This window comes from Lytechinus pictus, chromosome 2 (genome assembly GCF_037042905.1).
Source record: "Lytechinus pictus isolate F3 Inbred chromosome 2, Lp3.0, whole genome shotgun sequence".
Lineage (NCBI taxonomy): Eukaryota > Metazoa > Echinodermata > Echinoidea > Temnopleuroida > Toxopneustidae > Lytechinus > Lytechinus pictus.
In genome coordinates this window covers 46,381,397-46,453,485 of record NC_087246.1, presented here as the reverse complement: position 1 = coordinate 46,453,485, position 72,089 = coordinate 46,381,397, and the positions used below count along the sequence as shown (strand labels likewise).

Genomic DNA, 72,089 nt, shown 5'->3' with positions numbered 1-72,089 from the left:
TATTGTATTTCCATCTTCCATGCACTGCCCATCGCATATTCTTGCACCTTCGTTTTTCTCTTCAAGAATAACAAGGTTTCATTCAAACACATGTAATCTTCCACTGAGGCACTGCCCATTGCATATTCTTGTGCCTTCGCTTTTCTCTTTAAAAATAACGAGGTTTCATTCAAATCATGGAGGTAGATTTGGTAGATTCTACCTCCATGTTCAAATACACATAATCTTCCACTGTGGCACTGCCCATTGCATATTCTTGCACCTTCGTTTTTCTGTTCAAGAATAACAAGGTTTCATTCAAATACGAGAAATCTTCCACTGAGGCACTGCCCATTGCATATTCTTGCGCCTTCATTTTTCTCTTCAAGAATAACAGGATTTTGACTGCATTTTTTTTAAAGAATAGAATAGTTTCCTGAGAGTAATACCTCTTTTTTGAGACATGGTTGCGTTCGTCTTATTCTTAACTTTGGTAATTATTTTGTTATTGTCATCTCTTCAGGTGCAAACACTTTGTAGATTGTCCTCATCCATTCACATGCTGTATGAATAATGTTTTCTGTAAAAAAAAAGTGTTGTATAGCATTGCTTGCAGTTATTATTGTGAATTACTACATATTTGCCATTTTAAACAGAGTACAATAGAATGATAACAATATATAAAGTATTACAATATTAAAACATCCTTTACTGCATTTCCCAAGGTGCCTGAAAGGGATAAGGAAAATACAATTCCTGTAACCTGCAAGTCTTCTCTTTCTACTCCAGGCAATGAAGCGAGGAAGCCCAAAGCATGATATATAATTGAATAGAAAACAAACAAAATTGGCAAACTACATACAAGGCACTACTGTAGTATAGGGCAACTGGTTAGGCAGTCCTATCACGTTTTAGAGGGTGCCAGGGCTATTACCCAGTGTGAGTATAATGTTCCACGGCCAATTGTCTTCTCATCTCTGCATCCATGTCAACACGGATGCCTTAATATAGAGAGAATGGAATTCGTTCTCGGTTGCACGTAAGCAGAGAATGGGGTCTGAGATGGCTGGCTTTTCTGTTTATTTTTCATCGTGAAATTTATGGGCAATTAAAAATTCAGTCTTTAGTATTGAAGGTTATTGTTGTTTCTCACATTGCTGTGATGTTTTACCTGTTACTTTACTCAATATTTTCACTATAACTTTGCTAGATATTCGCTCATTCCTCCTTTTCTTTGTCTTTTACAAGAATTAATTTCATTCTCCCTTGGGAGTCCCGCCCATAATGGACTCTCCCTAGTCTCTCCCGGCCAAGTTTCGACCCCTCCATCCTACCCCCTCCAAAATGCTGAAAATTAAAAGAAATACAAAAATATAGCATTTGTTTCATTAGTCACTCCTAGTTTGAATTTCATTTCAATTTTAAAAGATAGTAAAGAATAGTGTGCAATTAAATGGGATTATTCTTATTTCTTTCCTCTTTTCAACTGTGATATCGAAGAGGCAAGAGGCCTTGGTACATTAATATTGCAGATTCTTGCATAAAGTACAAAATGGAAATGGTAAAAACATCAGACGAAAAGCGTGTTTTGATCATCGTGAAGCTAAAGACAAATTGGCAATCAGAGAGTATGTTCCATCAATCACACATTAAGCTGATGTGCAATCAAACTGAATTAGAATGGAGTGGTTTTGACAATGAAGCCACATTACAGGGAAATAAAAACTACACGACCTTTTAATTTATCGTGGAAAGGGCTGTTGAGAAGGTGCCTCTTTTAGCACTTTGAGGTGACTGTCCCCAGTTTTCTTCTGTTGTGAATAAGGGTTTAGGTCAACCCTGGCAACAAGTCAGTTTGAATTAAACAGGAAGATCCCAGCCATGGCGTAATTTTCTTCAGCAAGAAATTCATCCGCATTGTGCTGCACTCAACCCAGGTGAGGTGAATGGGTACCTGGCAGGAATTTATTCCTTGAAATGCATGTGCGCTGTAATCTTAGAAATTACGGCTGCCAAGCTACAGCTGGGGTAATAATATCCAAGTCCTTTGAAAGCGCATAGAGACATTATTCATTGTGTGATATGCGCTATACAAGAACTGACTATTATTATTATTTGTGATATACCTGTAACTGAATTTTTATTTCAAAACTCAAAGAATAACAATATTTTGTATTTCTTAATGTTTAATCTTGCTCCACCCTTCTTTCTAGATTAATCAACATATTATTTAACCCCTCCCCTAATATTGGAAAACCAAGAGTTGTACATCCAAGAATAATTTAGAAGGGATTTCTCTTCTCCGTCTCTTGACAAGAGGACATAACGTGCTAGGTCTCTCTCGCCATCCCTTTTTAAGGGCTACTATTGGCCATTGTTGGGGAGTACCTCTTCTAATCAGCCATATTTCATACAACTATATATATTAATTATTTAATTTAATAACTATATACATGTACAACTATGTATATTAATAATTTAATGATATAATATAATGATATCTTCATCTTTGATCTACATTCATCGTCTTTGGAATAAAACTGCTGATGATCTTCAACCATTATAGTGTGACAGATTATTGATTTGTCTCATTAGTCTCATACCTTCCTGTAGCGCTTGAAGGTTTTATCCACGCTACCTATAAATGTATATACAGTGACATATGTACAACCAGTGGTGACCAATTCTCCTTGACTGCGATAGCACCTATTAGAAATGATTAGTATGCATGAAGGTTGGAGGGGGGTCTTGTTAACCTATCATCACTACACATGTGACCTGGTAAAGAATGAAAGACAGCTGTCATATCCAGCAGGGGATTCCCCCAGGAGGGCGGGGCCAGCTCCACTTACTGCTAAAGCCTTGTACATGGGGGTCACATGTTCTACATACCAAATTTTCTTGGATTTGAATCAACTTTCTTTGTGATTGTTCTATTGATATACCTTTGGAAGTGGTAAAGTCGACCCCTCCTATATTTTATTTTTTTAAATAAAAAAGGGGAAAGGGAACAGAAGGGAGAGGGTCCTTTTGAAGGAGTTCACCATGACGATCAAAAAAAAAATCATCAAAACTTATTAATGATGCTTTGCAAAAAATTATAATTTTTATGATTAATGATCTTTTTTTTTCATTTTGTGAGCAGCTACCCTATAATAAAATTCCATTAAATACATTTGTAATGTGGTTCATGATGACTGAAAATATTTTTCTCATGTAAATAATTGTAAATGATGTGTCGGATTATATTTTTATATCACGAATGTCATTTTCCATGTGATTTGAATGCCATACATTGCTATTTTCTAGTGGTTCTTAATTGATGATGGATTATTTTACATACATACATGTAGATGCATGCATTCATGGAAATAATACAGGTCATGGATGCAGGCTGACATTATTTTCAATGCAAACATTGTAGCTGAGATGATTAATAGATTTCCTATAAAGAAAATGTAACTTTCAAACTAGACTCCATCCACACATAAGGTGGTTTCAAACCGCCTCGATCACAAGAATCCCCGTTAAATTACGAGAACTTTTTTAGGCTGAAAAATACCCATTAATTATTCCTGCATTCACACCGCCCTGAAACATACCCTTCGGGATAAATTCCTGAAGTTACGAGCATGCGCAGTATGGTCTGATAAGCAGCAAGGGCTGAAATTCAAAATCACTAGCCCAGCAGCAACCCATGCACGGCGCCGCACCCAACGACACGCTGGGCTAAAAGTTCCCGTAATTTGCTTTCAGACCGCCAAAATACCCACGACCTTGGAAAAATCCCCGCGAAAGTTCTCGTAATTTCGCCAAGTACCTACTATTTATCGGGTATTTTCTTTCGGGGATATTACGCGTAGTTTGCTTTCAGACCGCCAAAATACCTGGTATTTTCTGATCGGAGTAAATTTCCCGATCAGAGAATACCTGGAACTGGCGAACTTCGAGGCGGTCTGAAACCACCTATACAGTACAGTCTCAGACATTAGCCCCAGGCCCCAGGCATCAAGGTCACATTATCTACATTCCATACTCCTATCATATTCCTCTGCCTGCTGCAGAGAGGGGTCAGTCTATATTCGGAAAATCACTGTCATAACAGTCATCATCGTAAAAATGTTCAAGTTTGAGGCCATAGCTTTGATGTTGCATCCCTCATGCCTTGATCACCATCTCACGTAAAACTGCTGTGCATAATTGCCGTGCAATACTTGGCCAATCCGAGCGATGGGTATCATAGGCCTACCTTTAGGGTAATTTGTGATTTTTTTTTCATTTTTTAAAAATATTATTGATTTTTGTTAGTGATTCCAATTACAAGATCATGTGAATGCCCTACAATATTAAAAACATTGTGCATAGAATCATAGGTGCTTCCTGTTCAATCCCCTTTATTAAAATGTGTTCAATAGATCTCGGCTTCTGCAGAATATTACCAAAAAAGAACAAAACAAGGAGACATGAGGAAACATTAAGAGAACAATATCAAGGCAAATAGAGATACAATAATTACAATGTTCAATTTATCAAAGCCCATAATAATTACTGTTCAGTTCTCTGTAGATGGATAAACTTTGCATTAAAATATATGGGAGCTTATCTCATCCAATCTATTGAATACAAGAACTAACGATCAAAGAGCACAAGACATGTCACAGTAGGTCTTTAGAGCGCTCTCAAATTGAGTAAAGGAAGGTGCATTGTATTGAAATCTCCCAAGCTGAAAATACCAGCTCCTCATCATGACCAATAAATTCCCCTCACATATCACTGCTCTCGAAAAACACACCTATCATATGAATAGCTTATTGATACCATCCTAGGCGAGACATCGGATGACAGGAGGGGCGTTGTGTTGCGCATAATTAATTTCACGGTTGTATCAAAATAGGCTTGCATCACCACGCGTTAGTTTGCCGGGTTAACCATCGTAATGCAATAACGATGTGTGGCAGAGATAATTGCAATTTCAAGGTTGGCTTTGAAAGCTATTTATGGGGTGAAAGTCTTTAGTTTTGCATGATGTGTACCAAACTCGTGTTTATAGGCATGTTGTGGCATCAGTTTGGATGGTGACCTCAGTAATTGTTTGTCCAGACTCCAGACGATCACAAAAACAAACATGACTCCTTTGGGATATTCTAATTATGGCATGTTAATAAATTGGATGTTAATTACACTTTGCAATAGTATTGAAGCTGATTCTCTATCTAAAAGTTAAATGGATTGTTTTTTCTTATGTAAGCAATACTTTGGATGAGATTTCTTGTAAATTTGTGTTTCCATTTAAAGCCTGTCTCTGAGCTTTGGTAACTCCCCCAAATGTGATTACTATTTCCAATTCATTAGTAGATTATATGGTTGCATACCCCCTGAAACAGTCATGCAATAAAAATGTGTTTTACAAGGTCAATTTTGCAAATGGCATTATTAAATGAAACTTTATTTTTATCAGTTGCCTGACCAAAAAAAATCTGTGTTTTTACTGATTTGCCAAAACCTATATTTGTCTTTATCTTTCCTATATCCAATCTGTAATTATGTAAGATAATTGCTCAAAGATCCTTTTTTTTTAAAGAAAAATGTAAACGTCAGCAAGAAAGGGCATTGGGTACGAAACAACGCTAAACATAAATTGTAACAGTAGAAAACTGACATGGTGGCCACTGCATAGTCTGCAGGTACAGACCCTTGGTTTTCACAATTCTCATAGTGCATAATGCAGAGTTTAAAGTAGTGAGACTACCGTAGATTCACTATGTTCTGTGGCTGGCTCTACACAGACAGAGTCTTGGGAGTCTAGTCTACACTCTAGACCTGTTATTGGTCAAAGTGTCAAATATGAGTCTGTGCTTGTAGACTAGCCACTGCACTCATACATGTACACACATATGACTGGAGTGTAATATGAAAATTAATGTTTTCGTTGTTCATGTTCATCTTCTGCAATCATGTGATAAGACACCAATCCATTTATAGTGGCTTAGTCACAGGTGAGTGATAAATCATCGCTTTGTATGCACCCAACAGCAATGTTTATGTTTAAAGGAGAATGAAACCCTTGGAGCAAGTTAGCTTTTGTAAAAGCAGAAAAATAAAAGAATAAGATCAACAAAAGTTTGAGTAAAATAGGACTAGCAATAGAAGAGTTATGAGCATTTGAATGTCGAGATCACTAATGCTGTGGAGATCCTCCCATTGGCAATGCGACCAAGATCTATGATGTCACAGATGAACAACTCTCCCCTTTTGGACAATGAAAATATACCCCAAAACATCTCTTTTTGCTCATTCTAATCATATGGCAAACGATTCATCAATGATATAATGTTGTTAAACCTCTGTACTTGTCCTCTCATAAAAAGAACACCTCACCTTGTGATAGAATCTATAAAAGTGAGAATATAAGTGAAATGAGTACTAAAGTAATGAGGGAGTTGTACGTGTGTGACATCACAGATCTTGGTCGCATTGCCAATGGGAGGATCTACATGGCATTAGTGATCTCAATATTCAAATGCTCATTACTTTCTTATTATTCATTCAATCTTCCTCAAACTTTCAACAATATGTTTCTTTGATTTTTCTCTTTGATATGGATTCAGCTGGTTTCAAGGGTTTCATTCTCCTTTAAGTGAGACCATATAGCCTGTTAATTGCTATTACATTCTAACCTGTCTTTTAAGGGGAACAGAGAAAATGGCATAAGGAGACACGAGCCCCGTGTTACGTAGAGTTGCGATTGATCCGATCAACCGCAACTAAGGATGGCCATCAACAACATCTAAAATGCATATTTTTGCTAAATATTTTCCAGATATGATGTAGGCCTATATTCGTTCTCTTGAGGAGATTGAGCAAATTTCATGCAGAAAAAATTATGGTACGGATGGATTTCCGTAAAGTTGAGATTGATTGGATCAATTGTAACTCTTTTTAAGATGGGGCCTCTAAGTTTAACCATGGAGTTAAAAAAAACAGATAACCCCATGGCATAACCTATTGTATTGTTTATCTCATAATTTGTCAGATACTGTAACTGTTGACTACAGAGGACTTCAGTTTTTCATCCGTCATGTATACGTGTATTTCCCTCTTTTGGCACTTGATGTATATGCGAGGAACTAATCCTGCCATGTATACACCACCTCCATGTTCTTCTCTCCCCACCCTATGCCTCCCCAAGCACTGGTCTGTACGCTTGGTAACTTGACCTGTTTTACTATGATGGACGCATCTCATTTGTACTATCAAGGAGCTTCTCGGTACTACCATGATGGACCTACTACGGCTATTTCATGTGCCTCGCTGGTGGGTGGATTCTGCCCCCCCCCCCACTTTCTCATCCTAAAACAGCTGTTCCATTTAACTACATGTAGTAGAGTGATATCATGCTGGTGGGTGGACTCTGCCCCCCCCCCCTCTTTATCTCGCTCTTCTCTCCCTCTTATATCTTGCGCTGAGTAGAGATTCTTCTTTTATACTGCATAATATGTGTAATCTTTGTGTTTTGAATTCAGTAATGAGCAAGAATTTTGAAAAAAAGTCTCCAATTATTTGAAGAAAAAGTGAAAAATTTAATAACTTGAGTAACATTTAAAAAAATGCTGAACATTGCCATGAATCAATGAGCACGTTTTTCCTGTACACATATACTTTTTAAGATATGAGTATAATGGCATAATAACATGATTATTTTGCAGATTAGCTATTACACAATCTTCTGCCAGAATTATATCAGACATAATGTATTCATTAGGTGCAACTAAAGCTTCTCTTCAAATAAACTTACCAACTTAGTCTCATCATAACTAAAATGACACACATTCACATCCTCTGTTTTCAGATTCTGGTCACAGCTCTTTCTCTTAATCTTCCATTCAAGTTTTCTCATTCTTTCCCTGGCTATCATCATCATCTATTTCCCCCTCTTTTCTTCCACTCGCTCTTTCCCCTCGAAATCTTAAATTTCCTTCTGATATGTCTCTCTCAGTCTCTCTCCCACTCACACTTGTCTTTATATTTTAAAAGCTTGCTATATTTGGTACACACAGTGTTGTTAATGTGTAGATGCGTGTTGTAACGTCAACAACACGTGCCCGTGGGGGTTCATCCCTATCGATCCACCCCCGCCAGCAACCCAAGGAAGATACCACCTGACTAAATGTCAATATTCCCATCGCTGCTTTCCACGCATCCATTCTTCCTCCCTCTCCCTCCGTTGGGGGACCCCAATCCATCCGTTTTCTCCCCAACTTTCCTTGATTTCCACGGCACGGGGCTTGCGATCGTTGGAGAAGTCCAAGCTTGGCCCTCGGTTCCTCCTTGCCGAGCAGGGTTATTGATTTAGGAATTTTGTTCACTTGTCGGCTTTTGAAGGTATTATGCACGAGGTGTTTGACTGTGAGTTTCAAGTGTTTAAGATTGTGTCTTAATGCACGCAGCTGCTCATGTGTAATGGAAAATCAGTGCATTTGACAGGGTCTGGGTTGCATTGGGCAACACGAAAATCATGGTAAAAACAATCTGTATTAGGCCTTGTGTGTTATTTTACTGCTAAAAAGCTGTTTCATTCCTGCATTAGTAGCTGATTAATTTAATCAAAACTTAATTAATTGTACTATCAAAATATATCATTATAGTAATCATTCGAAATGCCATCCAAATAACTAGTAGCCACATTCTTTTTTTTATAATGGAAAAATGTATATTTGTTGGTTTGTACTGTACATGAATTAGATTATTTATCTTGAATTTATATGAATCCCTTTTCATTATACAGAGAAACCTTTTTAAAATATGAAAACATGCCCATTATGTAATCCTACACCTCTTTATACATGTAGGCCTACATATATCGGTAATGTAAATCAAAATGTACTTTGTTCGCCCATTGTAGTGATAATATCTGTGTACAAAACGTTGTGCTCACATCATACATGTAGTCACATTTGAAGGCAATTGTATTCAAATTTGAAAAGATGTTGTGCAACCTCAGCTCTTGTCTATCAGGACATTCTTGTTTTCAACCTGTACTTTACAAATACATATTCAATTCAAATTGTAATTAGATATAGCCCATGTACCGAAATGTAAGCCTAGGTGCTGTTGCTATGGGAACACAGAAAAGAGTGATGGCATCACTACGTAAATTGATCTTTTTATCATATTAGCAATTGATTGTGGGTATGGTCATACTCTAATGCATGCATGCAATGTAAAATTTTGGTGAATGTTGGGAATAAATTTGAAGTGATTTTTCAGCTGTTGGAAAATAATGAAAAATATTGCAAGCTTTCAAATTCTTGTTATGATATTTAGAGAGAAAATCACAGGAAAATGAATGGTCTGTATATGATCTTCAAATGATAAGTGTAGACATTCATTTAAAATGACTAACTGCCCTTTCACATGGTTAAAAAAATCGTAGTTTAAATGATGATTCCAGTGAAAAATAAGGCTAACAACAAATTTTTAGCACGTGTGAAACCAAACTAGAAAATGATTAGAATCACGAACGCCTGCAATCATTACAATGATGATTCAAAATTCATGTGTGAAAAGGCCCATCGTGCAGTACATGTATATCTATTTAGGACTCCCAACAAAATTATGCAGACATTATTTTTGCAATTTCATTTATTTACATTTTCTACAGTAAATGCATTAAAAATTTCCTTTCCCAATCACTTTTTAAACAGTTTTCTCCACAAGTTGTACAAAAGAAAACCAGAACTAAACTTCTAGTTTTCATACCTTTCTGAAGCACAAGCTGTAGTAATTATGCTCCACTGTCTTCAGTGTCATCTACATTCCAACCTTTCAACGTTGTAGCGGCCTTTGAATATTTTTTCAGCTGTTTATTAAAATTTGGCATTAATATTTCTGAAATACCATTACCAAGCACCCTCCTTCATTGACTTCCAAGACTTTCTCTTCATAAAGGATAAGCATGTAGCTATGTACAGTACATTACAAATTTAATAATTAGAGTTAAGAAAGCTTCAGACAAAGATTATGTTATGAAATTTTCAGCTTTTTCCATGCTTGATTATAAAGTGTTTTAATGTAAAGAAGAAAAATTGAAATTGAAATAAAAATGGTTTCGAAAATTTCATCGCAGCCAAAGACTGAATTGCGAAATTTTTCACAAAGTAAAACACAAAATATATACAATATCAATAATTGTAATAACAAAAGTGACATGTCATAGTAATAAAATCATTGTTATTGAGAAACGAAAGAAAAAAAATAGCATAATTTGTATATATATATATATTATATATATATATATATATATATATATACAGTATATATATATGAGATAATAGTAACCTTGGATATTTGTAACCACAATATACTTCGATGGGGATAAAGTATGAGTAAAAAAATGAAAAATTGAAATAATTCGTTTTCTTATAGATCCTTCTACAAATATGCATGACTCATACAGATGGAGATGGAAGAAAATAGAATCAATTTATTCAGTCATATTATTGATCATGTTGAAATGGAAAAAGAGTTATTGGATGGTTGTGTAAATAATTATAATTGCTCTGTCTCAGGAAGCAATAATGAATGAACGATCTTCAGTCCTGAGATATTGACATCGATTCAAAGTAATTATAATTTTACGCTGAAATTTTGTGACCTTGTGCAACTGTTGTGTTTAAATGCTGACTGGATGGCAATCCATTTGACAGAGTCCCATATTTGAGAAAATAGTGATATTTGCTGTGAATAGAAGGTCAATGTCACTTGCTAAGCGTTCTTTTAGCCCGGACATTTGGTTTTCGCACTGTGCGCATTGAAAGAAAGCTGTCTTCACATTCCAGTCCTGGACCTACATAATACTGTTGCTACTCCCTGTAAACTGTGTAACGAGAAGATCTCATATTAAATTATGCATTGAAATTTGCCCTCCAAATTCAATTGCCAATGTAAAAACTATTACTGTCCTTAGTTGTCATTTTCAGGAGGCAAAGATTTGAATACAGTGCTGTATTTTGAAATTAGCAAGCAATGCAAATGAGCATAAAAAATACATACAGGTGTATTTATTTTTAAATGAAAGTAGGTTTATTTCATATTTAGATATGTGAAAAGTAAAATTGGACAGATATGAAGAATAATAATGTTGAAAATACACTACAATGATTTTACAAATCTACGCATCATCACCACAAATTACAATTTTTTGCGGAAGTTTGGAAGGGCAACAGTCCCCCCCCCCCCCGTATGCCAGTGACTGTCATCTTTATGGAGGTTCTTGCACTCTATGAATGCTACAAGCTAGTCAAGTGTTCAGTAACGTGATTTGTGGAACTTACTTTTCGTCTGCAAGACTGATTTGCAATTGTACTCAGGCTGAAATGGAATTGAATTCATTCTATGATTTGTATATCACGTCATATCAAGATGAAATCTGAATCCCTTGTGGAATCATAGAGATCACGATGTGACTATTTCAGTGGAAATTGAATCCCTAACCAGTAATGTTTATTTCAAGGGAAATGGTTTACTAAACTGACAGCTGTTTCCCTGCATGTTCCCCAAAGTACATTGTAGATTTATGATGAGTTTGTTGAACTAAGGATTGTCAGATTTCAACCATGTATGATAGTAGAATGTCTTGGCTATCTGGCATATGCTGTTTTGCTGGGCCAAATACATGTAGGTGGGGTTAGCCCACTTTGCAAAAATGCTGTGTAAAAACCAGTTGTGGGTTTCGAGGCGGCAAAATGGTCCTCGGCCTCGTCCTCCTCGAGGACGGAGGTTAATCCTCTACCTTGGACGCAATCCTCAGGGCAAGGCGGAGGGAATTATAGGATGTGCAAATCCATGCCGAATGTTGTCAGTTTCCCTAAAATATTATTGAAACTAATAGAGAGAGGGGGGGAGAAAGAGTTGACTGTTGAGTACGCCCATCCATCTGTATGAGTACGCCAAATTACGCCGTGATGTCAAAGCCAATTAATGCAGCACAGCTGCACTGACAATAACGTGACGGGGACTCGACTTTGCAATGCACGTGCGCATGCTAGTACTGTGAAAAAAAAAAAGTTTTGCACGTGCGCCATTACGTCAATCTCGTGGTATTCTCATTTTAAAACTTACGTTCAACATTTTTTGTAACAAGTGTCTTCAAAATAAATTTAATCAACATTTGTTTTATTTTATTCTTATTTTTATTTGATTTATTGTTTGTGAAAAATGAAAAATTAAAATAACAATCCCCTGGCAATGGTTGCTACAATAATTTGGCAACACTACACAATCAACAACAACTAATAACGCGCACTTAGACCATGTGGATATTGAAGGAACTGATGGTAGACCAGGGCCCTGTAACATAAAGATTAGCGATGAATAGCAATTATGAAGGAACTCTTCTGATTGGTTCCTGGTCTTGCGCCATATGCGCGTGTGAACTTGATTATAATTGGTCATTCAATTTAGCGATTGATCGCTAATCTTTGTGTTTCGGAGCCCAGATGATAGTAGATGAGTTGGCAATTGGACGAATTGGCATTGGACCAAATGAAAATAAACCTTCCATCACCAAACAAATAATTATGCATGCAAAATTACCTACTGACATGATTGTACCTGCCAAGAGGTTATTCCAGAGTTTGTAAGGAAATCAAGCTTTCTCACAATTCCTTATTCTTAACTTATTTAGAGTGCCAAGTAACCTGTCTGAAAATGATAATAGTTTGAAAGCTGAGAGTTGACGGGGTCATATATCATCCCATCTTCCAGGAGAAGATTAGGGCTAATAATTCCACCATTAATGATGACAGATACACACACAGTCTTCAATCTGACATTTGTTTTATGAGAGTTAATAGAGCTGTAAACCACTACCATCAAAGGGCAATTGAGTCTTTTATGGTGGTTGCTATTTATAGATAGGTAATTTCCCTCTTGCTCTGGAGAAATAAAAATCACTTTAAGCCTCTCACTCTTGTGTGAAAAGTCAGTTTGGGAATTGGACTCTTAATTGACTTCAGATATACTGGACAAATGTAGTACACTTACGGCAGCAATATAGTTTGCAGCGGTCACTTTGTTACTAACATCTAAGTCTTTATGGCGCAGAAAAAGTCCCTGAAATATTGAAAGGAGCCGGAGGTACATATGTAATTGATATATTAATAAATGCTATATTTAGTGCAGTTTAACATACTGCAGGGATGTATGTACCCCCCTGCGATTTTTTTTTCCTGTAAGACCCACCAATAACACCTTGGTAATTTGCAGTTAGCCAATTAAATATTTTGAAGATGTACATTAAAAGTTATAGGAGAACAATGCATTTCACTTCTATGTGAGTTGTTTACATGCAATGATAAAACTATAAAACGGCAGCTTTTGATTAAACTAAAAAGGCAGCTTTTGATTTACGATGCAAATTCTATGACACTTTGTGCTGCAGATCCAAAGCTGCTGATATTGAAACACTATGTTGGATATTAATATAATATACAAAACCTCTGGATCTGTTGCTCAGTTGCTAATACCGTGGACCTACTACAAACCTAGATGAAATTGAGTTTCCTTTCACAGCAAATTCAATTTCTTGTAACCCATTGCACTTGAGTCAAGAATGATAAATCATTTACAAAATCAAATGAATTAATCAAATTAAGTCCAATGCCATTAGTGCCATGGTAGGGGTTATTTCATTTACATTGAAAGATATTGAAATTCTTGTCAAATTTCATGAACTTGCTTGAACATTATTTTGAGCAAAAAGGATATTACCGCTTTACAATTTATATAAAGTGTTAATGTCTTTTCAACTTTCGATTCTTCAAACAGTAAAAAGAATATATACATTGATATTGCTTATAAAAAAATGTTAATTTGCTTCTGTGATTGACAGTTACAAACCCTCATTACTCTGCTATTATTAGCCCTTTGACTTGGAGAGTTTCATTTTCTTGTCGTTGCAGTGAAATATCTGCGGGAAGTAACACCATACTTCAGACGGAGTACCATCATCGGTGAGGTCGGCTGGGACACACCTTCGCCTTACATCATCAAAGAACCCGGCGCCAACTCCCAAGTAACTCGCAACCACTGGACTGAAATGAAAGTCATACCTCTTAAACTCTGCTACGTGACGCGAAACCTCACGATAAACGACGCCGATCAGAGAACTGTAGAGCTCCACTCGCCCGATGGCAGGAGTTCGTGTATTCTGCGGTGCACGGATGCGACATCGGCAAACGAGTGGTTCAGTGCATTACACGCTAACGTGTCATTATTAGCGATTCAGGCGGTGTGCGAGGCGAACGATATTCTCAGGTCAACTCCGGGTAGTAGAGAGGTCAAACACATGGGATGGTTGTGTGAACAGGTAATTTTTTTTTTTAATGAATGCCAGGTTTTTTTTCTAAATTGTTAAGATTTCTATTTTATTTTGGGGGGTGTAATGTTTTTCTACTAAGATTTATATAGTTTTCATTCCCTCTGCTGTAATATTTTTTTATTTAAGAAGTACATTTTTTTCTATACACGTTCATATGTGTATCTCAAAATGATATGATTGGGATTAACTCAAAATTATAATTTAATTAATTAGTAACCAAAATTTGTTTGTCTTGATCATTTTTATATCATATCTTTAATATTTTTTGCATTTGAAAATCTTCGCATGATGTTGAAAACATCTTGCAAACTCTTTTTTAGTTTTTAGGCGGTAATAATCTATATTAGTACTAAAGTATCATAATGATCTTGTTTTAAAAAAAAATCTTTATTGCTTTGGAGGGGGGGCTCATAGCTTATTTTAAGACCAAGTCCAATAAAAAAGGTTGGTTTGATGATAAGGGAAAAATCAAACCAGCATACATCTAACGTTGAATATTGCGTCAGAATCGGAGTTGAAATAAGAAAGTTATGACCTTTTAAGGTTTTGCTCAATTCTACATAACAGTTATATGCACATCCTGGGGTCTAGCTGTTGATAAAAGTTACCATTATGGTAACTTTGCAATGCAATGGTAACTTGCTTGAGATCCTTGTCTCTGATTGGCTTTAGATCAGTATTACCATGGTTACTTACCATTGGATGGCAAAGTTACCATGATAGTAACTTTTATGCAACGGGGGCCCTGGTCAGTATTGAAATGAGTACACCAATTATGTCACTCAAATTTCTTTTGTATGATTATGATATGCAATATGAAATATCTTAATTCTATCCTCATTATGTGTAACCCTCTCAGATTTGATTTCCCAATGAGCATGTGGAATGGCCTTTATATTGAGATTCAAAGAGTTTCCTTAATGTCCATACAGCAAAAAATTGAAATATTCGATATCAAATAGAATACTAAAGAAATAGTGAGTTTGTGTCATCATTGGCTTTCCCTGTTGTGCATATATGTCTTTTTTGTGAAAATAAGTAAAACTTTAGAATGCCATCTCTTTTTATTTTACATCCGATTCTGATGCATTCTTTAGCATTATGCTTGTTTGTTTTATCTCTATTATATTCAAATCAACATTTTGTTCGGGGGTGTAGTTGACCTTCAACATGAATCGGATTCGTAGCCATCCTTTTATGGTCTTAACTTTTGACTTGTTTTTGTTTGATGATGAATCAGTGCCATACAGAAGCAGATCTATCAGCCTGGAAACCCGTGTTTGTAGCGATCACCGATAAGGATTATCTGATGTACGACAGTGTCCCATTCACCAGAGACGAGTGGGGAAAACCTTTCCAAAGCAACTCACTTCTTGCCACTAGGTGAGTTTCTAAAATCTACATTTTGGTTCTGACGTCATGAATTGAATAGAGCCGCAGAGAATTCAACTTAACATCCGATATCATCGTGTTGGTGCAAGAAATCCCTCAGCACCACACTTTCACACTTCCCCTGCGTGCAAAAACGCCCTTAGCAGCACGCATGAATGAATTGCATAAGGACGTTTCTGCACCAATGCGGTGGGCAAATATGTTTTGCTGTTAAAGGGCTTTCTTGCACCAACATGATGATAAATATGTAGAGTGTTGTATACAGTGCGTCCCAGAATTAGAAAAAAGACGTAAGCAAAACCTTTTTTTTTAATTCATATATAGGTCGGCAAAAAACGACCTGGATTCCTTTTTTCAGACGGTTTTTACTCACTCATGCCTGAAGTGTGCATCATATGAGTTGCACCACATGGAAGAGGGGACTCTAAGTTTTAAAATTAAACATTTGTTGATCATATTTTTGATGAAATGTGGAGTGTAGAGCGTTGTGGCCCAGTGGATTAGTCTTCTGACTTTGAAACAGAGGGTCGTGGGTTCGAATCCCAGCCATAGCGTAATTTCCTTCAGCAAGAAATTTATCCACACTGTGCTGCACTCAACCCAGGTGAGGTGACTTGGTACCCGGCAGGATTAATTCCTTGAATACATGAGCGCTGAAAGGCAGCTGGAGCTAAAACCGGGGTAATAATGATAATAACATCGCGCCTTGGAATAGAATATTTCTAAGATAGATGGCGCTATATAAATGCCTATTATCATTATTATGAAATTGCGAACATTCTCAGTTCTGTTTCTTTTTGGGACGCACTCTATTTGAAAAACTTGTTTGCTTTTGAATCACATTTTGCGAAGTTGGACAGCTTTCCACTTCTATGCAGGATCAGAAAGGATGTTGATGTGAGTGCATGGCTGCATGGCATACTATGGGTTTTTACTTGTGGAGTCTGTGGACATATTCATGAGGTTGTGCAGTTCAACAATGTGACAATCAAACAAAGGATGCTCGTTTATAATTCTCGTTTGTCACTTCCTGCTCACCATCTCTCTCATTTGATCCCCCCCTACTCTCCTTCTCTTTCTTGTGCCCCCCCCCTCCCCATCTACAACAACATATAAGACTAGTAAGAGGGAATCTATTCCCTTCTATCTTTTCTCTGTTCCGTGCCAAAGTGAAAAACATGTAGTCTACAGATCCTGACTAAGTTGAGCATGTTTCAAACTCCGGATGATCTATGCTAATCCGTAATAATCCATATTTTATCGTTCCAAATATAAATCAGTCATAGAAATAGAAACCCTCTGAAAATGAATTTTGTCCAATGGAATGTGGGACCGGCAGCCACTGAGCAGCGCCATGTCGATATTGCTCTATCCCTTATATCGTTGTATGCCAAACAGGGTAGCAGTAATGTAACTTTCATCTTTTAATGTCTTTTGATCTGACGCAGCCACGATTGAACTCCTGACCTCGTGGGTGTGAAGCGGATGCTCTACTAGATGCTATGCTATGTCATGGTTTCGAATTCATAAAAAAAAGAGCGCCTGATAATGTCTTGCCCCATCTATTATTGAGCTCCTGTAATGATATCCCCCACAGATCGCCATCAGACTCAATACAAAAAAAGCAATCTAAAATTAAAGGAGGAAAACTACCCCTATATATTTCTCCCGGGGGAGGAGGGGGGGGGGCTTTTTATTATCACTCTTATTTCTGTCATAATTATAATTACGAAGAAACAATATTTTACATCCATTTAGTTATAATCTGTCACATTTTAATATTTATTATGGATATGCATTTTAATAACAAAGAGTACGCTCAACCCGGTGACATTATAATGATGTCCTCCTCTTCATCCTGATCTTGTCAAATTAATGAGATAGGCCTTCATTACGTGATTACATGTAGCCATATTCAGGTAGTAATAGTAGTGATATAGTCCATCAGTGTTGTACCAAAAAACAAACATTTTAAAAAGAATAAGTTTTCATTTGATTTGAAAAAAGGGTCTTGATTGTAACATGTCTGCCTTAAATTTGATTTTGAAAGAATACATTATTGAAAGAATAATTTTGTTGATTCTTCATTTATTTTTAAAAACAAGTTGAATATTGATAATATTGGCCCGAATTCACAAAGGTGATTTTTAAAACCATCGGTTGAACCCATGGTTTATGCACATTTCCTGTATAAATTACGCTTATTTATTGCATATATTACAAAATGTCCAATGCTGATGCACGCTTTTGTCACAGTGCGCCAAATTGACGCCTGTTGCCATGGTTAAGTACGCTATTTTATTCATGAGTCCACTGTTTGAAGAGTGGACTCATTAATTCAAAACAGTGGACTCGTGAATAAAGTATCCTGGATAACCATGGCAACAGGCCTCGATTTGGCGCACTGTGACAAAAGTGCACATCAGCATTGGATGTTTTTTAATATACGCGGTAAATAAGCGTAATTTATAATTATACAGGAAATCTGCATAAACCAATGGTTTTAAAAACCACCTTTGTAAATTCGGGCCAATGTGTTCATATCTACTGTAGCCAGCAATTCATCAATCCACATAAATTCGCAAAGATTCTTCTGAGGTGTGTTCTTATTTAACCTTCAAGTGGTGTAAGTTATGTGGAGAACTGAAATAAAAATGATCCCATGTGAATTTCAGGTTCCATAAATTGATTCCACCTTTTAAGGGGGGGGGGTGGTGAGTGCATGTTATAACTGTACACTCTTTATCAACATTATTTATGAAACTTTTATGTCATTCTATCTTGGATAAATTATTGATCATAACAATCTGATCATGTGAAAATGTTGGTTTGTGCCTTCTATGCTTTTTGAAATATGGATTGGGTTATTCTAATGTTGAGCTTTTTTTTGGGGGGGGAGGGAATATTAATGTGTATTGCCTCAGATCATAGATCCTTTTTGTTTTTTGTATAGCATTTTTGACACTCTACTCACATTCTGCATTCCCCCCCCCAAAAAAAAAAAAAAAACCCACACACAATCAATGATCAGTATGTAAATACACAATGTGGCACTCGTGGTATACGTTTCTATTTTGATACCTGATGCGACTACACTAATGCAAATTTGTACACTTGAATTATGTTGAACTGAAAGAAATCACTTTTGTATTTGTAATAGTTGAGAGATATGAAAAGTAGGATTACATGTATGCTTTCTGTTATTCCTTTTTCAATGTTCATCATCATTATAAATGGTTTCGATGATGGTTTTGATATGAAGAATGGAAATTGATTCAGGGTGTACATGTAGTATTGCATAAACTGTGTTCTCCTGATGCACTACAAATGCCACCATGTATCATTCAACACCAAATTACAAATGGCAGTACAAAGTACCTCATTCATACTTGGGTTTCAATAGCTGTTACCATGTTTGTAGGATATTGCTATCTTTCCATTGCTAGATCATTTAGGAACATTTTTTTCTTATATGTAAAGATATTTGCTTATTTCTTGAGTATTCTCTGATGAAAGTTGATTGAGATAGATTTCTCAATCAGAGAATATACCAGTTTTTATTATCAGTTTCTTCGTCATTTTTTATTGCACCGAGTCTCAAAGTCCAACTATAGCGTTCAACGTGAACACAGCTTTGTGTATGCATTGGGTTTAGTGTTGTGTGCGTATATCATTCATCATACCGATATCCGCCAAGGAGGGAGGCTGTAAATGCCTTCAAATGTTTATGGTGTAAATTTAGCCTGGCTTTTAAAGGGAGTTGTCAAAATAGTTCTACAAATTCTTACAAATCTATCTTTAAATGTAGTATTTAACTTATTAGCCCTAATGAAGTTTTGTTAATAACCATTCAATAATATAAACCATATCAGAACATTCTAATCCTATATATGTGTAGTGGCTGTTTTATCAGTTTTTATAAAGTGTATCTTTATGAAATCATTTAATTTTAAATGATTAAATCATTGATTTTTCAGTACTGATTTCTTAAATAAAGACCTTTGATTCATTTTCTTTTCAGATTTACTTTATATTTACTTGTACATATACATCTAGTTTGATATCTTAAAGAAATGATGCCTAGCTTAAAAATATTGTCCTACTCTTTGCTCATCAATAATTAGCAGAGAACATCACTCTGCTATTGCTTAGATGTTTAAAGATCCACAAAGTCTTGGCCATCCGTTTTAATCTTAACGCAAATTCCTGTATTCAGAGTCACGCAGCCCTAATGGAACACAGCTTCTAAACTGATCCCATGCTACAATAACATTTCATTGGGTTTCCTTCCTCTAAGGTTTCCATGGAAACGCTCTCCTTGCATTCAAGCAAGAAAAGATCTTGTTTGTCTTTGTATCCCTAGTTGCCATAGCAATACAAGAGAAAATGTCATCAAGCAGTTGTTGAAAATAGCACGGTTTCATCCTAAAGAGATGATCTACAATAGTAGTTGAAGAGTACATTTTATTTTTGAAAATTTTAGTTTTAATTGTGAAAATATTTGTGCCTGCACAAAAGAAAATATAAAACAATTTAGAACTTTTCATGTTCTACATATATGATATAAATTTTTCTTGTTATGTGTTGATGCACTTGTGTTTTTTCTCAAATGAATATTTGGATTCCAAGGCTGGTAAGGCTGGAAAGGCAGGGCCAATGAGGATTGCCCGAGCCAAAAGCCAAGGATCTGAGGCCAATGTTACATAATACTCCTAAACACTGCAACTGATTTTCCAGTAAAAATAACTAAATAATAATTGACTTGTAATGATGTTACTTTCTTATCTCTGAAATATTTTCTGGCCTATTCCTGAGGAAAGATATCAAAAGTCAAGGCCACATAATTAGGAGTCAGCTCCATTTGATTTCAGAATCATGAATATTATTTTATTATTAAGCTTTTAAAGTTTCATATCAATTTTGCTACAATTCGTGCTCTTTTTGCTTTTGAACCTTGATAAAAATATTATCTAATCTCTAATAATAGCCAACTGAATTTTGGTGGGAATATTTGCATGCATCTAAAATTCATGTCTATTCCTTACAAGTTCCTAAATATGATTCACTATTTGGTACCATGGGGTACAAAATGAAAATACACCATTTTCTTGAATTATTTATTTTCGTAGGGCTATACCCTGCCTTAAGTGTGAAATTATTTCATGTTTAATGTTCAAAATGCTATAATTTTTGCATAGAGTGACTACTGTATGTGCGCACAATGTCGGTAATTGTTCATCGATACACAGATATTCTTCTGAAGAATGCATGATGACGCTTCGCAACGTACCTGGTTCCCGGGGGTCCAGCGTGATGCGTCGTATGTTGCATCCATGTATTTCATGGTGGTATTAAGAGTTTCATGACTACACAATCAAATCAGTAATCAATTTCACGTCCTGATACTGTACAACGTACATGTGTAGATGCAGAGGCAATGGTATTTTGAAATGCACTCAGCGTGCTTGCCTGGCATACCTTCATGAGTGAAGTGTACATCTAACATACATACCTACATGTAAGTTACATTTTAAGATGGAAGAATGTATGTGGTATGTGCAACCCATCTTCAGGAGGAGTAGGAGGCTGGAGAGAATGCTACACCACGTCGTCTTCGTAGCTTGAGCGCATACTGATCACATAGCGTCTTCACACTGACCAGTTGCGGGACCAGGCGGGGGGTGCAGGGGGCGTGCACCCCCTCTGTGTTTTGAGAATCGGCTAAATCTACGAAAATTTATATCTGTGCCCCTTCTTTTATAAAATGTGCTCTTTACCGCTTGACTATTTTGAAATCCATGATCTGCCACTATAAGAAATGATTAGAGGAGGAATAAAAATGGTTTCAAACTTTCACATATTTTTACAAAATGTTATAGGAAAAGGAAAGGAAAAAATATCATATCTGAATATTAAGTCAAATTCTGTTACAAAATTAGATTCTGTATCAAAAAGGTGAAAATATTGCACACTCACATCCCTTGATTGCAGCTTTTTTTTTTTTTATCTCATACACCATGGCCCCCTCAAGATTTTTGGCTCATGATTAAGCCACTGATGTGATGCATGTATATGTGGGTAAAATCCAGAGCAAAAGACAAATGATTTTATTTTATTGGATCTATCCCCCCCCCCCCCATCTTATGGGTTGATTATAATCATCTTCTGTAATTTTCCCAATGTGAACGTGCCACTACACTCCATTGGATTTTGAGTTGTGACCTTAATAAGCACACATTGGTAATGAGAGTATAATGGCATCCTTGGGAGTCCTATGTATTGATTGCAGGAAGCATTACATGGCAGCAGTGATTCCTTTTAGAAACACTCTACCATTTAATATAGTTTATAATTGGCTCCTCCATCACTTATTGTTGGGAAAATTATTTAGCCTAGTTCTTAGCACTATGCAGGACTGCCAAGTAGTACTGGTTTTCAGTAATTATTACTGAAAAATTAGAAAGAATAATGGTGGTTTAATGCAAATTAATGATTTTTAAAGTTTCAGTTTATGTGTTGTCCTATTGTATTTCTGTGAAAATACTGATAATCTTACCAAAATACTGATTTTCAGCCTTTAAAATACTGAAATGTTCTTGAACAGGTTGGCATCTCTGACGATGGTGGTCACTGGTGGGGGGGGGGGGCTTGAGTTGGCTTCTCTGGTGTAAACTGTGGCATGACGCTCTTTGAACAGATGATCTTCTTGCAGAGGTTAGATTGCTCTTCATTATTAAAGTGAGAGGAATCATTTAATGAGGTACTTGTCTCAATGCTATAGCCTAGACTGAGAGACTGCTATCGGTAGACACCAGGGATGCAGTGATACGATGTGAGCATAATCACAGGAACACGCCTCATGATCTCGCTTGAGTGGAGGTGGGGAGGATTCAAGCTGTTTTCTTTTACTTAATTGCCAGCCAGTTGTGGTCATGATCTTAAAATTGAGTTCGTACAGAATCCAATGAAATAACCACCAAAGTGTTTGTAATAACAGATACATGTATGTGAGAAATGATTCTGGTATAAAGTTAGTAATTGCTGAGAAACATCCAGATGTCATGGTTTTTTTTTTAAATAGGCCAATGAAAGCAGCAGCCTGTGTCATAATCAGCCGGGGGGGGAGGGGGGAGTTGTGATCTACATGTATACTTCAGATAATGGGGGATTCAAACGTAGTGTGGATGCTCGGTCGCATTTCACCAATGATGGCTATACGACGAGTCGAAACAGCGGCAGTTTCATTTTTTTCTCACCTTGCAGACACCAGAGGGGAAATGTGACTGCAACATTGACAGTGTAAATGCTGAGTTTTTAAAGATATTTACTTGACTGATGAAAATGAAAGATTTATCAAGACCACGTTTAAATCATCGTGAAGGCCCAAGTTGTCTATCTTCGGTAACTGTCGGATAAAGCAGACAATGTTGGATTAAACATTCGACCCATTCATGAAACATCAATATCTATCAAGTGTGAACTGGGTGTGATATTAGAGCTGTTTGTCCTCCCTTCCCTATACCATTCCCGGAGGCTCGCACCCTGTGAATGATCTAGACCATGTCTACTTTACCCAAAAAATGTCCGGAATTGAATTGTTTCTACATTTCATCAAGAAATAGAACTTGAATGTCCCTTAGCTATTTTTCCTTCTCGGCAATGTCGATACATGTTTTCATGTAGCCTTTACAAAGTTGTTTTTTAATTTGCCCAGTTTAAATGTTAAACAACATTAGTCTCTCTCTTCCCTCAGGAAATTTTGGATCTGATGCAACGGTTGAATTTAACTCCGTAGAGGGGGGAGGGATTCAACTGCAATTGTTTGAACATTATCGGAATACTTCTTCCATGTTCTCATGTGCTTTCCTTTCATTTTCCATGAACATTTTTTTTTATAAAATGGGCTGCGATACTTTTATGCTGAGAAAAAGCCACATCAGATAAAGATTTTTTCATGGAGATCTCGATTTCTAATTTTTTTTATGTTCCAAGTTTTCTGTCTTACAATTTTGAAAATGTTAGAAACAAATCAGGAGCATTCTATTCGGTTAAATGATGCTTTTAAATTCTGATATCAGCACAAAGGCTTTTAAAAAATTCACCAGTTTAAATATTGGTTGAAATTTGAAAAAGGGGGATGTACTGGATAAAATTCTTTCATGAGCGTTGGTATATCATATCATATCATATCATATGTGCTGCATTGATACTGAAGTCTTGTTTCCCTGCCCCACAGCTGCTGCAGAGCCCCTGCAGAGTTTGCTCGGAGACAGTGGCCAGTTTAAATGGTAAATTGCCAATTCGTCCACTCACCACATGGTCTACCTTCATTTAGTCTAATGTTCATCTACATTTCGTCTAACATCCATTTGGTCCAATCATCACTTTGTCTAATCACCGGTTCGTCTATTACCATTCGTATAAATAACCATTTGGTCTAATACCCATTTTCTTTTCATTCATTTTGCACAATTAACTCTTTGGGTTTAATTAGACAAAATAGTATATGAACTAAATGGCTACTGGACCAACTAGTTATTAGACGGAATGGCAAAATGAAAGTAGACCATGTGGCGAGTAGACGAACTGATGATAGACCAAATGATAGAGGAGTTGACAATTGGATGAATTGGCATTAGACGAATTGGAAATAAACCGATTAAACACACTGTCCCATACTGCGGACCAAACCCAGTCCAATAGATGGGATAGGTTTGAATAAGCACATTCTTTGCCTTGTCTTTTTATAGGAGGAAGCTTAGCATCTTTTTCAGTGGTTTTCCCCTCATTCGCTTCATGACATTTGTGTGGTGATTTTTTTCTTGTATTATTACCTGATTGCTAATAAAGATTCAATCTTGTTAGTATTATTAGTAAATAATAAGAGGACAATTGAAGGTCTACCAAGAAAAATACACTATCAATTAAGCTAATGCTCTAGCGCTCAGGCAAATTAAGGAATTGATCCCACCATGTCCCCATTCACCTCACTGGGGTTGAGTGCTATGGCTTGGATTTGAATCTATGGCCCTCTGATTGAAAGAAGAGTCAGAACCACTAGACCAAGACACCTTCAAGAAAAACTCCTTTGCATGGTCCCACATCAACAAGGAATACAAACTTTCATATCATAAATGAGGGCTGCTGTTTCATATTTTAACTTTTTCATGCCAAAATACACCTTGGATTGACCCCCATTGGATTATGCTTGGACTTTTGGTCTTCTTATGAGGGCTATTATGGATGTCTAGGGGGCAAATTGCCCTATAGATCTTCTTTTCACCTACCCCTTGCATCTTGCCAAGCCCCTTCCTTGTCTGTCATGAGTCCCGGGAGACCTACCCCTTTAGATGAGCCTAGTTTAGCCTGTCATCATCTCACCAAGCTAATTTACAATACCCTAGGGTGTGATAAGACGCCTCTCCTATCTATTTAGTATCACTCCCACCAGCCAAGCATAGCACCATCTAACAATCCAAAGAATATCAACGGGTGCTCAAGCATGGCATAGCGGCATACCTCCCCCGCCTCCCGATTTTCTTTGGCATGTCGGTGGTATAGGCTTTAATGGCGGTTTAAAAGGGATGATTTATTCATAGGACTGCCTGGGGTAAAATGTCTGTGTCTGGAGTATGTTGGCTTGGAGGGAATTCATTTCCACATTAATGGTGTAAATGCAATTTCGGCGTCCATAGGTTTCAAGTTAGTCTGTAAATTGCTGGTAAGAGCAGAAAAATCGGGGCCCTGTATCACAAGCTTTTGCAATCACTCGTAAAATGTTATTAGCCAATCAGATTCATTGTCACATGCTTATTTTGTTCAATAGACCTTGGACCTAGAGTAGTAGGTCCGTGAATTGACCAAGCACTATAAACAAATAATCTCTTTATCAACTTGGCTTTTCATTTGCAAACTTTTAAGATGCAGGATTCATGCAGGGCTTGTATGCAATATCGAGCTTGGTTTTTCACAAAGGTTCATGATTGAACACCAACGGGCAAAAATTAAACACGAAACCTCGTAGTGCGCATCCTTTGAGTATGATCTGACGAATGCCATGATGCATTTTATATACTGCACACAATTAGGAGTGTAAGTGCAATTTTCAGTCAGACTCAACATCTTGTGAAACACCACACTGCCCATCAATGACTTAATGTGGGATCGGGTGGGCGGATGGGCAAAGCTGTCTCTATGAATGTTATTAGTGTTAATAGCAGTGCTGCTGGTAGCATGGAATTAACGTTCTCACTTAAATGTGTGAATGCAATATCCTATTGATTGACTTTTGAAATGGGCGTTTATAGGTGTTTTAGCAGGGAAGACATACTCTGATGCTGGCAGCAAAACAGTCAGGCAATTTCCATTTAAAATGAATACGCATTATCATTCGAAGAAGGTTGTAAAGTATTATTGATGATTTTACGTTGGCTAAAAATGAATATGATTTAGAGACTTGAAATGTGAACCAATTTCCATTCTTACAATACAATTAAGGTGAAGTATCTGTTCTTAGATGCTAAGCCAGCTATATAGGTGGAGCGTCATGGCCCAGTGGATTAGTCTCCGGACTTTGAAACAGAGGGTCGTGGGTTCAAATCCCAGCCGTGGCGTAATTTTCTTCAGCAAGGAATTCATCCACAGTGTGCTGCACTCGACCCAGGTGAGGTAAATGGGTACCGGCAGGAAGTAATTCCTCAAAAAGCTGTGTGCACCGAATAGGTAGCCTAGCTTAGCCGGGTAATAATAGCAGGGCCCGCTGGGAGAACAGTTTTCGGAACTGAAGTGGCTACCCTGGGTAAATATACCTTTATTATTATTATTATACATGATTATTATAGGTATATATACAATCTACCCCAAGAAAGGATCACCAGTCGTGCAAAAAAGTAATGCATAACATACGAACAGCTTTATGAAAATGGCCCCAAGATTGTGCAAGTTCATGTGCAAAATTATCCAAAACAAAAATCTAAAAAAATTCATGACCAAAAGTAGTGAGGTTTAAATTCTACTATATTGATTACAGGTTGTGAAATCCATTCAGAGCAAAGTTAAACTATAATCAGGTAATTGAATGATTATTAATAATTATTTCTTAAAAATTGAATAGTTTCATATCTACTAAAGATGTGATATGTGTGAAAATTAATAAAGCTGCTACAGGCTCTTTGCATTTTAATATGTTATCAACATTAAACTTCTAGTGATCAATCTCTCTCTCTCTCTCTCTCTTATTATTTTTTTCTCTTTGAACATGTATAAAGCTATAACAGAATTAATAGAATTATTTTCTAGGTTTGCTTTGCTAAAATGAAATTTAGTACCTACAGCCATTATGTACTGTATGCTAATGTACTATTCAAGAGGCAGTGGAAAAATTGATTTTTTTTTTTCTCTCTCTTTTTTTTTTCTTTTTAAAAACTATCACACATATATTTTGTGATATTCTTCTTTTTAGAAGGCAGTGTTTATGTTTTCCCCTCACTTTGCAATATGAGTGCATATGATATGTTTACAGACCAATCAATAATGCTCACGGTGACAGGTGGCACTAGTAGCGTGTTTGCTATCAAAATATATAAATTCTTTCGGCTCACTTCACTGCAAATACACTAAGAGGATGGACGTCTTTCAAAAAACTTGCAATCAATTACAATCCAGTGCAAAAAACAAGAATAAAAAAAACCTCATTGAATAAAATAAAAAATAGTATAAGGGGGGATCAAAGAGAAGAAAAGAAATTGGCAACAAAGAGGGGGACTCTTTCAATCCATTTCTCTAAATGGGAAAACTTAAACATTAGACCATTGATTGGAGCCCAGATCCAGTTCTCCACCGGATAGGGGATGGGGGTAGGGTCCAGGGCTGAGTTTGTTGTTGAGATTGAATTTATCTGACTGAAGAGGCAGAGGCAATGGGTTTTTAAAGAAAAATATGCTGATGGCTTCAATTCATTTAGGTTTTATTAATTATTTATTTTTGTGTATTTGGAAACTCTCTTTTTTATGTTAATATTTTACACTGGAAAAAATTTGAATATGTTGAATTTATTGTAGAAGTTTATTCTTAATGCACATTATTATCATCAATGTTATTTGTAATTATGTATTGGAAGATGTCTGACATTGTGTTTTATTGTAACACTTAAGAGAAAAAAAATGGTGTTAAATTTATGAGTTGTCAAGGTATTTATCAATTTGTAAAGACATCAAGCTTCTATTTGTTAAATGTATTTTATTTTGTATATGATTTGAAGTTGTCAATAAAACTATACAAAAAAAGTAAAACCCAAAATGAATCATTAGTCTTGCAATCAACTTCAGCTATGTCATTGATTGTTGGTTTGCTTTAAGTAAAAGAAAGCATAAATTGGTTTGCCCCAGTATATATATATATGGTTAAAGTTGATAAATCCTAAGATTGAAATTTATATTTGTAATCAATTAAAGAAATATTTCTTGTAACATCCCCCAAAACTGATTTTATTCATAATGATTATTCTTTTATGAATATCATGCTATGCATCTTAAAGGAGAATGAAACCTTTGGAACAAGAAAAATCAAAGAAACAGATCAACAAAAGTTTGAGAAAAATCGGACAAATAATGAGAAAGTTATGAGCATTTGAATATTGTGATCACTAATGCTATGGAGATCCTCAAATTGGCAATGAGATAAAGATGTGTGATGTCACTTGTGAACAACTCTCCAAATTACCTTAGTATATATTTCACTTAAATTGCCTCTTTTATCACATCTATCAGTAGATCATGTGTTCTTTCTATAGGAGGGCATGTAATACAGATTTTTAAAGAATACATCATGGATAAAGAGTTTGTATCACCATAAGAAAAAGCAAAAAGATACATTTTGAGGGTATTTTATAGTCCATCAAAGGGAAAGTTGGTCACATTGTGACATCACACATCCTTGTCGCATTGCCAATGGGAGGATCTCCATAGCATTAGTGATTGCAATATTCAAATGCTCTTAACTTTACTATTATTTGTCCGATTTTTTTCAAACTTTCTTTGTTCTTATTCTTTGATTTTTCTTTTTCGACACAAGCCTACTTGTTCCAAAGGTTTCATTCCCCTTTAAGTGTAATTTGTTAGTTGAGTGTTAATATTTTTTTTCTTCTGTTTTTCTGTAATACAGCCTGAAATTAGTTATTATTGTTGATATATAATATAGAGTGAATGCATCGTTTGCTCCACATTCACTTCTTTTGCATGTTTTCATTTAACTTAACTTTATTTAAAGGAGAATGAAACTCTTGGAGCAAGTTAGCTTTTGTGAAAGCAGAAAAATCAAAGGATACGATCAACAAAAGTTTGAGTAAAATAGGACTAGCAATAGAAGAGTTATGAGCATTTGAATGTCGAGATCACTAATGCTATGGAGATCCTCCCATTGGCAATGCGACCAAGATCTATGATGTCACAGATGAACAACTCTCCCCTTTTGGACACTGAAAATATACCCCAAAACATCTCTTTTTGCTCATTCTAATCATATGACAAACGATTCATCAATGATATAATGTTGTGAAACCTCTGTACTTGTCCTCTCATAAAGAGAACACCTCACCTTGTGATAGACTCTATAAAAGTGAGAATATAAGTGAAATTAGTACTAAAGTAATGAGGGAGTTGTACGTGTGTGACATCACAGATCTTGGTCGCATTGCCAATGGGAGGATCTACATGGCATTAGTGATCTCAATATTCAAATGCTCATAACTTTCTTATTATTCATTCAATCTTCCTCAAACTTTCAACAATATGTTTCTTTGATTTTTCTCTTTGATAAGGATTCAGCTGGTTTCAAGGGTTTCATTCTCCTTTAAGTTGTTTCAAAAAGTGTATACAGATGCATGCAAATGTTACAGGTAACGTTTCAATTTAGCACTCAGGGATTGGAGAAGATTATCTTTTTTTTTCTTACTGAATTCCATTTAATCATTGCAGCCCTCAAATTACCAAATGGCCACCCACACACTGCATACATTGTATACATGTCCAACGTCTATTGCACAACTTTTGCTGACACTATTTACATTTGATTTTTTTTTCTTCAGTTTTCGTTACTGCTTTGCAACTATTCTGATGAGATTGGGTGGCGCCTGAGAGATGTAAAGTACCCTTCTAAAACAAATAAGAAAAAATGTGGATAGTTGGAAATCCTATAAGCCATGATTCTATACAGAATAAAGATAACACTATTGGGAAAATCCAAAATGGCTTTGAACCCCCAAATTTCCAATACGAGTCCTTCATTTAAATGATCTAAAATCTGCGTAGGGATTCACATTGATCCAATTTTTTTTTCACTAACACTTGTTTTTCTAATAAAATTGTGCATTCAAATGCATTACTTTGTATGCCCATAGTGTTGTGCACTTTTTAGAAGCATTCTACATGAAACAATTACTTGCACTCTAATATCATCTGTATCAAATTGCCACCTTAATTATCATCCGAGCATAGAACTGACATTCACTAACCCTTCTGCCTGAATCATATCACATTTCTAATTAAGTTTCCCTTCATACACATCCTCTGTGAATATGATATCTGGATGTAACGGCCCCTTTGTAAAGCTTCATTTGTTTTAGATAGACTACAGATACAGACAATGGGAGAGAGGTGTTTAGACAAGAGAGAGAGAAAGAGGGAGAGATATCAAAAGAAAATAGAAAGAGGAAGGGGTAAGTGAGTCGGGAGGAGAAATGATGAAAATATATAGGGGGATTGTTGAATGGTATTCTATTCTTATTGTTTGAATTCATATATCCAGAATAAAATATGATCAGCATAACTGTCGCCTTGATAAAGGTTGAAATATGTTCTATACAGAAGTGGCAAATTAGAATCAGCAGTTATACATTAAACAAAATTATTGCACATAACTTTTTCGTATAACAAAATGACAATTGCAAAGTCAATACAGAAAATCACAAGTAAATATATACTCTTTCTCTTTAACAAATATAAGATGTAAAAAATGTGAATTTTATATTAAAAGTCACTGAAATTAGACACAGATATTTTGTATAAAGTGAACAAATCAAAAGGACAAAATGACAATGTAAACACTGAAGTTAGAATATATAACATCCTACAATACATGTAGATAATAAGACCATGCATAATGCAACTGGGTCTCTGTAGTATAGACTACTAGTCATGAATTCCAGAGGTTACTGTCTCATACAGAGATAGACATACTTGGGAATTAATTTTCCATTTTGATTAAAACATCCCTGCACACAAGATTAATATTTGTGATGTTGAGTGCTTGCAGGCAATTTCATTAAAGAATAGTGATATGCGTGGAAGATGAACCTGTGTTGCTGGCTACAATTGAGACGAGGCAGTGTGGCCATTATTCTTAGAATGTGAAGGGTATTCTTACTTACTTACTTACTCTTGCGTATTAATAGTTATTGTCATTATTCAACAGTCGTATGCTTTAAATTTCAATGAATTTAAAAAATGAGTGCAATACACTCTCAATTCCAAGCATCTGTTATAAATCTAGAGCAGCTGTAATCAATTACCAGCTGAACATTAGATTTTTAGATTTTTCACCTTGTGGATTTGAATTTCAGCATAAACAAATTTCTTCAAATTATTTGATATTTAAACATAAATCCTCAGAATTCAAAATCAATCTGATTTTGAGCCGGTCATTATTCAGTCTCCCAAGATTTATTTTTAAATCCTTTCAGTTCCATTTTAAGAAAACATTTCCCATCATGCCCGTCTCCATTTTATTAAACTTTTTATATTCATAATTTTGTTAGACATTGATCTCTTCAGAGATGTCAGTCTTCAGACTTTTGCCTCATTTCAGGCCCTGACGACCTCCCACACAACAAAAACACTGTTTAAAATCATTATACAACTTGGTTTCAATATGAACCTTACAGTAGTTGTTAAATTGGTTTAAACAAGTGTTCAAAATCTCAAAATACAAAGTGTGATTTTTTATATTTGATTCTCAATAAATCAAGCATGGTTGTTTAGACTGTTTAAACAACTACAATGAGGTTCATATAGTAAACAGCGTTGTATAAATAGTTGGCGTTCATTCGAACCGTCGTATCAGTAAATTTTGGTCAAAAATACATATTGAGATTTTTGCAGAAAATGAAAGTACAAGTCCTATACTATTCATAACTGAATTTCTGGCAGCAATTTATTTTCGTTTCTGAGATATGAGCGGATTTTCACGGCGATGCCATACAAATTTTTGATGAAATGCGCAAATCCCATTGGAAATGTGAACTGAAGCAGAGCGATACAACGTTTTGACTAACCATGATTTCAATGCACGCGGTCAGCCAAACTGTCGTATCGGCCATCTGCACTGCATTGACTTTGCACGTGAAAAGCAATACGACGTTTGGACTGACCACGCGCATTGAAATCGTGGTCAGGGTTGTTGTATCCCCTATGGCATTTTTGTACAGGGGAAATCTAAACCGCTCAAACCGAAATTACAAGCATGGAGCTTTGCGATATTTTTTCTGATCCTTGGTTTTTTTGTAAAAATAAGGATACCATTGTCAAGCAATTGTGTTGGTCTTTCCAACCATGTATTTTTCTTGCAATGAATATGTTGTAAGGCTGGAGAACTAAGTGTGAAAATTATAGTAAACTTTGAAGTAGATTTTCTCTGAAATGGGTTTGCACCGTTGTATGTGGATACGACGGTTCGGATGACCGCCAACGAATGGTCGAAGCGCGTTTTTGCTGGGTATTTCAGGCTTGTCAAGCTTTATATTTTACAGCAAATTAATTATGGGTCTTTAATGTTTTCTGTCTTCATTTTAAGCCCAGTAAAGCAAATTTGACTGTAATCCCTGTCTCTTGGATCATTACATTTCTTTCAAACTACCGTCATTTCATTCTATATTCTCTTCACTCAAATACACAAAAGTATCATAGATTCTAAATGATCCAGATCAGCTGTACTTTGATTTTCCTGACATAGCATCCATGACCAAATTGTAGGCAATCAAAGAAATCACAAAGATACGGTCTTGAACTATTGGTTTTCATGCCTGTAAAGCATCAGATATCTTCAAATATAATTTTTTGTGCTGAAATCAAAATATTCTAATTTCTAAAACTGAAAAATAAGAAAGTGATCACATTTTTCTCTCTGCAAATGCATGAAATCACAACTCCCTCTGCAAACGTCATAGTCATGAAATAATGATAACAATAATTGTACATTTATAATGCGCAATTTCTTTATGTATATACTCAACTGCGCATTACATTGTTATGATTATTACCCCGCCTATATGAAGTAGCACAATGAAGCCCATTTTCTATGTTCAGGTATTTGAACATTTCAACCCAAAATACTGAGCTAATAAGCTCTGAAAATCAATTAAAATCACATGATTTTACAGAGCTGCCAACTGTTAAGAAACGTCATAATTTTTTTTATTTTCCTGCCAAATCATGCCATTATGCTTTTGAGGTAGAATAGGTATATACACATTTAATACACACATAATGATAAATTGTGCAGTTGTAAAATTTGCTTGCCTGACCAGGCAAGCTAGTGTGTCACAAATGTAGAGTAATGCACATGTTGCACCCTTGATAAATATACCTGACAACCATTACATGTATGTAAGGTTGGCAAACCGGTGACACAACAATTGCTCCTGCTACAATTGCTTCGGGCTTTAATTCTTCTAAGATATAGGGTTAGGGTTGCAATAGGGTTTTATGTTTAGTTAAGGATAGGGTATAGTATTGCATCCAGGGTTAAAGTTGGTCATTCCATTAGGTTGTAGAGTTTACAGCAGAGCAGTTGTAGCTGGAACAAATGTCATGGAACCGGCAAACTTGGCTTTTATGAGCATTGTGAATCTATTGCCTCTTCTAAGAAATTCATAGTACCGCATGGCACGTATGTATATGAAATCACGACTTATCTCAAAATTATGACTTTTGAGCTGCTGGATTACTACTTTTTGCTTTTAACGGTTGGCAGCTCTGATTGCACTATGAGCTTTCCATTGGCATATATGAGAATTGATTAAATTTTCCGCTTCCGATACAGTCTTTGACATTGTTGACTATTCACATTCATTTTTCAGTGCAAAATGTATCCTTTGCTGGAAATCTGCCTGTCTGTCTCTCTATACGTCCTCCTCCTCCTCTTTATGTGCCGTATACAAGTCATGAGCACAGACCGACTCTGCCCAATCAAGGCTTAATCAAATCCGACATCCTCCGCTCCTTAGTACGACTGCATGCTCCGAATAGGATACCGCTACATCATCTTTGATTCATCATCTCTCATCTCAATCAGGAGGAAAATCAACCAATCAAAAAGGGTCCGTCCTCATCGGCCAATTTCCCTGACTGTTTGTTATAAGCTAGTGAAATCCTTGTATCTGATTGGCTCAGAACACAATGTCTAGTGAATATGGCTATTTGTTTCATGGAATTCTCCCCTGATTAAGTTGTCCTGGTGGGTGTTTCATAAAGCTGTTGGTAAGTTAATAGCGACTTTAAGAACGACTGGTGAACCTTTCTTGCGTGCTAAGTAATCACCAATGAACATTTAATGATGAACATCATTTTCCATAAGAAAGGATAACCAGTCTTTCTTAAAGTCGATCTTAACTTACGAACAGCTTTATGAAACGGCCCCCAGGGATTATTTGAAATGATGCAGTTAGCGGGCTATTTTGGGGCAGATTCATCTCGATCATCCAATCCTGTTTCAACTTCGGCATTTTCACAAAATAGAGTGCAGGGTTAGGGCTTATCCTGAGATTGAGCAAACTCGGGGTGATTGTTCAGCAAACTGCTTATTCAAAAAATATAATAGCTATTTCTCGCTTTCAACATTCCAGACGATCTCAGTCTTGAATTTCGGATAGTATGCAGTATGCACATTGCATGATGGGGAGAGTGTAAATAATGAAATGTCAAATGTCAATTAAAAAAAGCATGCAGAATAATTGCTACAATGCATGCTTTCCAGTCACTTTGCCACATGAATTTCGGTGAGCTCTGTCTATCTATGTATGCAGATGCCAAATTCAAGGGATCCTCTCGCATCCTCGTGAATCAGTCAGAATCCACCCGAATTTACCTGACTTTGGACTCTGTAGCCTAAAAGGCCCTATATTCTACAGTCTGGTTTTACTTATGCCATGGTCTACCTCTGTGCTAAAATTATGGGAAGCTAAATATAATTTCAAAATTGCATCGTCTTGGCTCTTTCCTCATGGTTTAATAATGGAGAGAACTATTTCATTTAATTATAACGAGTCAGTAATGAATGATTTGAGTGTCAAATGAGCTCAAGGAATAATTTTGCTTTGAATAGCATTTTTAGTCAGAAGAGAAAAGCTCTCAACTAAGTAATGTACAGTCCTATGTAAAAATATGCAATACAAAGGACTTTATGCATAGCAGTCTTTCAAAAATGTGGAGCAAATTGCGATGCGATACCAGGAAAATTATTCCTTGGAGCTAACAAATCGAACTCGTCCTGTTTGAGATGTAGACCTGTCACCATTGGCTATCAATAGTTAAACCACAACTTTAGACCAGAGTTTAACTTAAACCCGAGTTCAAATTACGGGCCTCTGTAGAAAAGTTAAGTATCAGTGTATCAAAGATAATGGCACGATCATTGAATCTAAAGGCGGTGCTGCACAGCCCGAGTTTGCTCATTCTCGAGATTTTTGCCCGATCGGCCCTCTTCGCGATTAATCTCGAGATTCAAGAAACCCCGTCTCCACCATCGCAAGAAGAGCGATTCCTGCTCGAGCAAGGCATCGATGCATTATGGTCCGACGCCATGCGTAAATAATCCCAAGTGCGTCTGCGCCTGATTTTGAGTGTCAAATAATCCCAAGTTGACTTGGGATTGCAATCTCGAGATTAATCCAGCGAACTAGCGCGATAATTGCATCTCCATTACAAATAATCTCGAGATTGTTCACATCGGGATCATTTGCCAGATCAGAAATAGCACGCTAATTTGAAAACTTGGGCTGGTGCAGACGGCCCTAATGAATTTCCTTTATTCCTAATGGAAGTGATAATAACAATGGCAATAACAGAGCTGCCAAGTTGTGTTGATTTTCCATATTTAGTACCAAAAAATGAGAAGAATACTGATGGTTTCATAAAAAATACTGATTTCGTTTTGTGTTTATGTGTTTCTCTGTGGGATTTCTTTGAAAATACTATTCCTTATCAAAATACAGATTGTTCCGATTTTAGAATACTGAAATGTTCTTTATCAGGTTGGCAGATCTGCAATAACAATTAAAGTGAATGCCATGGCCATGATGTTATTACTTTCTTATGTCACCCAATTACATGGTAAAGAAATGGCTATATTAAATTCAAAATTGCGATGAGTGAAAAATCAGTGAAATAAAGGGAATGGTATATTCAACGTGATTTTTGGAGATAATGGTATTTGCAACGGTGATATTTGAATGAATTATTCCGATGTGCATTCATAACACGGGAGTAAGGAAGTACTACTATAGTTCTAGACGACAACGTTATTATAAAATGTAATGCCATTCTCTAACCCGAGGGGAAGAATGATATGAGCAAATAATACTACCTCTCTCCTCGTCTGATGATGAAAACGGGTGCCATCTTGAGCCCAGAGCCCAGGAGATGGAATTATATTGTAATATAATGATTACGGGATCAAGAGATTTGAAGTTTCATGAGCCAGGTGACGGGAGAGTATTCAAAGGATTGGAGAGAATTGGGGCATATAGATTGCTTTTAATGTCCATCATTAAAGGGCAATATGACGCTAAGAGGTTGTCATTATAGTATTGTTTCTTGGTCGTCTGGAATAAGTGATTTGAATTTACTGCCAAATTAAAAAATATGATTCTGATTGTTTATGAGAAGTGATTGATAGCTGGGATGTGTTATTACTTTGGTATTATTATGAGAAGAGGGAAATGTACTTTAAGAAAGGACCATTATACTCAGTCTGCTTTTTTTCTTCATATTTATGGTAAGCCTTCCTGTAAAATATTATAGATTAATTAATAGGTACTAAATATGTGGCAAATAGCCCAATTTTCTTTATCAATTTAAATTGTGTAGATTTCTGTCTTTATTTCAAAATGTTTGTAATCTATTCATATCCCAAAACTCTTGTTATTTAAAACAAAAACAATTCTCCTGCAAAAAAAAATGGGGGGGGGGGGTTCAAGCGAGTGTCAAGCTCAAGTGTAACAGAATAGAATAAGCAGGCTTTTTTTTTTTTGTATACCTAATGACAGGTGACCTGATTCATAAAGCTCATTTCCTCAACAACTTCATTCCCACAATCCTACAGTGTATTTATGGCTTGTTATAAATGGCCATGTAAGTGGCACGTAAAAGAAAATCAAATTTGCATAAATTTATCCATTGTCCAGTTGGTTAAACCCGGCACGGATCCAGGGGGGCCCGAGGAGCCTTGCTTTCCCTCCCCCAAAAAAAGAGGGAGAGAGAGAGAAGAAGAAAATTAAAGAAAAGGGGGAAAGAACAGAAACAAAGATAGAAAACAGATCCAGAAAACATGGTTCTTGAATATTATTCTGATGTGAGTGAAATATCTTCCGCTGAATCGCTTGTTTACATCGCCTCTCTTTAATTCACATAAATTGCTGAAGGCGTTCTTTGACTTGGCAATCATGCATACTTGAAGACGGTCTGGCCATTCTAACCTCTGCAATCACGGACAGTAGATGTGTTCATCGCTCAACTTCCGCTTTTCTTACACTGAGGCACCTTTTTCACTACCTCTTTTTCTTTCTTTCTTGGATCAACCCTGTTGATGTTTACGCCACATGCTATCTACTCTCAATTTGCATCACGGGGCGCATTCATACCGGCAGGATAAAAAAATACCTGTACATTACATGAACATAATTTATGTGTGTGTTCACATCGTCCTGTACCAGATGAATAACCTGAAATGATAAGCTAGTCACAGTATTCTATACATAGGATATGTATTTTCTAGCTTCACATTTTAAGCTCTCACTATTTGCTTTCACACAACACAACAACCTTGGAGAATATCTTCCATAGTACTTGTAATTTGAATAATACCTAGTAACTGACTGGTATATTTTTACGGTGGAAACTACAAGTAATTCACTTTCACCTGGGTTCTATTTTATAAAGGTTTATAATAATGGTAACTTTGCTATTGTGGTAACTCCCATAGAAATCCGATCTTGATTGGCTGATTTGCCTTGTTACCATGGTAGCTGACATAATCAGATTTGCTATTTTGCCCTGTTACCATGGTAGTTACCATAATGGCAAAGTTCCCATAATTGTAAAGCCTTCACGAAATGGGGCCAAATGTATTTTTGTGATACATAGTTGGTATGAGAGGGGCGGGGCATCTGTGTTTTGGTTTGAATAAACGGTGAAGCCTATAGTGTCTATTCCTAGGGTCTCTTGCACTATGAAGGATGGAACTGTTTTCTGCACTGATGGATCGGCACTCTGCACATGCATAATCACCATCCAATTGAAATGGAAATGGTTTTGTCGGGTGTATTTCCACCGAAGCCGTTCCCCCACGGTTATGGATGTGCCTCCAGATAATTTCAGTCACATCCACAGACCATTGCTAAAAATAATTGGAATGGCTTCACACTTTTTTTTCTAACCATTACAAAGTTGTCACTCTATTCTTCATGTAAAAAACAAAGATTTTTTTTTACATTGTCATTTTAAATGGCATCTTGGGATTCATGTTATGTACAGAACTTTACATCTCTGCTGTCTCTCTTTCACTATTCTGTTTCTTTCATTCTCCCTGTGCCTTTCTCTCTCCCTTCCTCTCTCCTCTTCCCTCTCTCCATCTCTCCGAACTTCTTTTCTTTATCCTCCTTCCCCTCTCGCCCTTCCTTCAATCTTTTCTTTACCTCTCTTTTCCTATCCCTCTATCTTATGTAGATGTAGACCAACTCTAGTATCTATGCTGTGTTTCTCTCTCCCTCTCCCCCTCTCTAACCCTTAACCCAATCTATTTCTTCTCATCTCTCTTTAACTATCCCTCTGTCTTATGGAGATGTAGACCAACCCTCTTTTATGCCCTTCTATGCTGTGTCTCTTTCCCTCTCCTCAATCATTTTCTTCTTTTTTTCTATCTGTACCTATCCCTTTATCTTATGTACAGTAGATATAGACCAACCCTATTGTATGCCCTTAACCTTCTATGCTTTGTCTCCCCCCCCCCCCCCCTCTCTCTACCCTTAACCCAATCTATTTCTTTTCATCTCTCTTTAACTATCTCTCTATCTTATGTAGATGTAGACCAACACTCTTTTATGCCCTTCTATGCTGTGTCTCTCTCCCTCTACCCCTCTCTAGTCTCTACTCTTCCCTACCTTCAAACTATTGCTTTTCCTCTCTCTTTAACTATCCCTCTATCTTATGGAGATGTAAACCAACTCTCTTGGTTGCCCTTAACCTGTGCTGTGTCTCTCTCCTTTTCTACCCTTAACCCAATCTATTTCTTTTCCTCTCTCTTTATCTATCTATCTTATGTAGATGTAGACCAACCCTCTTATATGGCCTTCTATGCTGTGTGTCTCTCTCTCCTCTCTCTCCTTCCCTCACCTCAATCATTTTCTTTTCCTCTATCTTATGTAGATGTAGACCTACTCCCTTGTACGTCCTTCTATTCTCCCATGCTGTGTCTCTCCCCTTCTCACTTTCCCTCGTTTCCCTCAGCTTTTCCTCAATAGACCAACTATTTAGACCCCTCTATCTTTACCTATCCCTTTATCTTATGAAGTTGTCAACCAACTCCATTTTATGACCTTCTATTGCCCCATATCTCCCTCTACCCTTTCCTCAAACTATTACTTTACCTCTCTCTTTACCTGTCTCTCTATCTTCTGTAGATGTGGACTAACTCTACTGTATGCCTTTCTATGTTCCATGGGGTGTCTCCATCCATCTACCCTTCACTCCTCTCTTTTTAACTATCCCTCTATCTTATGTAGATGTAGACCTACTGTCTCATATGCTCTTCTATTTCCCCATGCTATGTTTTCCAGATCATCATCATCATGCACATCTTTGATAAAATGATGTGACACTCCTTTCAAACCATCCGATCTGTTATCTGTTTCTCAGTATATACTCATCCCATGCATTTGTAAACCAAGTGTATTCATATAGTAACCCTGATAGGCAGGGGTGGGCGGATCCAGGATTTTTTTAAAGGGGGGGGGGCACATTCTCCCAAGGAAAAATTTGCCTAGCAAAAAAACGGGGTTTCAACCAAAATTTTGAAAGAAAAAAAAAAGGCCTTCACTTTCGAAAGGGATGGGCACACTTCTGTTTTAATAGCATTTTTACATTACAAATTTTAATTGTGCCTCTAAAAAGGGGGGCACGGACCAGCTGTGCCCCCCCCCCCACCCCCTGGATCCGCCAGTGCTTTTAGGCAGTGGCTTATAAATTAACATTCATGTGGATTATTAAGTATGTGGGGAAATGTGTCGAGAATGCACCTCGACATCCATATGACTTCCTGATCATAGGGAAAAGGGTGAGAGGGGGAGGCTGGTTGAGGAAAGGGGAGGGAGAGAGAGTGGAGGGAGCTGGTTGTCTTGGTGTGATAGGGAGTAACCAAGACCCAGTTACATAAAGCATAGTGATTGATCATGGGACTGATTACTGCGATTGATAGCATTGATGTGTATGATCAATCCTTAAAATCAACCTACAATCAATTGCTAAGCTTTAACTTACAGGTCCCACATCACATTTGTAGATGAGGGTCGGTGAAAAATCTCCAAAATTAATATGGTCATCAAAGTAATTTTAATGTGATGATAAAGACCTTTGCATACAAACTCTGAAAGGGTTCATTCTTTTTCCAAAGATGATTTTAAGAAAAGCCTGCCCTTCTTCCATGTTGCTATATGTGCTCCAAGCTGTGCCTTTGCTTGTTATCCAACCCCATCGATCTGGTTTCTCATTCTTCCCATATTGTGATCTCAGAGGAGGTAGATATAATCTCACCTGGTGATCTCATCATATTTCAGCATTCCAAGAACGGCTTCTCTGATGATTTCCATGATACGCTATGATATTGACATCATATTGACGTCATTTAGTGTTGCAAAACATTTTCTAAAGCATGATTACAAAATTGAATCCATGTGTGTTTATTCAACATAGGTATGGCTTACTGTCATGTAGAAAAGAAAATGAATATTTAGAAATTATAAGATGCTCCATAAAATATTGCTTCAGGTTTTCTATCTAGGTTATAGTCGCCAAGCTTGTGACTATTCATCTAGGATGTTTACATCGACTCTCGTTTCCCGACAGGTATCCATTGAAACCCTGGATGAAGAATGGCATTTCTAGATTGATTCATGTCTTACCAAAGGATGCTATTGTTGCAAAATGATAAGGAGTCAGCCACTGTATAGCAACGTATCCAGCAACAGTATCAATAAATTACAAAGTATCAGATATGAGCTTTCATAGTGAATCTGACAACTGGGACCCCGTTGTATAAAAGAACAACTCTGGCTTTTATTTTGTCAGAGTTTTGCAATGTGTCAAGTGTCATTTTTTTGCAAGAGTTTTTTTTTTATGGCAAAAGTTTTATGCAACAGGCCCTTGTTAGGTGTTTACATAGTAACCAATGTTGTCAATCACCCAAAGTTGAATGGAGTCTTGTGACCTGTACATATTATGGAATTCCTATATATATGTCATTCTCCTCACCTCATTGTGTTGAAGTGATTTTCTCACAATTCCTGGTCCAACGTTGCCCTAATCAGGCAAAGAAACATCTGTGATTCGATTTGATGGTATTCTTGTATTGGCAGAACTCGGAAAGATACAGCTATAGTATTCCATTATATTTCATATAGTCCGATGACAGCAAATTATATTCTCCCTCCTCCCCCCTTGAAAGCTCAAGTCAAACTAACATTGGGCTACATTCTTTACCTTCTCTCGTTTCAACAGATTAATATACTCAGGTAGTCCTAAGGGTACTCTGTCAAACAGATCCGGTAGCGAGCTGACGTTTGGTACCCGGACAGGAACCCGCAGTGGTATTGAAGCGCACCTCTTCAGGGTGGATACAAGGAGAGATCTGGCAGCATGGACACGGCAGTTGGTTCAGGGATCACATAATACCGCCCTCATTGTCAAAGAAGTGACGTGTCGTAAGTATTGACATTCTCAAGCAGATCTTAAGGGGGACTTTACCCTGATATCATCTTTTTAAAAATAAAATTCTGAAAAAATAGAGGAACATAATCAAAGTTATGAATGTTTCAAGTTTTTATTTTTTTTGATGTCACATGCTATAATCACATTTCTGTCAGCATTTATGACGTGAAATATAAAGCAAATAATCACTGTATGGTTTCAGTGGATAGGACAAACTCACTTCCTCTATGGTATGAATATAGATGCTATTTTTCACTGAAGAAGGATAGTTTGTCCAGCCAATATCACCAACAGTTATTATTTGCTCTCTAACATTCTTTAACATATACTTCAACGTTGAAATGGACACTTTCTTGAATACTTTCAAGAAACTCTTTAAATGTATTCTTTGAATTTATTGATGGAATATGATATAACAAAATTGAATTGAACTTCCATTTAATCACATTGCAGCTGCAGCGTGGAACGGGAGAGAAACGCGGTTACGGATCCACTACGAGAACGGTTTCACTCTGAGTGTTCCTACGGCGGATGGCCAGGTGGACAGCACTAATCAACTCAACATGCTCTGGTCCTACCCGTTTGAGAAGCTCAGGTATTCATCGGATGATTCCAAGAGGTTGCTCTGGCTTGACTTTGGAGCTGGAGAGGGGGAATTCGTAAGTATACCTCATGGTTTATATTCACCCGGGCCCCGTCTTACAAAGAGTTCAGACTGATCCGATCAACCTCAACTAAATGGAAATCCATACATGTCATAATTTTTTATACAGGAAATTTGCACAATGTCCTTTGTAAACAAAGAGAAGTATGCTGAATTTTCAAGAAAATGATGAATATATGTGGTTATGATATAATATTTTTTAATATGATATAATATCTTTTAGTATGATATAATATTTTTTTGTTAATTGTAACATAGTAGGCATAAAAAGCTTGACCCCACTAGTATTCTTTTTCATAGTACAAACCTTTTTAATTTACGATTTGAATTTCATTGATCAAAGATATACTTTAATTTACTATTTATTGCAGGGAACCCATACTAACAAGCTTTGCTTTCCAGTGGGTTCCCTTTTTTCATTTCTGTATATTATATTTTTTGTGTTTTGCTATACATTGTAACTTTTGTTAAATTTTGGAATGAAAAAGAATAAATGCAATCAATCAATCAATCGCAACTCTTTGTAAAATGGGGCCCGGCGGCCTGCAAGCCATTGGTGTTATTCTTAAATGGTCAAATGCCACATAGGATAAACCCATTGGCCTGCATTCTGAAGTCAGGTTTAATTCAAACTGTGGTTTCAAGTTGTGGTTCAAATATGGATAGCCATTTGTGATGTAAGTAGAGGTTCAATATATATCAGCTCATTTCACTCAAATATAACTCTTAACTGTCTGGGAAGGATGAATAAGATAGTTGTCTTTACCATTAGAAACACATGATCCTTGTATTGTTTTAATCTACTTCTTATCTCTTCACTGATGTCTAGTTATTTGTCCTTCAGTTACAGTCTTTTATTTAACTGATTCCAAAAATTGTGTATATCATCTTCCTTTTTTTTCCCATAAACATGGTAGTTACAGGCAGCGCAGGTTTACTCCATGTTCCAAAATACCCTCTTTATTCATCGATACAAATAGCCTCCGGTACACATTCCTGTTCTTTGCGGGTTAGTGCTCCATGGGACATTAGAGATATGTAATAGCTTTTATTATCATCCTACATGCTTTCATATCTCTGCTAATGCAGATGACTCATCTTGAACCATCCGTCCCCATTAGCCATGTCTGACAAATACATTTATTATAAACCACAATGAAGATGATTATTTGTACTTTGTGCAAGTAAATAGAGTAGGAAATTTGATAAAGGAAGAGTTATTACCTCTGGCATTTATTCTAAATCTAATATATTGGACTGATAAATGGATGTGTTATTTTTCATTATGTTTAAGGATTCCCCTAAATTGGCCACGAAAGCTGGAAGCAAGCATTTGATGATAATATTACACAGCATATTCATTATAAGTATCTGTGAAATACCTCCTTATATATATATATATTGGGTTATATTAGTTGATTTAATTTTCTTTAAGTTTTTTCCACGTATCATTAAAAATATAATAATTAACCATAGTTTATCAAAACATAGTTGAGATATGAGGTAACAGTATACAAAAATTAACAAAAAGTGGAAACAAGTTGTTTCATTTAAACTAGACATTTTTTTTCTAATTGATTATAACAAAAGATGTTCAGTCCATTACATAAATGTAGGAGACTGCCATCTTAACCCTAATTAGGCCAGGCTATTTTGGTAGTTTATAAAGCCAGGGAAGGGCCCCCCTCCCCGCACCCATGATTTTGCTTTGTGTTACGGGCCCAGATTACATTTGTGGAATATCAAATGAAGAGATCTGAAGTAAATGAGGAAAAGTAGGTACCTTATTACGAGCTCCACATGATAGGAGAATTCATTAGAATGGTCTGTAAACTTTATTCAACAATTTTATTTGAATTTTCTTCTTCCTTCTTTTGTCAGGAGTTGGATCTCCATGGCTGTCCCAAGCCTATTGTCTTCATCATCCATACGTTTCTCAGTGCGAAGGTCACACGGATGGGCCTGTTTGCCTGATAGCCACTCCGTCCTGATTGCTGCAATAGCGTGATATGATACGAAGCAAAACAACCCTGCCACCATCGTATGAAACAGCCATTCAAACTGTCTCCTTGTGCATGGCCAGTTCCTGATATGACTGTGGCTTTTAGAGAGTAGTGTATCTTTGATGGACTTGATGGAACTTGGCTGGACAACACCTTGGTGAGGGAAGGAGGGTAGCAAGACCCACCACCTTCAGAGCACGTGAAGGGTATCTATCAATTTCAGTGGAGACCTGCTGCACCCTGTCTCCAGACAAACTAGAAGATCTCACAATGAACCGTATATGGAAATAGGTCACAGTTACAATTCCTTTAAATATTTGTTTAAAATTTCCTTGAATTTCCAAGAACATTTTACGGATCGGAATTCTTTACCTGAAACCTTGGCAAATATTCAAGGCCACAAACTACTCGAAAACCAAACTGGAGCATTACTATCATTAATATGATATGTTTATTAGTTTTGTGCCACCCACCCGGATTTGTTCTAATCCTCAGGAATGGCAAGTCATATTTATCCAGATTCAGATGGTATGGCTGATGTGGACCAAAGACCAGGGACCTACACAAGAAAGCTACAAGAAGACATTCAGTAGATGCCTATGGGAGGTGGCTGAAGGTGACTTACACCAGGTGGCTATAGGTGACCTACATGTACACTGTATAACTATTGAAAGACAACTTTGCAAAGTGTATGGATGAAAGGAGCCAATTATAAATCACATCCTTTATCACACCAGTCATATCATTTAGAAGACTTTTATAAGGTCCACACCACATTAATCAAGGAGACCTGCACCATATAACTTTGGAAAGACCTTTCTGCTGAGTGGAAGGATGGAAGGAGTACATTATAAATCACCTCTTTTGTTGAACCAGTCAGGTAAATTCAGAAGACCTGTAGGAGATGCATACAGAGTATCTTCATCGGGTAGATAGGTGACCTGGACCAGACAACTCTAGGAGACCTACACCTTGTAACTATGGAAGACCACACAGCAGAGTTGGAAGAGCACGTACAGTACTAATGATATACCAGATACTGTAGCTACATATGATTTACACCAGATATTCATTGAAGAAATACACCAGATATTCAGAAGACCTGCAACAGATACCCATAGAAGACCTATACCAGATTAACCTGATAAGCCTTGAAGACTCCCACTATAAATGGATAACAGAAGACCTAGAAGACAAGAGATTAAGATAGAAGAGTTAGTGTATGGAAGTAGCATGCAATCTTATAGATTGACGAAATGATGACGTCACCCAAAAAAAAAATTGGGGGGTTAATTATGTAATCACAGGGTCATACCTTGGGCCTCCATCGACTGACTCCCACCAAATTTGTGTTTTGGAAGTATTTTATCATGCTTTACCAAAATATGGTATAAAAAATGCCTAGATGCAAAAATGGAAATTTGACTCCGGTTCTCTATTTGCTCATCACCTATTCTTCTACTTTTGCCTACCAAACAAAACTTGTTATTTCTATAATTTTCTCTCCAAGTAAACAAAACAATGAAGCCTTGGCCTTGGCCCATAAAATATTTTATAAAGGTAATACCATGAGACACTGCTCTGCGGCCAGTCAAAATAAAATGTTTATGGTAGTTACCATAATGTCAAATTGAACAATTGAACTTTTTTATACAACAGTACCATTATCTTATAAGGTGTCTTCATTTTTCTAGAACTTTATAAGTAGATACCTTGATTTTGGTGGGTTTCTCCAGCAATTACGTACAACTTTGCAATTCTCAATAGGGTCAGAGGTGTAGATTTTCACTTTAGAAGGTCATATTGTCTTCTGTAATGATAAGGACCTTGAAGACAGAAATCGTTTGACTTGACAACTCTCATTGAATGGAATTGAGTGGAACTTCAGTGAAGATCTTTTTGGTTTGATTACTTTGTCCAACTTTTCTAACTAATCTGACAAAAGCCTGGTTGTCTCCTGAGAGGATTTAATGTTCGGTGTCGAACTTTTGGTGTTTGTGTTGGTGTTTAGGCTAATGTTGTTATGAACACAACACCGAACCAATGGAGGTGCTGGGATGAATCTCTTCAGGTGTTGATCATTTGAAAATGGGAATTTCATAAGCTCTCATTAGGTGTTGGAGCTAGGGAATGCAATCTGATTTGGTGCTTTTGACACCAAGACCCAACTCGAGATCACTCATTGGGTGAATTCAGGGTCAGTGTTTGTGTTGGTGTTAGAAACACTCTCCAGAATGCCTCCCCTAGCCCAAGTACCTGGGGCCAGTTGAATAAAACTTTTTACCTGAGAAAACTCAGGTTGTTTTTACCGGAGTTTTTGCCCTGTGTTAAAGTCAATGGCAGAAATTAGACTAACCTTAGTTTTCAGTTTTTACCAGAATTTTCTCAGGTAAAAAGTTTTATGCAACAGGCCCCTGATGTGAGTTTAGAAGAAAAAATACACAATTCAAATCACATTATTGAAAGCTGAATACCTCACAAAATTTGTCCCCAGACTGGGGTTTTGTTTCATAAAACTTGTTATAATAACAAATTTGTAATATCAGTTTAAAGCTACTGAAATCATTCAATTTGATTGGCTGATAGTAGACTTGTAAAAGAAATTGTGCATTTGTTATTATATCAAGTGTGTGTGAAACAGGACCCTCCTTCACTTAAATGTTTTGGTGCTGTGCTGATGTAAAAATTGGCCCCACACCAACACCAGGGTCCCGTCTTACAAAGAGTTGCGATTGATCCAATCAATCTCAACTGCATGGAAATCCATCCATACCATAATTTTTTCTACATGGAATTCGCACAATCTCCTTAAAGGAGAATGAAACCCTTGAAACCAGCTGAATCCATATCAAAGAGAGAAATCAAAGAAACATATTGTTGAAAGTTTGAGGAAGATTGAATGAATAATAAGAAAGTTATGAGCGTTTGAATATTGAGATCACTAGTGCCATGTAGATCCTCCCATCGGCAATGCGACCAAGATCTGTGATATCACACACGTACAACTCCCTCCTTACTTTAGTACTTATTTCACTTATATTCTCACTTTTACTAGAGTCTATCACAAGGTGAGGTGTTCTCTTTATGAGATGACGAGTACAGAGGTTTCACAACATTATATCATTGATGAATCGTTTGTCATATGATTAGAATGAGCAAAAAGAGATGTTTTGGGGTATATTTTCAGTGTCCAAATGGGAGAGTTGTACGTGTGTGACATCACAGATCTTGGTCGCATTGCCAATGGGAGGATCTCCATAGCATTAGTGATCTCGACATTCAAATACTCATAACTCTTTTATTGCTAGTCCTATTTTACTCAAACTTTTGTTGATCTTATTCTTTGATTTTTCTGCTTTCACAAAAGCTAACTTGCTCCAAGAGTTTCATTCTCCTTTAATAGTATTAGTAAACAAAGAGAATCACACTGAATCTTCAAGAAAATGATGAATGTATGAATATAGGTCATAGCTAGAAAATATTTTGAACAAACTTGCATTTTCGATGTTGACATTGCTGGCTTTCCATAGTTGCGATTGATTGGATCAATCATAAACTCTTTATAAGCCGGGGCTCAGAAGGTAAGCACCCACTATGACATCCTTCTTGACAAAGGTTTTAAGGTTCAGAGGTAGCTAGCCTTGAAGGACACAGATTCAAAACTATCCTCAATGTGAACATCCTTAGGAGATGATTCAAATCAATCAGTCCTTGGGTATTTAATGATCTCATTCATTACCAACAATATTTTCTATGTTGAATTTTAAAACACATACTGGTTTTAAATTGTTTGTGGTTTTTAATTGGAATATATAGTCATGACCAACTTTTCTTACGCAACTTGTATTCTTATTGTGTATTCACGTACTAATCTTGTAATCTCTTAAGGCATAACTGACAGAACGATTCAGATTACTTACTAGTATTCAGATATAGAAATGTAAAGCATTCACAAATTTTATGCTACATCCATACCAATGAAATCAACTCCAAACTGACTGATGGTATATCATTGGAAATAACTTAATAGAACTGGGAGTGTTTCACAAAGATTTCAAGTATGACTTAGAATCGGACTTAAATGCGGACACATCTGACCAATGTGGTGATGTCTTCTATACCGTACGCAACTGGGAATTTCAGTGCGACTCTAAGTCACCCTTAAATCTTTGTGAAACACCCCTCCCCCCGATGGGTCTGGAGTTGGTTAAGCATTTGTGACTATGGCACTACTTTTACTTCAGTCCTAATGTTTCACACAATCATTTAATCAAATTTAGTTGAAAAGAAAATTCTCCATTTTGGTAAAAATCTTCATCCTTATAAAACCTAAATAAATCTAGTTATCACTTAATTTCACAGGCCACACAACATAATTACGTTATTACTTGACTTATTGGCCCGTCTTCGGAAGTTCGGTTTAACTTGGGCCATGGTCTAACTTTGTGCTCAAATTATGGAAAGCCAAACATGTCAAAATTCTGTTAACAGCGTATGTTTCTTATGTTCAGTGTGCTATTTCATCATGCCGTAATGGTGAAGAAAATTGATTAAGACATTTATGAATGATTAAATAATTTTTAAGCTTCAACCAACCTTGATAATTTGGGGCGAGCTTTCGTCCACTCCTGTGGATGAAAGCGTGCCATAAATAATCAGTATGGTTGGTTAAAGCTTCAAAATTATTTAATTTATCATCCCCAACTGATGAAAGTTTTCTGTATTTATGGATGATCTGAGTATCAGATGACCTGATAAATTGAAACTCTACTATTAAACATTTATGGTACACATGGCTTTCCATAATTAAACAGAAACTTTAAGAACAGTTTAAATCAAACCCCAGTTCAGAATAACGGCAATTAAATTTAGAAATAAGGGCCCAGTACTTCAGATTGACTTAAAAGATATATCGTGCCAAACTCATAGCTATAAACTTTATATTTTGAACTCGAGACTTGTATTCTATTAACATGTATTCAAGCATGTAGATAATGTGAATGATTATAGAGGAATTCCATAGTGTGTGACCAAATGTATCGTTTGTACTACTACTTATTTATGATTATAGAATTGCAGTGACTGTGAACTTCATCGTACTCATGTGATTTTGCATGCAAGACTATTAATACGAAATCATTTTAGATTCAGAAACAATCCAAACATGTGGATGTATGATAACATGATAAAAAGATATTTTTAGAATGATGAATAAAATGTTTTGTTGAAGTTTTAGCTGTGAATATTTGAACTATAAGAACAGTTATTTCTACGGTTTTTTACCTTCATGGAGAGCCCCATTTGAATATGCAATCACTGGTCTATTGGTGATGTTATTAATAGATTTTGTTTGAATTATCAGTTGACTTTCTTTAAGCCCTAATCAAAATAAAAAGTGTTATTACCCAACCGTTATAGTTCCTGAAAAGAGAAAATATCCGTCATGGGTCGTACATTTTCAAAGGTTTTACATGTTGGAGCCAATTTTTCTGCCATTTCATTACAGAAATATATTGAGCCAATTGCAAGGACCCTTGTTTTTGTTTTTGTTAATTCAAATGATTTTGGTGGAGGTGTGGCAGATTTTATTCATTCTTCATCTTATTTTACTGATTTTCATAATTTTATCCCCCCCAAAAAAAAAGAAAGAGGGGGAACATCAAGGCCTATTACCTTTCACCTTTTGATTCTTCTGATTTTCAAACAGAAAATGATTTATCTATACCATGATAATTTGTACCTCGTAGTAGCATAGATTTCTTTTGATTGTGTTTCATGTTGTCTCGTCAGTAACACTAAATGGTGTATGTAATGATACTAACACAGACTTCACTGGTGCTATTTTTAAGGAGTTTATGTTAGATTTGTTGACAGTATACATAAATACTTATATCATATACTTGTGTTTTTATTACAGTTTTCACTCACCATTGTAAAGCTGCTTACTTGAAATTCCAATTAATGGAAATATCCCTATCGTGGGTCCTTTTCCCTTTTTTTTAAACATGAATTTGATTGAGGGCAATTCCATGACATAATTGACCTTTTTCTTCCATCTGACCCCCGTTTTCCTCAATTTCACTTCATTTCATGAACAACTCAAGTCATGATGATCGTTCCTTGCAAGCCTTGCGTGTGACTTGCGGGCAACTTTTTTTGCTACCGGCCCGCTTTGACAGTATCTCGCACGTATCTCACACGCAGAAGTGCACACAAGTCTGATTTGCACACAGAAAGGTTTTGAACATGCTCAAAACTTTGTTGCGGGTGAGCTGTGGGCAGTCACCCGAAAGGCTTATACAGATCAATGTGACGGGGCTTTTAGTAATTAGTATATTGATCAGAGTTTTGTTATATTCAAATGAAGATACTTTGTATTCAGCCAGTACTTAGAAGATTAATCAGTTATCAATGTCGTACAATGTCTTCTTATATTTCAGCATTTTTTTGTGTCCGACTTGCGTGTATCTTTAATACCCGTCATGCCAGAATTTTATTTTTAAGTAAGGCTATTTCTCTTTTCAGAATGTTGATATGGATCAACATTTTTAAGTATGAAATGCAGTTTAAAGCTTGCTCTCTATGTCAAAATTTTGTCATTATATTCTTTGATATTATCACATGTAATTTAACGGAACATTATGAGAATCTAGTGGTCGAATCCTTGCTACTTGACACAAAGTATTCAGAAACTAAAACACAGAAGATGTATTTATACCTTTTTCAAGTCTCTGTGTACTTGATGTATCCAGTGATATTTATTCTAAAGATATTGTTATTTGGCTTTATAGTTTAATTCTATTATATTCTTAATCTGATTTTATATTTTTCATTGAAGAGGCATGTGAATCAAAAGGATTATGATAAATATCAAACTGGAATAAAAATTTGTAGTGAATTAAGTCAAAATGCATTTTTTTTTCATGGATATGGCATTAAAAAAGTATTGCAAAGGGAAAATGTATGGTACTTACAGAAATGTAAGGAAAATTTTTATATTCATTAATATTTTCTCTTACTAATTTAATTACCAGCACATTAAATCTAGGCATGGATCAAATTTGTAGGTATGTATTCCTCAAAGTAGCCACATCATTATTGATTGTGCATTATTATTGATGTAGCCAAACACATTTACTATTCCTACATTAAATCGCTACGCTTTGTGTTATGAAACATTGTGATAGCAAAAGACTGCGTCACATCGCTGCTGAGTAAGCACATCCTGGCAATGCATTGATCTATTTTCATTTTCTTTCTTAATTGTTACATGGGTACAAGTTGGAAAGAATTTTTGCGAACCCTTTTGGTTCAGAAATCGGTTGTGCTATAGAATAGCATTTAACAGGAACACGGTTAATAATGTTGATATCCCATGTTACATTGCTGGACTTCCTCCTTGAATATAGGTTATAATAAGTACTAACCCATGATTTTAATTACTGTTAAAAGCATAGAGATCCTTTTGTATGATGAATGAATTGTAAATACACAGAATCATGTGTGCTTAGTATTTTTGTAATAAAAGGAGAGATTTGTAAATTTGGTTTTATTACAATGTTATAGGATTTGGAACTTTCTTATGTGTCAATGTTAACATTCTGTGCTATTATGATTGTCTTGTATGAGTTTGCATTTCACTTGCAATTTTAATTGTAGGATATCTTATTTATATGTGGATAGAGAAGGGAACTAAGGAAATATTTTATTCAATGTTATCAATTGGTTCAAGTTGTTTTTATGTTTATTTTCCCGCTGCAAAGGAAACGGCAAGTTGTATTTCTGTCGATGTGTACAGATAGATCTCAAATGTTACAACTTAGAACCCTTTATTTATTCACCCTCAAAGTAATCTACAGAAGAATAATACGGACTCATCCATAATTTTATTTACTGTTTTCGAATAGTCTGCATTATTTTTTATAGTGCATTGATTTTTAATTAATTGTACGCACACAGTGTCGTGCCGTCACGTTGGGAAAATATCAAACTGCAAAATGTACACTTGAAAACATTATGGTGGAGCTTAAACAAGTGTGAGGAAAGTACTCTCTGTCAGTAAATATATTAATACAATTTCAATGACACAACTTTACTGTACGGTACATTATCAGAAACGGACATACATTTTGGTGTATCAGATCATTTAATGTTTGAATATGATGTTAGCCAACGTTTCAATACTTTGTTGTCTTGTTTTAGCTGGTATATTCATGTTACCAGGGTACATATTTGGGGAAATCACATTTTTATTGAATGGGGAAAGGAACCTAATATTTCGTCAATTTAGCTTGGGAGACATATTTTCCAAGACTGACTTGTATGAATTTTAATTTGTCTTTTACCGCAAAGATGATAATTATTTGATGGAACTATTCGGATTGCAAGGTCTTTTTCCTAGCCACAACTCTGAGATGCAGGATTTCTATGCAGTGTGCTCTTTGTAAATACTGCAGATATTGATACCAGAAATATATTATATATTAATGATGAACATATATTACCATGTTGTATTAACATTATATAACCAACGAATGGCTAATATTACTACTAAAGAAGTTCTGTTGAATATTTCATCCGTATTCATAAAAAGGAGAAAAAAATTGATAAATGTCAATTATAAATCATGGTACAGTCTACACTAGATTTCTTGGGTTTTAAATAAACTCCCAATTTACTGTAATTAGTAACCCGCCAAACACTGGATTTGAATTTAAAACTTCAAGATGTGATTGAAGGTTTAAATATTTTGTAATTGAATTCCTTGCGATTTGATAAATCAATATTTAGGATTCAAATTCAACCCCAAAGTTGACAGGTCACTAACCACACCAAATCTAGATTTATTTCAAATCTATGTAGAGTGTATTTCAAGGAGAAAAAAGATATTTTGAGAACATCACTTCACATCATGTTATGCTTATATAATTGGGTATTTATATATCTAAAATTATTAAAGATATTTCCATATATGGCACTTTTAGTAGTCTAATATTGAAACATACTTATTCAACAATATAAATAGATAATTTCATAATTTGATAAATAGATCTTTAAATTTATATGGTGTAAAAATGGAGGGGGGGATGGATGACATTTTCTTTGATTCAGCTATAGTAATATGGATGATGTTTGATGGGTACTTCTTGAAATATATTAAAAGGGAGCGCACATTCCTTGCATCCCCGCCTGTATCCACCAATGACTGAGCATGATTTCAGACAGACTTATTCTGTGAAACCCCTCCCCACTACACCTACAGATGCTGCCGCCTTTACCTTTTGTGAATTCATTTAATCTAAGATAAGAAAATACTGATCATCAATTGGGGGTCAGAAGCCCACATTTTTCACTTTTTGTTTCTTTCGCCGACTTATTTATTATTTCCGTTTTTCTGAACCAAAATTTGAAATTGTGTTTGAAAATGCAGACATGGGCGATAAACCCAGAGGCCCGTATTCTGAAGTCGGGTTTAATTTAAACTCTGGTTTAAAGTTGTGGTTTAACTATGGATAGCCAGTTGTGACATAAATATCTAACAATAGATTTTCAATTTATCAGTTTATTTGACTCTCAAATCACTCTTGTCTGGGAAATATGAATATGATAATTGTCTTTACCTTTAAAGAATTAGGGAAGATCACGGTAAACATTACCTCAAGTGATGTTCGTGCAGGCTCCACTTCACTACCGCTACACTACGCTCCACCTACCCGAAATGTCGAAATGGGTAGGTAGGTAGGTGTAGCGTAGTGAAAGCGGTAGTGAAGTGGAGTGGAGCCTGCACGAACATCACTTGAGGTAAGTAAACATAAGAAACATGCAATGTATTCAAATTTTAGACATTTTTGGCTTCCCATGATTTTAATACAAAGTTAGACCATGGTCTAAGTTAAACCCAACTTCAGAATAAGGGCCATAGAGATTAAGCTTAAGATATGCCACCATGGGCTGCACCAATTGAATAATGTTGTATACTGACTTTTCATTTTATGTTAATTTATTCGTGTGGTTTTCATGAACTAACCAGCGACCCTTCTTTGTGTATTGTTACATTGTGTACATGACGGTATTATTTGTTTTTGATTTATTGTGTTTTGATTCGTTGGACAGATTATTATTGTGTGTTCTGTATTGTATTATTTCAAGAGGAAATATATGCATGACTCGTAATGAGACGTGTAATAAAATCTTATACTTGTAAATAATAACAAATCTCATGATTCCTTTTAGTCATTCATTCAATTTGTGCGTTTCGTAATACAAGCACCATAAATTTTCACTGTTGGGTCAACTACTTTTCCCCAGGGGGGGGGGGCAGTCAAATGTATTGCTGTACACTTGTGTGACCAAATTATTTCCAAACACCCCCTAAACCAGTTTTTCTCTGTGTGCAAAATATCCCCCTAATCAAGTTTTTTGCGGGCTTCAGTTACCCATTTTGGCCCCTAAACAAGTCGTCGCCAGAATATGACCCCTAAACAAGTTTTGTCTACTTGCTAACAATAAGCTTAAATAGACAAAACTGGGTATTGCATGCCCCCCCCCCCCCCGTGCTGTTACGGTTATAATACCACAAAGGAATACAATGTTAACACTGTAAATAAGTGTCATCCAAAATTCATCAGGTAATAATTTAAAAAGCCCTGGGGAAAAACATACCCTAAACACGTTTGGCTAGTCTTAAAAAAATAGCTTTGGAAAAAAAATATACTCTAAATGCGTTTGGCTAGTCTTTAAAAAAAAAATACCCTAAATGTGTTTGACCCTGCTATTGACCAGTCTTTCAAAACCACCCTTTTTTTAATCGGTGTTTTTGATACCCTAAGGAGTGCACGCGCGGCCCGCATCCAAAACTGAAAAACACCCCTTTAAACGCGTTTTCGGGGTCACGCATGTGTACAGCAATATATTTGACTGCCCCCCTGGCCTTTTTCCAAAGGCATACAGGATAAAAATAAGCTGCCAACTTTGCTATTTGCCTTTTCAGGGAGATTTAATGAGGAAGATGGGAGATCTTTCTAAATTACACACATTCCAATGAAAGAAAACAATGAATGAATCGGGGAGATGGTTGGAATTTACAGTTTTTTTGCTTGAAAAATCCATCAATTTCAGGGAGTCTCCCCAACAGTTGGGGGGCCTTTCAACAGTTGGGGAGACTCGACAGCCCTGGGAGAGATGATGGGCTTGGAGTGAGAAATTGACAAATTAAAGAGATTACTGAACAAGCACAGGAAAGAATAAAGATTAATCTGGACAACTATTGGAAGATTTTAATTCAATTTCTAAAGAAAAGATCTACACAATTATCTTAACATGTTTTTTTTTATAATCTTTTCCTGTTTCTGTTTATGGTAGCTCCCGTAGGAACTCGGCAGGACAGCTTTTTACTGGTAAACGCCAAGCTGGTATATATAACGAAATACCTATAGGAAACATTTTGCATCTAGGTAAATCAGTCATAGTGGCTGACCTTATAGACGACATATATTACTCTCTGGTCATTTTATCAAAGTGGAGACAATGGCAGAGTGGGGATGGTATGAGTACAATGCTCTAACCATGGACCTACTAGTAGGTCCATGCTCTAACCACTGGACCACAAGACCCATGTGGTCTAAACAGAATAAATTATGATTTTTCAAGATTATACTGTCAAAGGACATATGTATGTGTCATTCACAGCATGGACCTACTAGAGAAGCAAAAGCTGTGCTATTGACTGGTGTACATATAAAGGACCACACCAATTGGTTCACTCCAGTGTTAATTTTTTGGTGTTAGATCAACACCTTTGGGTGTTATTACAACATCTCCAGTTGTTATGTTTCCACTCTTTGGTGTTATTGTTCAATCTCTAGCGTATATATGATTTTAACACCAGAGGGTGTCCTCTAGGGACAGCAAATTGTGTTAGTTTTAACACCCATGACCCCCCCCCCCCCTCTCTGAAATGTTGAAAACTTGCATTAGAATTAATATAATATTTAGAATTTTCACAAAATTCACCAAATATGATGTGCACGAAATACTTCAATTTCACTCTTGAAAATGAAAAAAGCCCCAATGTCTCAGTTGCCTTACTCCCTCGCTTTCAAGGTTTTTTTTGAAAATTTACGCGTCCTGCCCCCGCAAGGAAAACAATTTCTGTGCACGGCCATGTTAACAACTCAGTTTTACAGTGTATGGATGTCCCTGAATCAGGGTTTAATTTCCTTCCGTTTTTGTTTTGTGTATTTACAAAATCAATAAATTTGTTGGAGATTCGACGATTCTATTGTATCATATGGTAGTGAGCAGGTTTAATTCAACAATTTACCATAAAATTGATAATCATAAGGGATAAAGTGTGTGTCTCATACAGACATTCTGAACCTAAATGTGAATTCATACATTCAAATTGCTTCAAGTGCAAAAATTATTGCAAAAATAGCAAAATATTATCTCTAAATCATAATTTCTATGTGGATTTCCTTGTTTTTATCATTGCATACTCTGCCAAGTGCAATTTTCATGGAATTTAATAGAGAATACTCGAGTAAATTTGAGTGTAGAGTTATGATTCTTACAGATGCAATTGAAATATGTATATATCTTTCATTTAAGGAAAAAAGAATGGGGAATGTGCATCTTAATGGGTTGTTTAAATCAGGGACGTATCCAGGGTTGACCAGTAGTGGAGGGGGGGGCTGCGATTTAAAAAAAATCGCCTCGCATAAAAAACAGATGTCAAAGTCACCACCAAACAAGCATTTGCACACACAAAATTTAAATAACAAGCCAGAAAACAAAAGATTTTTTAAGTGGGTCAGAAGGGGCAAGCCCCCACTTGCCATCTGTATAAAAAAATATCAGAAAAAAATAAGGACATTTTCAATTAGGAGAGTGAATCATTAGAAACAAAAGCATGATTGTAAAGTTAAATACCAAAGTATGTGCCCCCAATGCAATTGATTTAAGAGAGAGAAAAAAAATGCCCATTACCTTGTAGTTTTAAGCTTCTTGGATAAATTCCATGATTTTTTTAAGACAGTGGAAGTATCAATCGCATGCATATGCAAAATAACATTTCATTCAAAATTGGCGTCACCTCGGGTGACGCCAATAATGTAACGAGAAACTTTCAACCAATCGTAGCACTTTATTTTATTATAAAATGTTAAACACTAGATGGCGCTAGACTATAAACCTTTACAGTGCCCCGTTGGCACGGCACGCTATACGATTCGGTGCTCTTGCATCTTTGACCCAGATCTGTGTAAGTTCTGTCGTGAACGTAACGGTCATAATCATAACCCTCGAATCTTGAAATTTAGGCCCAAAATCCAGTTAACTTTTGTTTTCTCTGCTGTCATACACTGCAAGAGAAGAAAGTTACAGAAAATGGTCTAAAAAGCAAAACAAAAGCAAGAAGAAAAAATACAAAAGAAGAGGACAAAGAAAAGAACAAACAGAGACAAATAAACGGGGGGAAGGGGGAATAAAAGTTAAAAAATAATATTAAAAGAAAAGGAAATTAAAGATGAAAGAAAAATAAAAATAAGAGAAAAAAATAAGAGAAAAAATGAATGTAAATTTAATTTTTTTTAAAGCACTAATAAATTATTTCATAAAAAGCTGTGAGGAAAGTAATCAATATTCTGACTGGTTGCCATCAAAACCAATGAAAGAACAACAGGAAGAAAAGAAATGATTCAGAAATTAAAAAAATATTTCATCATATTGATATACCGTTACATGAACCTAGGGAAATAGTAAATTTTTCACTAATTTCCAAACAAAACAACAAAAAGAAAGAATAAAAGAAGAAGACGTATATCAGTAAACAATGGATCAAATAAAAAAATACATTTATTGATCAAACAAGCAATATCATTCAGAAATATTGCGATGTCATAGCAACAGTTATCAAAGTAAATCCCTTTTGAGCTCTGCAGATCTAATAATAATAATAATAATTATAACATTTGTAGGGCGCTTAATACAGGTGTTTCTAAGCGCTCAGTTTTCTGCCTATCAACTAAATTACCGGGAAGAAAAGAAAAAAAAAGAAAAAAAAAAAAAAAAAAAAATCTACAGCCTAAATATTCGAATTAAGGCGGAAAGGCTTTAAAAACTGTATCATATTTTAATTACATGAAGTTGAAATGATTCGTTCATCGCATCAATGTCAGTCGGGTTATTCACTGTCAAGTTTAAATCCACAGGCGTTGACTTACAGGAAATGTTTCATGAAATAATTAATAATTTTCATTGACAAATCACATGCGAGGATTTCGGTCAATTGTAACAAAGAGTCTGACTATTATCACTGACTATTATTTTGATACATGAAATGATCCCCTGATCGTTGCATTAATTATATTCCAGCTGTGCCTTTCTACGCATCGTCGAATTGTTTTATTGATATATTCTTACTCATAGTATTTAGACCTACATAAAATATATAGGTTTGCATTTATGCATTTTGCATTAAAGCGGATTGAATGATATGAGGAGAATAGCGGGCATGATTATTGTCGGGCAGCATTTTATTTTCTATCTATATAACATTGATTAATATATATTGCCATAGAATTATATCAATTTGGGTATCGAGTATGATGCGAAAGCCATGGTAGTATACTTCCAGATTTGGGGGGGGGGGGGCTTCCCTTTTCTCGGGGATAAAGACAATCCCGTCCAGGGATCGTCATACTCCCTGAAAGAGTGAGAGATCACCCATCCCCCCCCCAAAAAAAAAAATAATAATAATAATAATAATAATAATAGTAATAAAAACGAATGATTAAATAAATAAATAAAAAATTAACAAAAACGCATCATCGAGTCAGTTTTGTTTTATAGAGGATAAGATATAACTCACTTCATTTCTCTCTTTTGGCATAAAAAAAATAAGTACAATTATTTCTTGTTACTTCTCCCGACACAATGTATAATAATTTTACCACATTTTATAGCACACGATCACCAATCGACTCATGTGTACATCCAGTCGTTATTACACCATTGAAAATTACCTTGGTTGTTGTAAAATTCAACACCACGGCCCGGAGTGTTATTGTTGATTAGATTCCAGGACAGTATATCAAATGTGAAAATATCATCAACTGCAAGGTAAAATTAATACTTTATAAAGTTCTAGATTATTAATCTCAACATCATCAACGCCTGTCGATGCGGTGTTGTTGACACTGATGGCTTGTGTTGGATTTCAAACCCGCGGTGTTGACCGTCTCTAACACCACACTCTATTTTCATTTCAACAGAATTCCGCAATGATGATTGATGATTGCCTCAGATATCCAATTGCCGGTGTAAGACCCTCATTCTGCTGTAGACCAGATCCCAGTCCAGATACGCCGTGGCAAGATATCTCTCAGAACCTTTCTTCATCTCAAAGCCCTTACGTCCGTGTAACACTCGGAAGTTATTGATCACAATAATATCACCTGCAAGATTTCAAGTCAAGTATACAAATTTGAATGTTACTCATCTTGTTTTACTTTTTCACAAAAAAAAACAATGGAGGGCTTGGGGCAACGCTTCCCATCCCCTCCCCCCCCCCCCAAAAAAAAAAAAACACGATCAAGAAAAGAAAGGGGAAAATCAAACGAGAAAATGAAAGAGAAACGAGCTAAACATAATCATTATGTAATAATTCTTAACACAACTTGACACAGAAATCAATATTTTCGCTCACTTGCGACTTTTTTTTCTCCAAGCAATTTGCACCATGTTGTGTCCCTATTTTTTTTTTTTTTTTTTTTTGGGGGGGGGGATTACTTAACTGACTCCCCCACCACTCGTTATAGGCCTATGATTTACAACTCTGAATGTATGCTCCAACATAAAGCAAAGTAGGCTACATTCAAGAAGATTAAATTCTTTCTGCAATGAGCATAAAAATTGATATCCGAATGGAAAAGGGTAAACGCGAGTCAGCGCAGCTGCATGGAAGATGATATAATAGCTGAACTGGCTTTGAATTAAAAGGGAAAAAATACCCTATACCGTAGCCCCGCCCCAAGTAATCATGATTACGAAAACCCGCTTAATTTGTGTTTCAAATGTTTGTGAGTATAACATTTGGAAAGCTTCCACCTATGTTATAAAGGACATTTGCCACCGCATTTCCCCTGGTATTTTTACACTTCTAGGCGCGTCATTATGGAGGCCACTTGTGTATATAGGCCTACAGATAAGGGATTGGAGGTAATGCCCCCCCCCCCAGAAAAAAGGCACAACCAATTTTTTATATAAATTATATATGTTTTTACAAAAGGGAGAAAAGGAAACAAAATAAAAGGGAAAAGGGTTGAACATAGTATTTTTTCGAAATATGTCAAATTATCTAACAAAATAGCATTTTAATTTCTTTTTTGCTCATTACGCCCAGTTCCTGGACAAAACTGAATATCGACTGGGATTATGGATTAAAGAGTAAATAAGGATACGAAGTTCGTTCATGATTAATAAGCATTTTGATTTACCAGCTTCCATCTTGTATGTATACATGTTGTTTTCATGATAGAGAAGATCAGTGAATAGTTTCATCGCTCGGTAGAATAAAGCCACCTCCTTGGGCGGCATACGGAGTATTGACGTTCTGGAATGATTGCTGTAGGAGATCTGAATCGGTTCGCCATCATCATCCAAACTGTGTTTTTTTTTAAAGAAAAGACAACCAGGATCAACGAAGTGTACATTCAATTTTACTTTATATATATATAAATACGCCCAGTTTGCAGTGGCGTACATGGAAACTTCGTGAGGGGAGCGAAAAATGTCAGTGGCACTACCCCCCCCCCCCCCGTACGTTATTGCCAATTGAACTTTGTTCGAATAGTACGGGTAATGCAAGAGCAAAAGACACCAAAAAAACGGTTAAATAGTAATAGAAAAAATGAATAAACTGGAGAAAATCTTCTTAAAAAAAACAGATTCACATATTCTAATTTGCCATCCTTTTGCTTTTCTCCCTCTCACGTCCCTGGTTGAATATTGTAGTTTGTTACATTCATTGTGATTATATGAATGTGATTGGGGATGATTGTTAGTGATGATACAGCCGAATACAAATGAATTGTTGACAATTGTTATACACTCCTTCCGAAATGTATATCCTTCATATTACAGTACATCATTTTTTTACAATGATGAGGTAAATAAATGAGCATGAAATATTTAAAATCGAAATTTTTTAGAACTTCAACAGGAAGTACGTGCTTATAAGCCATCGTCCCCTCATTATTATTGCATGATAAGTATTGAGGGGATGATGATGTTATCATGTACACAGCAAAAACTGTGGTGTTAACCGGTGTACATAGAGGACCACATCAGTTATTTTACTCCGGTGTTAAATTGATGGTGTTAGTTTAACACCTATAGGTGTTATTACAACACCTTTGGTTGTTACATTTACACTCTTTGGTGTTATGTTCAGTCTCTAGGGTGTAATTTTAACACCTCGGGTGTGGTCCTCTATTAACACCAACTGGTGTCAGTTTTAACACCACAGTTTTTACAGTGTAGCTGTTATTTCCAGTTGTATAAGTTTATACACAATTCCCGAGTTTTATATTATTATACTCATTACTATAAAATACTCATTACTATAAAATGTGGGGTCAACTCTCGTTTCATGAAAAAATGCGAAACTTCAAAGCGCCATAAGCTTTCCATTTTTCTTGTTTGATGAAACCTCTTAATTAATCTTGCTTATTTTTATGTGAATAGATAGATAGATAGATAGGCCCATTTTTTCTGAACAAAAATAAATAACAAAATGGTGACAACCGATCAAGAATTTGTTAAGGGCAATTAAAAAATCTTCTCCATATTTCACGATTATGCGTGGGGTGGGGGGGGGGGGGGTGGACGGGATAAACACAGAAATTTACCGAATTATTTTATTCCTGGCTATCTGGAAATACCTTCCTGGGCCCATCAACCCTGTCTGGTAGAACTCGACATCGTATGATGAGAGGACATTAAATGCTTCCGGGTCAACCTCCTTCATTTGTCTCGCTGCATTGAAGCCATCGACTAAGGTGCTGTCACCACCAACCCCTTCAAATTGTTTTATGCAGTGTAGTAACTCGATCTGAAAGAGAGATGATAAGTTATTAAGGTGATGTGCATCAATTTTTGTAATAAAATCATTTTCATAAATCATTTTGAATTGTCAACCGTTGCCTACTCGTTAGTGGCATAATGAACCCCCCAAAGTAATAAACTGAGGGGCCAGACATGGCGTATGCATGGGGAAACATTTCTAAACAGCTAAAAAAATGACCTTTTCAATACAAAAATCTTTGTGATATATTTTGACACGCACCCATTCTCACCCACGTCCACACACACCAATATGGCTATTATATTAAGGGCTATTAAAGGAGAATGAAACCCTTGAAACCAACTGAATCCATATCAAAGAGAAAAATCAAAGAAACATATTGTTGAAAATTTGAGGAGGGTTGAATGAATAATAAGAAAGTTATGAGCATATGAATATTGATATCACTAATGCCATGTAGATCCTCCCATTGGCAATGCGACCAAGATATGTGATGTCACACACGTACAACTCCCTCATTACTTTAGTACTTATTTCACTTATATTCTCACTTTTATAGAGTCTATCACAAGGTGAGGTGTTCTCTTTATGAGAGGACAAATACAGAGGTTTCACAACATTATATCATTGATGAATCATTTTGTCATATGATTAGAATGAGCTAAAAGATATGTTTTGGGGTATATTTTCAGTGTCCAAAAGGGGAGAGTTGTTCATCTGTGACATCATAGATCTTGGTCGCATTGCCAAAAGGAGGATCTCCATAGCATTAGTGATCTCGACATTCAAATGCTCATAACTCTTCTATTGCTAGTCCTATTATACTCAAACTTTTGTTGATCTTATTCTTTGATTTTTCTGCTTTCACAAAAGCTTACTTGCTTCAAGAGTGACCTACCCCAGGCGGTTGATGGTAGTACGTAAGGTCGGTATGAAAGTAGAGATTGCCCGCGGTGTAAATAGGGTTCTTTGGATCAGTAGGCGCATACACTGAACTAACCTCTCTGTGAACAGATATACATTATAATTATGATAAATCAAAAGCATATCCCAGAAAGTATGTAAGTTTATTAACCATAATAATAACTCACAACCTTGAAAAAACGCCACTTGCTAAAACATTATTGCCGAATGGCGTGTATTGTTTATGGAAAATTCAACGGCAAATCTCTGCTGGAACAAATCCATCCCATTTTGTATTGTAACCAAATGTACACATAAAATAATTATATAGTTACTAAAGGACATTCTGATGGGATAAATGATAAATATTAATGATAATAATTGTAAGGCGGCAGGGCACTTAATGCAGATATTTCTAAGAACAGAAATTTCTGACTAGAAATGAACTAACGGGATGTTAAGAATTAAAATGACTTCAATAATTAAAAAAGAACACACTAATTCTAAAATTTAGAAAAGAAAAAAAAACAAAACAAAGATGCGCACCATTATAGACCAACCCACAACTGATTAGACGGATTGGGGAAATCAAATATTAAAAAGTTGGGTTTTTAGCAAGGTCTTAAATTGATCGTTACAAAGTCCAAACATTGTGATGTAACACTATTGACTATTTGGGGGGGGGGGGTGTCGCTCAACTATATAGTTGTACACACACACAGCTCCCAAACATTTATTTTTAACTAGCATTTTTCTGGATATTATGGAGATCAGTTTCGAGCTTATACGAGATAAAAGTTTTTTTCAAAACATTTTGCTCTATATTTTTATATTTGTATGTTTTATTATATATAAAATCATAATCAAGGTAAAATTAGAATATTTACAACTTATTAAAACAGATCAGAGTTATTTTAACAAAAGGCAATGAAAATAAAGATAAAAAAATAAAGTTTAACAAACAAAACAAAACAAAAAAAACTCAGCCTATAGGTACTTCTCCTTTTTATTTCAGCGACCATACCCAAAATTTGTTGCTTTAAGGTATCCCACCCTCTTTCCAAGCTGACTCAAAGCTTCTTTATGTTCAGGAGCATTCTTCACCAGCACAAGTCCAAGAACTTTGATTTCTTTCATCCAATCATAAAGTGCTTGGTTTGACGTCAGTAGTTCGTCAAATTGAAATACGCGCAGACGACCTGGTATTCCATCAGCCCGCCAAAGTTCTGGTGCGAGATCCATAAAGGGATCTGGAGCGCTGTCATGGAAACGGCTGCACCAGAGCCAGGAGGATGGGTAAACGCTTTCATGGTCGTCTCTCCACGTTATCATTATTTGTTTACCATCTTCGCTAACCGAGATTTGTTTGATTCCGATTTCCAGGTCAAGATCTTGGAGATTTGTCTGTAGAAATAACAACGTAAATGAGAATAGTCGTTTGAAATGATTGTTTACATTTAAGTAGGCCTATACATTTCGAAATGACCAGATGCTAACTGTGCGTTATCCAGATTTGAATTGTACATTTCAAGCCATAGTAATCCCCGGGTTTTCCCCTAATGTCGATGGCAGTTTTTTTTAAATAGCTTTTAAGCAGATAATATGCATGTGATGTCGTAAGCAACTGAAAATTTTGAAAACTCATACAAATTCACTGCACTGCAATACTTTTCGTCACTCATTTCATGATTTTATTAAATCCAATTTGACGTGATTTCCCTCGTGTTTAAAGTACTACTGCACGGCAGTTGGCGCAATGAGCCATAACTCTTGAGGGGGCAAGATATGGTGTATCGGGCAAAAATTCATAAAAAGTTGCGAGCGAGAGAAGCGAGGAAGCAAATATTTCGACATTTTCATAATTAGATTTCGACATCATGATTCAAAACATAATATCATATTTCACCTTCTCTCTTTCCTTTTCTCCCCCCCCCCCCCCTTGGTCGTGAAAACTTGGGGGATCAAGCGCCCCCCCCCCCCCCTATCTCAGGATCTGCAGTATTTGAGTCCATGGAAACATTATTAGCATTATCCTGTACAAAGTCCTAATTTTCTTATCATAAACAAGATAACTCTAAAATAAGAAAATACAACTCTGGAATAAGAAAATACAACATTACAAAACATCGTAAAAGCGCCATGAAGTTGTGTTTATAAAAAAATAATGTCAGACTAATACTCAACACTCCGTTTTGTTGATGATCGGCCATGCATATACATGTAGCTATATACGGAATGGAATTCGTGAAAACAAATTTCTTTAATGAAATTATGAAATTTCAAGTATTATTTCCCAAAGACAGAACTTTGATATTCTTGACCATTTTCTGTAATTGAAGTATCAAAATAAAGAACAAATATTAGCGTTTTATACATGTGATTTTCTTATATATATATATATATTCAGATACCACCCACCAAGTGACTTTTTGATATCCTTTTTCCTAATTGTTTTCGCTCACTCTTGCATAGAAGATTAATAATCTATGTCATACCAAGTGAATGAGAAAACTCTAAGCATTACAATGATAGCCATTTTTTTAAATTGTATTTGATATGATTAAGCTATTGGTCTTGGGTTTTTATTTCGCGAGACGCACTGTAAAGACAAAATTCTATTTAATATATGCTCACTTTTTTCGTCACTGATGCCTCGTCGAAACACTGCTCACAGTGACAGAAGTCCCGTAACCAGATAAAAGGATACGACGTCGACGCGGCCTTCGTCGTCCCGTTCAAAGACGATGTACCACTCGTTTTTCTTCTCTTATTATCGACAGTGCCCTCGCTCAGTTCCCAGTTGACGATCACCAATCCATCTTCGTGGTTCAAATAAGCTTGACTTAAATTATTGTTCGATTCCCATTCCGATTGTGCAAAAGTGCTGGCTTCAGTGTGGTATGCACTGGTGCTGGCAGCCATCATTCACACCAATGAAGTAGGCCTATATATCTATTAATTTCTTTGACAAATTCTCGCCGCGATATATCTCTTAGTGAAATAAGTTATGAGAATGCTCTATAGCCGTAGGAACTTCCAGTTACAATTATGTATACAACTACATGTATATACGTCGATTTGGGGTCAAAGACTAATAACACATGAGTGCTTGTAAACGTGCAATATAAATAAAGTGACAAGGCCCCTTGAACCATATCCAGCCAGTATTGTACCGAAAACAAACCGCCGGAGTGCACGGTCAGGGGCGCGGCGGTGCCATAACAATTTGATAGGGGGGGGGGGGGTGCCGGGGCAAGACGTCTTTTTTCTCAATTGAATTATTATATAGGGGCATTATTATATTTACACGGCCAAAAGATCGCCTTGACAATGCTCTTCTTTAATTCTTCCTTTCTTCATATTTTTTGTACTTTTTTCTCCTCTTTCTAATGTTTTTTTTACTATCAAACGGGCGACCATCCGGTCACCCCTGCCCCTGGTATGATCGCTGTTTTGTTTGTTTCTTGATCAAATTCCATACTACTCCCCCCCCCCCATTGATTATGTGACTACAATGATAATAAGTGGTATAATCGTCCATACTAATCAGTCGGAATCACATCAACGTCAGAATCTGTCTTCAGTTGTCAAAATATGTGTGTATATATGTGTATATTTTGCTTTAACACTACCTTTTCTCCATGATATGTCTTCTGTTATTCAAGGTATAATGATGTCATGAAACGATAGAAAAGTATATTTCTAATCTAATTACTGTTTTCTATCAATTCAAAGATATTTTTAGTTATCTTTTCAACCTCATAGTTTTACACGAAAATTAGGAAATTAAAACTATATCAATAGATTCATAGACTTTTAAAACCTTTTTTTATGACAATGATTAATTTATGCACCGGCCCCGAGTCTGTCAGATCGTCACGCAAAGGTGAACATGTATACGGACTCTTTATTCATTGCTTTTAGCATTGCACTTGCACACACCGAGCACTATTCGCTTACTTCTTTAAAGGGGAATCCAACCCAAATAAAAACTTGTTTTTATAAGAAAGAGAAAAATCAGTCAAGTTGATAGGTGAAAGTTTGAACAATATTGGACAAACAACAAGAAAGTTATGAATTTTTAAAAGTTGTAAATATTGGTAATCTTTATACCCATGGAGACTTCAAATTGGCCGCATATGGGATGTCATAGTGATGTAAGGAAAGGACTACTCTTCTATGTACTCCAATACATATTATGGCTAAAATGTCATTTTTCCCTTAAGTTTTATTTCAAATTATATTTTTCTTTTATGAGGACATAAAACAATATACTACCTGGGTTATATTTATATTACTGCCCCAGGGGAATGGGTACTTAGGAGAAAACCACAAATCCCTGATAATAAAGTACATGGCCTATGGGAAAGTTGTCCTTGCCCCTTGTCATAATTTACTTACCCAGTTGCCAATTTGAAATGTACATACTATTAGTGATCTCAATTTTAAAGCAGCTATAACTTTCTTATTGCTTGTCCGATTTATTTCAAACTTTCACCATTCTGTTAAATTTATTTTTCTCCTTCCCAACACAACATTTTATGGCCAAGGCTGGATTCCCCTTTAACTCGCCATGCCATACATTGTTCTTTCATGTTTGACTCAACAGATTTACTGAATGCTGAAATCTTTTCACCCCAAAGTAAATATTATACAGCTAACGAATTCAATAATGTTTTCAACAAAACAGTTCCAAATTCGATTCCAGATTACTTTAGTTTAATGCACGTAAATATAAGAAGCTTACAGAAAAATTTTGATACGCTTTGCGAACTTTTATCCATTCTTGATACATTTCCATTTTCTATCATTGGTCTCACAGAGACTTGGTTGCATTCAACGTCGCCTCCCATTCTCAATATCGATAACTACAAATTTCTCCACATTGATCGTAAAATTGGTAAGGGGGGCGGTGTCGCTTTCTATATTCATAATGATTTGAATTTCAAATTAAGACATGATATTGAGCTGAAAAATATAGAATCCTTATTCATAGAAATTACTAATGCTAAAAATAAAAATAAAATAATCGGTGTTATTTATAGACCCCCAATCAGTTTAGCTGAAATATTTTTAAATGAATTGGAAGCCAGTCTTGATTCAATTTCGCGTGAAAACAAAGATATTTATATCATGGGTGACTTTAACATTGATCTATCATTTCCCTACAATACAATCGCTCAACATTTTACAAATCTATTATCATCTTTTGGACTTCAACATCTTATAAATAAACCTACTAGAATTACAAACGTATCCAATACAATACTTGATAATATTTTTTCTAACGCACTTGATAATAACAATAATGGAATAATTTACTATGACATTTCAGACCATCTGCCTATTTTTGCAATGTATCCAAACGATAAACGCCAACTCAAGGCTACTGACAAATCATACACTATGCGAAGGAAAGAAACCCATCGTAATATTGAGTCATTGAAGGAAGATTTGGCTGAAGAATCTTGGCAAGATATTTATCTTGAACATAATGTTAATAGATAGATAGATAGATAGATAAATGGTATTTATTGTGATAAAAATTCAATTAGCAGCCAAAGGCTGAATTACATGAATTTGTACAGAGTAAAATTTCAGTAAACAAACAAGCGAAACAGTAAAAAAAAATGATAATAAAGTTTACTAATGTATAATATTGGAAAGGGGATACAAAGAGAAAAGTATACAGAGGGAGAAGTAATGTCAAGAGCAGGAATGGGGAAAGGTTAGGAGTAGACTAAATGTATATACCTTTAACATAATGAACATTTTAACATAAATATATATTTAACCAATTTTGAATGGATAACAATACATGTAGATTAAAGAGTGGATTGTATGAAATAATGCTTCCTTTTTAGAAAAGAAAAAAAAGAAAGATATTAATTTGGGTGAAATTGAAGGAGAAAAACATGTATAAACATTATAAATGAAACAGTAATCTGGGTTGGGATTGTTCTCGATATGCTTGATAATGATTCTAAAGAAACACTGTGTTGATGATAATAATAATAGTTGGAGGAATCGGAGTAATGAATGAATTATCTCGAAAGGAATTTAAATTAAAAATAAGAGGACGTGGAAGTAATATGATCTGAACAAAAATATAAATATAAATGTAAAGTGGGTTATAACATTATTAGCCAGTGATTTTTCGGAAAAGAAAGTTGAATGATTACTGCAGAAATTAACAATTAGAAAAATATTTCAAAAGTCAGTTACAGTTTAAGAGAAGCTACAAATAAAACAACAAAGGTATAAAGAAATAGTTATTCACAGTCCATGGGAGTTTAAAAGTCTCGTAAAGAAGGGGACTGGGCTGTTCCTGTAGCGATCAGTTCTACTTCTAGGTTCGATGCATATTCTTCTTGTTCTTATAGTGTCCTTGTATTTGTGTTCCTATCAAACCATGGGCACCCAGATTCAAAAGCTTTCCGAGCAAACTGTAAGCAAAGTTGATCACGTCTACTTCTCAAGGTAGGCAGCTGTGCTGATTCGAGAGCATTCTCATATGAATGATATTGAGGGCCGAGGATGATTCTGAGGGCTCTCTTCTGCACAGCTTCGATGTTTTGGCTTTGGGCTGAGGTCAGCGAACCGTGCCAAACAGGGCAAGCGTATTCAAGTAGAGGACGCACGAATCCTGTGAATACGACAATCAAGTCTCGTAGTGGAAGAGCGAACCGTTTAAGAGATCTTACCATGAACATTCGACGGTTGGCTCGCGATACGATGTCACGAATGTAAGCGTCCCACTTAAGATTTCCTTGAATGATCACCCCGAGCACTTTAATCTCGTTTGCGGCACGCAGCTCCTCATTATTGAGATTCACTTGAGTTGGCGGAGGAAGATTTTTCTTGAAGCATACCTGCATGGTGGAACATTTCCTCGCGTTGAGTAGCAGATGGTTATCACGGCACCATGACTCAAGGATAGAGAGCGAGTCGTGTAACACATCATCACGATCCAAGACATTGCGAGAAATTGCTATTGTCATGTCATCTACGTATTTCCAGTGAGCGACAGGCTGGTCGCGTAAAACATCATCGATTAAGGCAAGGAAAATCAAAGGACCAAGGCGTGTACCTTGGGGGACACCTGCTTTAACTACTTGCCAATCTGAAAGCTTTCCTTGGTAACGGACACACGTCATGCGACTCGTCAAGAAGTCACATACCCACTGGATAATATACGGGCTTGCTCCAAGATTGATCAATTTGGTGACTGCGATTGTATGGCTGACTCTGTCGAAAGCCTTGCTGAAGTCCGTACATACAATAGTAGATACATTATTAGATATTTCAGAGCTTTCAGCAAGAAAGTTGACGATGTCTACCAAGCAATGATTGGTTGATACCCCAGGTCTGCATCCATATTGCTTGGTGTCTAGGTAAGGGTTAATGTCCATTAACAGGCGTTTCGCGATGAATAGCTCTGCGATCTTGGAAAAATGGTCTGTGAGTGAGATCGGCCTTAATTTGTCAACGGTGCTAGGTGGGGAATCCTTAGGAATAGGCACAATAATTGCTTTTTTCCATTGCGATGGCACGGAAGCTTGAGCATAGGACACATTCAGAATCTTACACAGAGGTGAAGAGAGCTCAAGAGCGAATTCTCGAATGAGACGTGCAGGGATCCCATCAGGTCCGCTTGACTTCCCAGGTTGGATCCTCCTAAGTTCCTTGTAAACTTCCCACGGTTGGATCGTAGTGGGTTTACCAGAAGGAAGGTAGGCAGGTAACTCACTCGTAGACAGTGCTGGAATATCTTCACTAACATTAGCAAAGAAGTCATTGACTGCGTTGGCTATACCACACTGGTCGTCCTTTTGGATATTTGGAACACGGATGTCGTTGTTCATTCTTTTATCCGTACCAGTCATGATTTTTATGTTCTTGTACCAACTAGAAGGGTTGTCACGTTTCAGTTTCTGAACTCGATCAACGTAGAATTTAGATTTCAGAAATTTTACATTACGCGCAACCTTGTTCGAAAGGTATCTCCATCTCATTCGGTCATTGTGAAAAGCAACTTGTCTTTGATGAATGAGAGATTTCAGGTAAGGCGTAATCCAAGAAAAATGAAATGAAAATGAAGCACTAACCTGCCTTGTATCTAGACGGTTAGTTACGGGAAGAGTCCCCACAAATGTATGGCAGGATATAATCACAGACAGTTCAAAAAGTAACGCGTTCAGATTCATCATGAAAAACACAAGACAGTTCCTATAAATCACGAAACTTACACAGTATGCATGTCAATGATCATATATAACATCAGTTTTCCAAATGGAATGACCTCAGACTTGAAAATAATCCTGAAAAAGTGGAGTTTATAGACAACTAAATAAAATTGCGGCACAGCTGAGACAGCGCCATCACTTAGTTGACTCTTATGAAAGATTTTTGGACAAACTTCTTTATTATTACG

At 36.1% G+C, this 72,089-nt stretch overlaps 2 protein-coding genes across 2 annotated transcripts; one reads left to right on the top strand and one right to left on the bottom strand.

The window, feature by feature from the left end:
- The first annotated feature begins 40,466 nt into the window (after window positions 1–40,466).
- On the top strand, window positions 40,467–46,987 carry LOC129278876 (beta-2-syntrophin-like). Its single transcript, XM_064095663.1, has 4 exons — window positions 40,467–40,501; window positions 41,791–41,993; window positions 42,454–42,659; window positions 44,546–46,987. The coding sequence occupies exons 1-4, from the start codon at window positions 40,467–40,469 to the stop codon at window positions 44,636–44,638; spliced, it is 537 nt and encodes a 178-aa protein (XP_063951733.1). The 3' UTR covers window positions 44,639–46,987.
- A 12,896-nt stretch (window positions 46,988–59,883) lies between these two features.
- Window positions 59,884–66,723, bottom strand: LOC129271375 (gamma-butyrobetaine dioxygenase-like). The gene is made up of 6 exons (XM_054908753.2): window positions 66,290–66,723; window positions 64,680–65,059; window positions 63,651–63,756; window positions 62,577–62,779; window positions 61,164–61,330; window positions 59,884–60,122 (listed from the first exon to the last, which is right to left on the bottom strand). The coding sequence occupies exons 1-6, from the start codon at window positions 66,578–66,580 to the stop codon at window positions 59,968–59,970; spliced, it is 1,302 nt and encodes a 433-aa protein (XP_054764728.2). The 5' UTR covers window positions 66,581–66,723; the 3' UTR covers window positions 59,884–59,967.
- Between the last annotated feature and the right edge of the window lie 5,366 nt (window positions 66,724–72,089).

Coding starts and splice junctions, on each gene's coding strand:
- LOC129278876 (XM_064095663.1), top strand. CDS start 40,467: ATGGGACTGATTACTGCGATTGATAGCATTGATGT. Junction 41,994..42,453: donor TGTCAAAGAAGTGACGTGTC/GTAAGTATTGAC, acceptor ATCACATTGCAG/CTGCAGCGTGGAACGGGAGA. Junction 42,660..44,545: donor GAGCTGGAGAGGGGGAATTC/GTAAGTATACCT, acceptor TTCTTTTGTCAG/GAGTTGGATCTCCATGGCTG.
- LOC129271375 (XM_054908753.2), bottom strand. CDS start 66,580: ATGATGGCTGCCAGCACCAGTGCATACCACACTGAAGCCAGCACTTTT. Junction 65,060..66,289: donor AGGCATCAGTGACGAAAAAA/GTGAGCATATAT, acceptor TTATTTCTACAG/ACAAATCTCCAAGATCTTGA. Junction 61,331..62,576: donor GCCAGGAATAAAATAATTCG/GTAAATTTCTGT, acceptor AAAAAAACACAG/TTTGGATGATGATGGCGAAC.